Genomic DNA, 60,909 nt, shown 5'->3' on the forward strand with positions numbered 1-60,909 from the left:
CCTCCGCGAGCTCCGGCTCTGCCCCGGCTCCAGGGCACCTTTTCTCCTGCGAGGCGCGTCGGTGCTGGGCGGGTGGCCTTAGCCGCGTCTGGGAGGTGACCCTTCGGATTCAAGATCATCAACCAAAAAAAAAACTTTTCCCAAAAGAATTCGACTAAGCGAAACAGACTTCGAAATTATGGCAAGAGATGGGTTAATTTCAAAATGGAAGCAATGGAAAGCTTACGGCGAGCTCTGGAGGCCAGTGCGCTGCTCTTAACGCTGGAAAGGAAACCACAGCCACCGCGCAGAGAGCCCCACGGTTGCTGACTCCCCACCGTGACCATCATTTCCCCACTTAGCCTCCACACCTCCTCTCCAAACCTCCTTCAATGCCATTCCCTCCTAGTTCTAAAACCTCCTAGTTCAGATTAGGGCCTCCTGTGATTCAAAAAAGAGGTCTATTTTGTTCCTTTGTAACTCCTACCAGATTTAATTTTGTGTTCGTATTTGTGGTCATCGGCATATATATTATTTTTGGCCGTATTATGATCTCAATGAGGGAAGGAATTGTGTCCTCTTTCTTTTTTTCTTTTTTAAGGTTTCTATACCTATAAGCTAGCATAATGCCTGGCCCATGGAATCTGATTAATCAATCATTCTCAAGTGAGTGGATGAATTAAAGAGGGAATGAACACACACTGTGTACCAGGCACGGTGCCCGTGCGGAGATGTTACTCAGGGGTGGTAAACCTGTTTAGGAATTGTCATTTGCCAGTGGGCATTTACCTTGGGGCACAGACAGTTACAAAGTGAATATAAGAGAATATTTGTATATGTGGATTAGGTAGCGTTGAGAACTTTTGCTTGTGAGGCCAGAGGAAGGGGCTCCACGGAGGGAATATGAAAGTAAAAGGAGCAGATGAAGAACCGGGTTGATTTCCCCACAGGTAAAAAAGGTGTGTGAATCAGGCTGTTTGCTGTGATTACAGGATTCACTTCACAGTTTCCCCAGAGCCTTCCCGACAGTGTGGCCTCCCTCCTAGAGTTTTCTCCTTAGGTCTATCAGAACCCAACTGCAACTCCTAGGTTGTAGAATAAGCAGCCTGTTGGTAGGGCTCATGAAGAGGGCAAGGGGTAGATTCTCTTCAGTCCTACATGAGCCTCCTGTGAAGCCCTGGCCAAGGTGACCCTTGTGCACTGGCCACGTATCTCAGGCTGTCCACTGCTCAGTCCACAATGTCTGCAAGATTGTGAGAATGACTTGCTCTCGAAACAAACAAAACAACAAAATAAAATAACTGACCAATCTTTATTAAATAACAAGCAAGTAGTCTACACAGATACAGTCATTTGTCTGTCACACATGAGTGAACAATCACTCCGTGTAACCAGGTGTGAGCCAGGCGGCAGCCCATTTGAATGCCCTTAGTGACGCGAAGATGACTGGCAGGACGCACCGTGCACACTTGTGTTCTCTGTCACAGCATGTGCAGGAGAAAACAAACCCTTTTCATGCACAAAGACTTAGGTGAACAGTTATTAGCTTCACTTCAAATGCTCATAGTGTGTGTTCTACACACCTCTCCTAACAATTAAACCAGCTGTTACTCTTCAAAATATGTGTCACTTTCTTTGCATTTGGGTCAAACTCCAACTGTGTAGATCCACTGAAGAAATAGAAAAACCCTGAAAATACAGACAAGGGAAATAGTAAGAGTTTTCCAAATAAAGTCATTTGGCAACACTTAAAGCTCAAAATCATACAGAACTAAAAAGAGGAAGTGTTTATGGGGTTTTACTTTGTGCTGGGGCCTGTGAAGCATTTCGCATGCTTTATTTTCATTTATCTCCGCAATGGCCCTATCTAACTCCATTTTATAGATAAGCAAGTTGAAGTTTAGACAGATTTACAGCTTTGCCCAACGTTACTCACCAAGGTAGGATGGAGACGGCCCTTCACAGGAGCTCTGTCTGACAGCAGAGCTGTGTTTTGGGTTTTGAGGTTATTCTGCTTCCAATCAGATAAAATTCCCTGCTTGTCTGGAAACTATGATCACTTATTTCTTTCTTTCCAACACTCCTCTTCCCCTGTCCCCACATTGCAACCTGAGAAGCTCTGCAAATATGCCCCATTACCTTTTAGTAAAGCTCCCAAGCCTCCACTCGCCTATCCTTGAGTAGCAGAAAACATAAACCCTTTTTTTTTAAATTTTCAGTACACAACAAAGTAAGTTTTTGCAACTGACCACCAATACGGGCAATGACTGACTACTCCGGAAAGATGAGAAAATCTCCCTGGGAATTCATAGTAGCAATAAGAGGGCATGGAAGGAAAGACCAGTCAGCCAGTCTTACACCTGGCCAGGCCACTTGATGGGATTTTTATGCTAATAGTGTCATCTGTAAGGTAACAGCTCAAGAAGTGAGGAAGTGACACTTGGGCAATTTGGTTTTATGTGCACATATAAAATAAAGCGGAAAGATTTGTGTTAATTATCTTTATGATTCAAAATAACTTACTGTGTGAAGTAGTTACATGATCAATTCAAAAAAGTGGGTGAATCAAAATTTGGGGGAAGGAAATGGTTTGAAAAATTTAAAAAAAATCCCTGTTATTAAAACTCATTTTAATTCTCCTTTCCCCTCGGATGCCATGTTTCACAGCCAACAAAATAAGTATCCTCTTACCAAATTCTTCAAAAACAGCATCAACCTGTGAGTCGACCCCTGGGAAGTCTTCAGCTATTTGCTTGGGAAAACCTGACTCCATAGACTGTCTCTTCTCATCATATCTGTTCAAGTAAAAGAAACACAGCTCAGTAATACACAGGGGCCATGTAACCAGATTCATAATCACTCTGGGCTTAAGGTGGAATTCTGCAAATAAGTGTCAAGCACATTTAGGAGTACAGAAATGTGTGACTTTAATGGTTTTGCAAGCTTAGCCCACACCTCCATCAGGAACAGGGCCACATCCTGCCACAGGAGGAGCTTAAGAAACGCTTGTTACAAACCCCTGCTATGGCATGAGGTGCTTGTCAGCGTATTTCTTAAGCCTGGACAAAAAGAACCTTAATCATCTTTCTGTCACTGAGACGTATATAAATGTATATGTGTGGTTGTATATGTGTGTATGTGTGTGTATGTGTGTATGTATGTGCATATGTGTGTATATGCGTGTATATTTGTGTGTGTGTATGTATAAAGTAAATAAGTGAATTGAATTATTCAAATGAAATATGAATACAATTTCAAGTTCTCTACCACATTTGGCCCATGTATACCTTCTCTCCCTGCCCTGCTCAACTAAGTCTTCTCTGGCACCTCCTAGGAAAAGGATGAGAAGCAAAGCACAGTACATGTGTTTTGGATCCGTTGGCTGGAGGTCAGACAGTCAGGCTGGAGGTCTCCACGTTTGGGCAGCTGGCCCAGGAGTCAGCCTGTCTGTGAGTCCTGGGTTGGTTCCCTGAACTGTACTGCTGTGGCTATCGTCTCTCACCCGGACAGAAGCAGATAGAAGTGGTGAACAGGAGAGGTTAGAGGAAGCCCCTGAAGATCATGTGGTAATGTTAGGAAGACAAGGCAAACACGTGAGACCGGGAGCAGGGCTGTAAGGCAGCTGGGTTGTGGCTGGATTCTCAGGGCATCATCCTAGCTGGGTTTAGAGTCCAGGAGGGAAGGTTGCACGGAGGCCCCAGCCCAGAGCCAGGACTTGAGAAACGGGCAGGATTTGAGTAGATGGAGAAGGAAGGATGGGGCTCCAGGAAGGTGGGGAGACAGCAAGAGGGAAGCACCAGCCTGCAGGCGGGACTTGAAGTAGGAGAGTGTAAGAAACGCTTGTTACACACCCTGCTATGTTACAAACCCCTGCTGTGTATGGTCCAGAAGTTGTCCAAAAACGTTCTTCTTATTGTGAGGCCTAAGGAGGGGTGGTGGTGGTGGTGGATTTTTTTAGAAAAAGAAAATAATTTTCCTAGTTAGGCTCCTACAAAGTCTCTCCTATTGCATCTCACCTCCAGTATTTGTCCTCTACAAAGAAGTATGTTTTCTTCTTTTCCTTATCAGACATGGCTGCATCGATTTTCTTTACAGTTGGAGGAAAGCCCAGGGTATGGATGCCTCTTGGGTAGCCTGCTTGTACCTCATTTCCTCGGATGGCCCAGATCTGATTTCCTGTTAAAATCATATTGAATAACAGTTAAGCCTTTTAGCTTTAAAAATACATTTTGGCACCTTTGATTTTCATGGTGAAACAGCAGCCTGAATTTTAGATTTAGTCACCAGCTCATAGTCAACTTTTAGCAAAAAATTTACAGATTGAATAAATGAGCAAATTATCAAATGAGAGAATTTACAGCTCTGGGCAATTTGCCTTCCTGTCTTTATTTTTATCATCTGTAAAATATGAATTAAATAATGCCAGCTCTGGTTATTTCTTCATTACCTTTGGCTGTTTTAGCAGCCACATTTTGACATAGTAGAGAAAATTAAAATCCTGTTCACTTTTCTTGCCAAAGGGTTTATCTCAGCGAGTTAAAGAAATGATTATGTAATAGCTACCTTTAAAAAGGAAAACAGTATCCTTGCTGGTAACTTCATACGCAGCATCCAGGCCTGAAGGTAGAGACGGCCAGAATGAAGAGATCAAGTGAAATTCTGGCTTTAGTGTTCTGAAGGATTTGCGCCAAAAATGCCTAAAATATATGTAATTAGAGGATAAGAATCAACTCATTCTTAGTCTTCAAAAATGAACCTAACGATTTTAGGAAATGTAGAAAGGGCAGCCCCAGATGTGATAAGTAAGCTTAGAGGAAACGCTTTTTGTTTGAAATGTTGAAACATCTCTATCAAGTTTCCATGTGTTTCCTTTGTGTGAATTGTAAAGCAAAATGGTACATAGTAGGAAAATGAATTTTCAGTTCTGACCTGTCTTTAAAGAACAAGACTTCTCCCCTCAGGGTACTGACTGCGTCGAAGGACAAAGCGGGATCACACATGGCTGGTGTCTCAGGTTGCGGAGGGACAGATTCCGTGGGCACCGGGGTGTCATCAGAGGAGGCAGGGGGAGGTCCTAAAGGAAACAGATTCGGGGATGCAAACGTCAGGGAGGTGGGCTGTGTCCGGGAACGTATATGCTTTCCGATCGCTCTCAAGGTCCTTTGTGCTAAATTACAAATGTTCCACGTAGCACCTTAAGGCTTTCCTGCCGACCAGCCTTGCAAAGGCTACAATGCCGAATTTTTCCAGCGTTGCTCACCATAGAGGGACTGAATGCCGTCCACATCGTCTTGAGAAAGGCGGAACCGGGCCAGGTCTGTGAGTGAGTTGTAGACTGGGTACATCAGCGCTTCAGTGTTGGCCGAGTGGAAGAGACCCAGGGAGTGGCCAAGTTCATGAGCAGCAACCAGGAATAAATTGGTTCCTATTTACGAAATCATAAATCATAGAGGCTTATTTCTAAAATGCATGTGCATTACACAGGTCAGCTGCACATTCTGTTTACTTCTTGGAACCACATAGGGCTTTTTTTGCCTTGTTTGGTGGTTTAATTGAGCAATTGACTGATTAATTCTACATTTACTGGAAAGCTAAGTGTATTTCAATACATACTTGAAATCAGTCTTTGAGATAAAGTACTGAGTCACATCCACCTGCCCCTCTACCCCGGCCTCCGGGGCCTCTTAACCCTAACCCTTTTCCTGTCCTCAGAAATGGAAGAACCTGCTTGTTTAGCATATCAATGAAAAATTATCTTCATTTATCAATACAAAACTAAATGCTGTTTCAATATATTAACATTTGTCATCTGCAGTCTCAGTAGAATGAAGCCCTGCTCATCCTCATTCTGAAATCTTTAAACAACCACAGTCCCATTATTTTTTATTGGAATGTTGCCTTCATAATTGTTCAGCTTCAAGTATTTTGTGTCTTAAAAGATAAATTATTATTCATAGGATTTTAAAACATAACATGCCAAATCATGTCTAGCATTTGTCACAGGAGATTTTAGGCACACAAACACTAGCTATTTTAGACGTTTTTCTCTTCATATATTATTTTTTATAAAACCTGTAAGCTAAAAGGGGAAGCCAGTGGGTAATTACCAGCAACTTAACAAGTAAATCTACTTTACTTTTGCAAATATCACTTGTATAACTTGTGATTCTAGGAAGGTGCCTTTGTAAAAAGAGGTTATTAATTCAACCAAATTGAGAATTTTATCTAGCACTAAACTTACATTTGTACTTTCTACAGACACTTACATTTTTGTTATAAATCCCAGCTAAATCTCAGAAGTAGTATTATTTGTTTCAGCTATTTTTTTGAAAACTCTGGAAGTCATTCCCCAAAATACAAGGCTATGAACACAGAAATATTCTTCTTCCTAAGCAATTTGGACATTGTATTTTGGGGTCAATCCTTTCCTTTAAAACAAGTCCATAAAAATTCCTTTTAGCCTAGAGGTAGTAAAATACTCCATCAGAGAAAAACCAAAGACTTCAGTTTTTAAAATTTTCTGATTCCGATTTCTGTTTTGAAGAGTTTGGAAGTCAATGGAGAAAATTACGTAAGCAATATCCAGGATGCTTTTTAGTGTAGATTCAATGCAACACACTATTCTTTGGATATCTGCATTTTGTATAATGTGAAATTGTTCTTAGTAATGGTGGTCCTTAGATCACAGCAAAATCCACAGTCATTAAAGACATACTTAATGATATTTTTTATATTGTACTTACCAAGACGGGAAATAAAATTTTTATGCATCTGAAAATGTCTTCAATAATGATTGAAACAAAAATACATCCTGCTTACCCCTGATCCACTGGAAATTCTGAGCAATTTTGGTTATTGAGAGTTTTCTACATATAAAAGAAGTTAATCCCAGAACCATTCTGAGAGATGTCACCAACCTCGTGTGTCCTTGGTCCACTGTTCATCATCATCAAAGTGAGCATCTCCGTAAATCCCTGGCCCAGGCGGATAGGCGTGAGCCAAAGCTTTTCCAGGTCCATCAAAAGGGGAAAAGTCTCCATGTTCTAATAGAAAAAAAATATTTTTTATTGGAAAGATAGGCAATTAGGATTTCTCCTTGCTTTTTCCAATAAAACAATACCAGATAAGTGGATGCATTCCACGCTCATTATTTTTACCTCCAACTGCGAAAGAAATCATTATGTCCGCCTCTCCTTCATATACCCTGGAGAATGTGAGAGGAGTCACCTCCTCCCAGACTTTCAGAGCTCTTTCAATGGCAGAATCAACAGCGTCTCTTGGCAAATCTGGTGTATAATTCACAATCCTTGTGAGAGAAATTAAAGAAGATAGTATTTCCTCCAATGACACAGCTTACACAATCTCAGTCTCGGGTGGAAACTCTCTGGACTCCTTACCTGTAAGTCAGGTGGGTTTTCCTCCACTTCGGCATGCCGGGAAAGGTGCGGAAGTGCCCGACATCGGGGACCCCACACCTGGGCTTGTGCATCACCTCCAGGGTGCTGGAGTCCAGCTTCCCCGTCACCTCCAACCCAAGGAACTTCTGCATTTCTTGGATTTTTTTAACAACAGGGCCACTATCCCTCCTTCTGACAAACTGCTTCACATCTTTTGGGAGGTTGTAGTAGTTTTCTAGGTATTTCTAATAGAATAAGGATAGTTTTTAAGTCAATCTTACGATTTTTAGCCCTAACTACTTAAGTAAACTTGTGCAATTGTTCTCTTTTCTTAATCTATGGGAAGCATTTCTCTAGCTTCCTGAAATAGTAAATGTCCAGTTTCATTTAATTCTTTTAGGACAGCCTTCCTCTCACCACTGCTGTAACTTTGTAACCATCCCTGCAGCTTAGTGGGTACCAAAGCAGCAAAAGGCAAATGAAAATTTCAGGGACATATCCAGTGCTGTCCTTAAAGGAGAAAAACAAAATGAGCAAATAAGCCTCTCTGGGCATATTTCCAGTAAACTTATTCAATTTCATTAATTTTTACTTTATATTTCTCATGAGGGCCCAGCTTAAGAAAAAAATTGGACAAATTCCTTTGTCTAAATATGTCGCTAGCAATATAAATACTTAGGTAAAACTACATTGGATAAAATACCTAAGAAATGCTAACGTGTGACATGGTTCCTGCACTTTCCACTTGATATTCCTGTGCCTCGAGCCCCAGAGCTGCTGCCTGCTATGTGGTGTGTAGTCTTCAGAAAACACCTCATATTTCTGGCCTTTGTTTCTTCCTCCATAAAAAGGAAGGGCTCAAATGGTGTGAGGCTGAGACCCTTCCATGTCCATCACTACATCCCTGAACCGTTCCTGAAGAGGAAGCTCAGATCATTTCCATGTGGGTTTTGAGACACAGGAAGGGGTTGAGTTTACTGTGGAAGGCAGAGCTGGTCTCTCCACGGGGCCCTGTCACTGAATGGGAAGGCTGTGGCCATTCATTACCTGAACATGGTCCATGCTGGCGTCCTCGCCTCGGGCAGCTCCATCTAGTGGGTAGGCTGAGCACACAGCTACACACAGAGACAGCAGGACTGGAAGATGCTCCATCTCTGTGGCTTTGCAGAACTCTGTCTCTGTGCCTTGGCTGTTGCCTACCGCCTTGCAGGAACACCCTCTGGAGCCCAACTTTTATAGGGTGATAATGTTTATTTAGATCACTCGCAGCTTGACTCATCTCTGCCTTCATCCAAATGGCAGCAGGACCACTTCCAAAAATTCCGAATTCGAAGTAGGATTATACAACCTGCTTTACTAACTTCACTGAACCTTCCCAATTTTGCAAGGCTAAATGGGTGAGTAATCTCCAGGAAATGCTTCCTGTCTTGGTAGAAGAAAAAACTGGGGCATGTTCTTTTCACTCTGGAAAAGTTGACCAAAAGTCACTAGACAATTTACGTTTGTGTGTGTGAGAGAAGTGGGCTGACTTGGTAAAAATCAGAAGTGTGCAGAACTTTTCAAAGAGGTTTTATTTTAATAAAAACATATTTTTAAAATCAAATATAATAAGAATTATGTAAATGAAATGCATACATATATAGGTATAATCTATACTATGATGCACAGAAAACATATCTAAAAGAAAATTGGGTGGAAGAATTTTGAGTCTATGATTTAAAATACCTGCTATTGATTTCTGGCTGGATTTGCTGGTCCTTGAGAAGAGCTCATGGGCAGATTAGAACACAGTGGGCCTGTGAAAAAGAGGAAAGTGTATCCTCTTTGTGTTGGTTTTAATTCTTTGTCCAATTAATAATTAGTGATGTTCTGTAAATACTTATAGAATTGAAACGAATTACATGGCTATTGAACTGAAATTCTGTCTTTCTCTTCTATACTTTTCTTATTCTCTTTCAATCGCATTTCAAATTAGTTAAGTGCTTTGTAGTTGAAAAAAGAAAGCCAGCCTAAATGCTCTCCTCCTTGTGTTCCCGTCTGTCCTCTCTCTTTCCTTTTCTTTTCTTTGTCAGATAGAGAGTTGCTCACATCATTAATGTACAATAAATGCTTCTAAGGAAGACCTTAAACATTTTCAGAAGAAGAAATTCAGTAAATATTTGTCAAATCCTCTCATCACCTGCCACTGCCCATCTTGCGACACCCTTCCCTAACCACCACATTTTGTTTGTTCTTTTTTTTCTTTGATGGTTTACTTGATTATTTGTTTGCTAAAGGGCAGACGCTGGGGATGAGAACTAGGGGCAATGTCGAATAAAAGTGCTGTCTACTTAGTAGACCTTTAATAAGTGTGTGTTTTCTGTCTCCCATTTACATTCTGTTTGCATTTTCTTCTTTGTTCTGTGTGCGTGGGAGATTTTACCCAATGTGTATGCAGGATCTACTAGGATGCCTCTGGGGAGTAGGGTCCCTATTACCGGGATGCCCCTATAGATATCAAATGTAAGCTTCTATTTTTAGACTAAACTACATGTTAAAACTAGTGTCCTATGATTCTCCATTTCTTTGAGGAGAAAAGAAAAATTTGTGTCTTATCCTGATTGAAATAAGGGGAAAATACGGAGTGAGGATAAAGAGGCTGGAGGTCAGAGTGGCGACAGGGTTATGGATTCTGGGAAGGAGCAGAGGAGCCTGGCAGGTGAAACGTGAGACATTAAGAGCAGAAGAGCGGTGGCAGCCACAGTCACCATTTCCTTCTAGATTAAGATTCTCCTTTGTAAGTTTTCTTGAGAATTATAACTTACAAAAGGTATTTAAAGTTTAGAGAGAAGCCTGCTAGAGACCATGTTTCTTTTCCCAACTGTTGAGATGGAACTGGCGGAAATTTCAGCTATGTTATTCCCGAAATAAATACAGAATTCTGTTTGTGTAGAACTTTGTCATCTTTTGTAACAGCGTCAGTGACTTTCCTGAGAGGCTTCCCTGAGTTCCAGGGAGAGTCATTCCTTGTTCCTCAGTGGTGCCTCACACCTGTCCTGGTTCCCACATTTCTAGACTGACCCGTAGTGGAGTGTGTGTTTCCGTCCCCAAGGTCTGCTGGGCTTGTTCGGGGCACATGTCATGGCTCACTGAGGTCTGCATTCCTAGGATGTAGCGGGGTACTTGGCGTATATTAAGTACCCCCAAAATTGCTTAGGGAGATAACTAAGATGTCAATAAAGAGTATAAAGCTTCCAGAAAAAATCAAACAGGTGAATGAAAAGTCAAAAAATTCACCAATCATGTGGATGCGTCTAAGTTTCCAGATACTACATATAATGTTTACTAAATTCTCTAACCACTGAATTTTTAATGGTTTTTTCCATGAAGAAAGGTCTATTACCTTATGTCTCTCTAAAAAAGCCTTAGAATACTCAAACTGAAATTGTAGAGCCAGGAGGTTTCTGACTGTACATTCGTTTAATTGCACTTTGCAGATTACATTTTAAAAAGCAGCGCATTAATGAGAAGAAACAGAGAAACTGAAAGCAACTGAGTGAAAGATGAAGGGAGGGGAAGAGGAAAATAGGAAGGAGAGGAAGAAAGAGAATAAATACATCACAGGTAAAGAGGGGCTCCGAACAACAGAAAAAACAAGCATTTTCAGTACAGAAATGGAAACGTCTGATCCATAGAACAATAATTTGTTACCTGATCAAATATATATATAAGGGCCAGATAATAGCTGGTTTTATATTCTAACCTCCCAGGGATCAGAAGCCAGGAATTAAATTTATATTCCATCTAATTAATTTCATATTCAAAAGCTGGCAGTCATTCCGCATAACATTCGATTTGATCATTTTTACATTTGTCTTCTTTTTATCCTGCTTCTCCATGACTAAGCAGAGACAATAACATAAGACCCTTGCTACCTCCAGCTGATATCATCATTCTTTGAGCTATACATTCCTTTATTAAGTGTCTAAGCTGTAAGTACTTTAAGAAACCAAAATAAAAGTGTAGATTTGGGGATAAAATTTAAAAGATAAATTCAGAAAAACAAGGTCACCAAATTAGCTATGTAAAAACAAGAAAGAAGGAAGGAGGGAGCGAAGGAACAAAGGAAGGTGACAGTCTGGTAGAAGGGATGATCCCTCTATAATTAATTCTCTAAGAAATACAGTACAAAGCTGTACCGGAGCTAAGCAGAGGGCCTTCCTTCAGGTGTTCACTGTAGGAAAGACCCACAGATAAATCACCAGCTAATGTGAGCCTGCAACTATTTGGACATGGAGGGAAATTTATGAACAGAATAAACAACTAAGCAGAGGGTAGAAAGTTAGGGTCTGTGTGGAAGATGTCAAAGAGTTCATTTTTACTGAAGTAAAAGGTGTATGAAAGGATATAATAACAAAATGAAAAATAACATTGTGGATAGATAGGTGGGAGCCTAATCCTAGAGGCCGTCAGTCTGCAGCTAATGTGATTAGAGTTTATTCCATTGTTGGTGGGAAGCCATACCCCCACTAGATAAAGCTCCATGTATTTAAATAAAGCCTTACCTGTTTATTATAGAATATTTAAAATAGAAAAAATAGAAAAAAATAAATTATTTATAGGCTTGTCACAGTACAAAAACAGTATTAATGCTATTAACTATACACTTCCCTCTACTATTTTAAATCCTGTGTTTTTTTTATGTTATGCTGATCATGGGAATTTATAAAATTTCATATATTTTTTTCCCACAATTTTGAATCTCACCAGCCAGACAGAAATGCTAAGAGGCGACGTGTTCTGTTTAAATTACAAGATAAAACTTTCTGCTTATAGGCTTTTTCATGTCTTTTTTCCATAACTAAAATCAGACCATATATTCTGATTTTTATGCCTATTTGCCCAATAAAATTTCAAACATTATAGTTAGAAGGGGAACTAGAGTAGCAAAGAGGATTAGGGACAGGTAATTTCTGCACGTGGATGGCTCACTCTTTCCTCGTTTATAAAGCATAATGACTTAGATCACTCAACGTGAGTAGTAGAAATGTCGAAATTCATCATTCAAATTCCTTGGCAATGACAGTGGCTTTCATGTGTTTCCAGGAAACTGATTTTATGGAGGGAATAAGCATTTTGTAATAGTCTTGGTATAAATATTCCAACTGTGCAAAACATAATTAACATGAATTAACATTTTCAGTGGGACTCTAACAGGCAAGAGTACTGATTGTCAAGTTAAAAAGTGTTGTTTGAGAAATACTTTTTTGCATGTGAGGATTAGGATGGAAGCAGGAGGACAGGTTTGAGAAACACCCTGGACTAAGTTTAACTCCAGGCTACAAAATCCACCTGACAAGTCATCTTTCAAGCAGAAAATTGACTTTGTCAAACACATTGAGTAAAAGCAGCTCGATTAAAGCTTTTATAACCTTCCCTATGCATTCCAGAGTGGTTCATTTTAGTCATCTGGTAGTTGCATGCCCTTTTATTCCCCAAGGGTGATTCAGGAGTGAAATGTATTAATTCCAGCAAGTCTGCATATATCTTTTATTAACATCCCCTATGGGAGTATCTGATCTGGATACGAAAGTCTCAGGTCACTGTTTTGTTTTGTTTTTTCCTCTCTTTAAAATCAACACCTAGGCCAGACACAGTGGCTCATACTTGTAATCCCAACACTTTGAAGGCTGAGGCAGAAGGATTACTTAAGTCCAGGAGTTGGAGACCCGCTTGAGCAGTATAGCAAGACTCTGCCTCAGAAAAGAGAAGTTAGTTGGGTGTAGTGGCACATGCCTATAGTCCCTACTTGGGAGCCTGAGGCAAGAAGATTGCTGGAGCCCCAAATTCTGAGGTTGCAGTGAGCTATGATGATGCCACTGCACTCCAGTCCACACAGCACAGCAAGACCTTGTCTCAAAAAACACAAAAAACAAAATCAACACCTGTCCAGTAGAGATACAGAGTCAATGTTTTCTAGTTGATAGAAAAATGCTATCTATATTAGCCTCTGTGGGGAGCAAAATACCTTTCTAATTCTTTCAGATGACAATAGGTGCCTGAGATTTCATAAGGCAAACATAGACAGGCCTCTGCTTGTTTTTTTCCCCCATACAATTTCATTGTCCTTATAAAGAGTGAGAAAAAAATCATTGTAAAGCAAGCTTTCCTTTTCATTTTCTGTGATCTAGTGGAAGTTTGGGTGAGGCTGCCTCAGTGGCTATGAGGCAATTATCTTTTTACACTGAAAAATTTCCCATTTAGTTCTCTTGACCAGATAAGCGACGTCAGAACTGCGCTTCTGTGGAATTGATCTGGTAGCAGTGACTGGGAGGGGGATTTTGAATGTGAAGAAAGTGCAGCTGACTTAGGTCAGTGGCTATTGGAATCATTCAGGTACGGTACAAAGACAGCCTAAAATATCGCAGATATAAAGTAAATGCATTGAGAAAGGAGAGCGACGAGACAGACAGAAATAACCACAGATAAGCAGGTGTGGCAGGCTGGAGGCTGCCAGTCGGGAAGTCGGCAGCTCAGGCTGGCTCCTTCTCTGTGCCTGGGCGGGTCGGTGCCTGATACGGAAGGAAACAAAGATCAACCAAATGAGAAAAAGCAAAGGCTGTTTGTTCAGAGCTTGCTGTAGCAAGGGAGTCAGCCACTGTCCCTTGTGTTTTCTCAGAGACTCAGATGCAGGCGGAGCTTTACAGTGGGTTGAAAAGGGGAAACAAAGCGAGGTTGCTGGCGCAGGCGAACTGCCGGCGAGCTGACTAGCGTGACATCCTCCCTGAGTGGCTGGGGCTGCGCATCCTTCTCTGATTGGTCCTAAGCTGGAACTAGGGGGAAAACTGGAGGTGATATCAGTTATTAATAACTCTCGGCCATCTGGGGCCACTTGGGATAGGAGTTATTTTTTAGCTTCCTGGCTCATCACTACCGATTGTTACCTGGCACTAGCGGATTCTGACTTACAACACACTGGCCTTTTAAGCTATTTATTGTAGATAAGAGGATTGGCGTCCTGGGCAGATTATCTCAGTTTATGGGTCAAAGTTCTATTTACATATACGATTGTCCATGTGTATACTCAGCCTCTCGCTGGAAAAAGGGGGCTCTTAACTCCACGGCTTCCGCACCTCTGTAATGGACAGAAAGTCCTGGGTATTTCCTTGGATGAATGAACGACCTCTTCTTTTGCTACCCACATAGTCTCTGCTTACACTCTAGAATTCATAAATGCTTAATCCTGAAGGTTACATTTCTTCACACACTTGTAACTAGTAACGCTCCTTGCCCTGACAAATACGTGGTAATGGTCCACGGCACTCCTTTGCCACAGCTCTGAGACACCTCCTCTTCTTCTGAGTCACGACCTCATTAATGGACCCGATCCAAAGGATGTGCCACATTATGTAAGAATGACAGCATGAAAGTTGGCGTTGTGGTAACAGCTAACATTAGGTGGGATGTGTACACAGCCCCTCGGAGCTGGTGGTGTGCCGGCTTACTCCTCACTAAACCCGTGCTGGGGATGAAGGAAATCAGAATTCGGAACTGTCATTATTTGATTTAGTTTTAGGTAATTAATGATTTTGCCTCTTCTCAGAGTGTATAATGTGGTGAAACAGCAATATATACACAACTGTGCTGGCGACTGTCAGATAAAACCACCAACGAGGGTCTCACAGGTTACATAGATTATGTCTAATCTGTACACCCACGTTGCCACTAAGGTATAGATTAGTGTCTCCATTTCACAAATAAAGAAATTGAAGCTCCAGAAAAGTTAAAATATCTGTTCAAATCCTCATGGACACTGTCTGTTTTCACTCTGGGGGGCTCCTCTCCTGACTTCTCTCCCCCCTTGTCAAGCCGGGTCTTTCCTGCTCGTCATCTGCCACTCCTCTTGCCCAGATGTGACGCAATTAGGACACACATCTCTGAGCAGTCACCATGTGTCACTCAGATTCAAAAATACAGGAGGCCTCATCGCTCACTCAGCTTGGTGAATGTTCCAAATCTTGGGAAAAGGAAAAAAACCCTGCTGGCTGTGAATTCCTAAGCGCTTGTCAATAAAATCCAGCTCTAAGCTTCTGAGCACACACACACCATCCAGTACCTTTTTGTGATTTGAGACAAATTTCACAATCCTTATTTTTCCTTTGAAAGTCATATTTTATTTAATTACTAGATGGGAACATGCTGTTCAAAGTCATGAATTTAGAGCTTAAGTGGAAAAACTTCTCTTCAGACCTCACTTACGGATACAGCTTCCTTAAGATATTTGTATGGCAACTTGACTACTCCAAAAAGTATAGAAGAGGAGCGGGATTTTTGATGTTGATAATTTATTAACCATATTATCTTGTCCCTAGTAACTGGGCCAAATAACAAATACTACTCCTTGTCAGTTAAAAAAATTATCAGCCGAAAGAATCAAAGGGTTATAATTGAAAGTATGAATTTTGATGATAAACAGTCTCCAGTTAGAATCCTAGTTTCTGTACCTACTACCTCTGTGACACTAAACAAATTCCTTGTCTTCTCTATACTCCTTTTTTTTCAGACTAAAAAATGGTAATAACCATGTCTTACATATAAAGTGCTGGAAATATAACAAACATGATTTTTTTTTTTTGAGACAGAGTCTCACTATGTTGCCCTTGGTAGAGTGCTGTGGCATCACAGCTCACAGCAACCTCAAACTCTTGGGCTTAAGTGATTCCCTTGCCTCAGTCTCACAAGTAGCTGGGACTACAGGTGCCCACAACAATGCCCGGTTATTTTTTGTTGCAGTTGTCATATTGTTAACTGTCTCAGGCTGGGTTCCAACCCGCCAGTCTCAGTGTATGTGGCTGGCGTGGTAACCACTGTGCTACTGGTGCTAAGCCTATAACACACATTATTATTCATAACACTTAGACATCTAGAAGGATAGCAAAAAATTAGGTGACAGAATTTCTAATTTTGGATAGTCTTTAATGTCTGGGAATGAAGGAACTGAGAGGATGGTGACTACATGGGTTCTCTACCTTCTCTGCAATTCAGAATGGTTATTAGGCTAGGAATTGACCGAGCAGGAAGACAGCAGTGAAACTGGGAATTCTGGGTCCAGGGGAAGCTGAGGTGAGAAGCAGCAGCGTCAGAGACTTCACCGATGTTAACTCCCAGAACACCCTAAGAGGCAGGTGTTATTTTCCCTGAAATTCAAAAAGGTCAACTACCTTGCTTGAGATCACAGAGTGGGTTTTAGATAAGATTCTCTAACTTGTTGGTCTCATAGACTTTGTAGGACCACCCACGGCCCAGAACTCTGCCTGTCAAGGTATCTGGAGCAGGTGAAGAGACAAGCCACCCCTTCACTTCCTGCAGCGTCAAAGTGACATGCTCTGAAGGAACCTTTCAACATGAAACAACCTCAGTCTTAATAAAACCTACTTTTCAATGCATTGCTGGGTTTGTAGGAGTTAATGGAAACCTCTGGGGGCTCCCCTAGTTCCCCTACACTTGCATACACACACACACAGAGAGAGAGAGAGAGAGAGAGAGAGAGAGAGAGAATAAAGGGAAACCAGATTAAAAATGAGAAAGCAGCCAGCCAAGAACAAATATCCCCCAAGGGCAGACTCTTTTATCAGAAAGACCTTGGCAATGCTCCTTCTTGAGCAATCAGCTAAACAGGGGTATTACATCTAAGCCTCCTGCTGAAAACCCTAGAAAGAGACAAAAGTAGTCCCACTGCACTCCATTTCCCAGAGGAAAAATAATGTTCCCGAGACTGACACCACCACAGAGCTCTTTTTTTTTTTTTTTTTTTTTAACATCAGATTAGTATGAGTGTACAGACCATTAGGTTCCGGTGTTTGCGTTTATTAGGTAATGTCCCTATTGTAGTTGTGCCCCTCACCCAGAAGGTGTGTCATTAGGTGAGAACACACCATCCCCCACCCCAGCTTTTCCCTCCTAACTTGAATTAAATTGAGTTTTTCTCTTGCACACACAGAACTCCTAAGATATTTTAAAGATTTTATTTGAAAAGTCAAGTAAAATGCAAAGCCTTATAGAATGGAATGTCAGCCATTTTGACTTTAGTGGATTTTTTTCTACTTTATAGATCTGAAATGCAGAATTTTGTGATAGTTGATAACATAGATTCTAGGTTCAGACTGCCTGCCTTTGAACCACAGCTCCAAGGCAAGATGACCTTGATCAAGTCAAACTCTTGATGGTTCAGTTTCTTCACCTAAAAAGTGAGAATGAGAATATGACCTCATGTTTATCATGAGGATCAAGTGAGCGGTTTTTATTTTAGTCTTTGTGTGTATGTAGCACTTAGAACAGTGCCTGGCACATACTCAACATTTAGGGACTTGTTTAACAAAATTAAAACACATAACACACATGGAGCTAACGGGAGGAAACGTTCATATGTTAAGTCTTGAGAGTTCATGATAGTGACGGGTGCACTCAGGTATTTATTCCTATTCTGTCACCATGTAGGTGAAACTAGTTTCTTCCGAATTACCTAAAGCCAAAGACAATTCAACTTAGCTACCATTCAGTGTTCCTGGGTTGCTGATCCTATAGGAAAGTTTCTTCTTTTGAAGGAAATGTAGCGTCTGGTTATCTGTAGAGAGTAACATTTGCCCTAGTGGCAACTGGATCGTACTGTTAGTGAAGTCAGCTTTAGGATTATTACATGAAGGAGCACGTTTTTCAGCTGAGAATCAATCTAAGGTGTGAAAAACAAAGAATTCCATCCCCGTCTACTGTCTCAGCCTCACATTTCCCCTGATCTCAGCTCATTGCACTGGTCAAGAATGACCATTTGGCCAAAAATGGACTTAACCATTTCTTAGATCGATTAGCAGTGTCTGCCAATCAGTGGAAAACTAGAAGTCTTCCGCAGACCCATCAGCTGTTCCTGAGAACTTTGCAGGGTGTGTGACCCAGAGGCTGGAGGACTATATGTCAGGGAAGTGGAAAAAATTCACAGCATGTTCACCATCCTTTGTGCTGCTTTTCACAGTAAACATATGAGGCGGGGGCCACTGACAGTTCCTCCGAAATTTTAGGAAGCTCAAATTTAATCACTTGTCAACATGGAGCAGCAATTTCATGGGCCACATCTTGAGACTTGGCTGTGAATTTTACATAATGAAGAGTTCCTACTTCATCCTGTCTCCTCTCTAGTCTTGTGCTCCTGCACTGTATGTACTCCCTGGGTCACATGCAGCCTAGGGGATGCTTTTTTGTCTTGAGACCAAGGATACACATGCAGCCTTATGTCAGTGACCAAAAGAAACCTATGCTTTTTTTCCCCCACCTGCCCTGCTTCTATTCAACCCTGGGTACACACAGACAGATGTGTTTTATTTAAGAGTAGATCCAGAGTTATTTTCAAAGCACGTATTCTGTTTTTCAAGAAAAAAATAGAAACCAAATACTTTCTTTCAAAGTTTTTATTTGAGAAAAAAATTAATTTATTATATTAAATATATAAAGCTAGGGAAATAATTAATTTAATATATTTAATGTATTAAGCTTAATTTAATTGAATATTTTAAGCTAGAGAAATAATTATGATCTCTCCATCCAAGGATGTTAGGAACCAATTTGTAAAGCATTCTCCACAAAGTATTCTCTTGGTGGCCTTTAAAGGTGTCTGTTTTCAAACTTAATAGTAGAGTCAAGCAAAATTGACAATGAGGACTTTCAAAATAAAAAAAAAAATTTACCTAAGCATTTACTATGGCCTGTAGACTCAACCTTGTTTTATGACCCACGATCACTATGTAATGGTACACAGAACACACAGCGAGTGTGCAATAAATACTCAGTTGCTGAAGGGAACTGGCAAACACCATCAGTGATTCTGGTCCTGACAACCAAACCAACTATTGCTTTTCATGATCTTGGTGACACGATGGTATAGGGAATCATATTCAAACTGGGTAGGTCCTTGGAAGAAATAGTAGTATCCTGAAAATGAAAACAAATTAAATCATGTAATTCTCCTCTGAGAATTAAACATAAACACAGAAACAGATATGTTTTTATAAATTATCTGGATTAGGTAAGATGTGACTTGAGAATACAAATGTTGCGACCCTGTAGCTGTGTATCTTGTCCCCATATATCTCCCCACAGCAAGTCACAGTCCAAGTGAAGAACTCAAAGAAGAGAATATTGGGTTCAGATTAGGGCACATAGGGGCCTTTATTTAAAAAAATATACACCAGGGGAAAAATAAAAACAAAAAAACCTGGGCCCAGTGACCGACTGCTTAGGCTAGCTTTGCTTGAAGGCACACACACAAATTCAAGCCTTTGTCACCCCACTTTCAGCCCCACTGCATCAGAGCCTGTGAGGGCAGAAGGGGCTGGAAAAAAGGTCAATGACATGAGGTCCACGAAAGAGTGGGCATCTGGGCTTGCCTGAGTCTGGCCTGCCGTGTGTGCACATACACACATAGTGCCCCCAATGTGCCAGAGGAAATTTCAGAGACTCAGGAACATGGGAAATAACACCAATCCCATCCCGCACTGCAGACCACTCTGAGAATGCCCCATCCACACCCAGCCCTGCTCAGTCCAGCCAGCATGTGTGGAGCCAAGTACAGAGTGAGTTTCCCCTCTGTGGTCCCATGGAGAAGAGTCCAGTCCCTTTCTGAAGTGGAGACCCATTCTCTGATCTTGTTTAAAAATGGGATTCCTAGCCAGGAAAGGTGGCTCACACCTGTAATTCTACCATTCTGGGAGCCTGAGGCAAGTGGATTGTTTGAGTATAGGAGTTCCAGACCAGTGAGACCCCCATCTCTACTAAAGATAGAAAAACTAGCCAGGTGTCGTGATGGGTACCTATAGTCCCAGCCACTCGGGAGGCTGAGACAGGTTGCTGTGAGCTATGATGACGCCACAACACTCTACCCAGAATGACAGAGTGAGACTCTGTCTCACAAATTAAAAATATAAATATAAATATAAATATAAATGATTTCTAGTATCTTCATGGTTCCCTAATCTACTTACTGTTTTCAGAATAGAAGACTGCATCAACTTTAGGCCCAATTCCTGGGAAGTACTTGGTAATTAATCTGGGATAACCAGGATCCATGAACTGTCTCCTCTCATCATACCTGAGCAAAAAAAAAAAAAAAAAGCCCAGCAGGAATCCATCAGAAAACAAATTCCATGGCATGAACCGCAAACCCACCTTCTTCTCTCCTAAAGGACGATGAAGAAAACCGAGGCCCTGAACAGTTCACTGACTTCTGACACCCATGCTCCCGACTCTGCTGAGTCTTTTTCTCTAGGAGCCAACAATGTCTCCACCAGTGTTCAGTCCTCCTTCCCAGAGGCTGGCATGGAAAGTGACTTGGTACATGCCCCACTGACCAGTCACTTAGCTTCCTGTTATCACCTTATTTTGGAAGCTTTCCATGGAGGCAAAAGTCACTATTTCCCCCAGGAGATAATAGATGGGCTAAGGATTTTAAGAGCCAGGAAGCCAAAAGGTTCTAAACACACACATCAGGGACAAATTGAAAAGAAACTCTTTTATTTCTAGGCCATATAGTCAAGTCCCAGTTTCTCTCCTAAATTCTCTTTCACTAGTGAATAAAAAGAGCAGCTGTGTTTCTCTCTAGACTCCTAATGGCGATGAAATCTACGTATCCTTCTCATTTCATTCACTTCTCCAGATTTTAATACTCACTCAGCACTGTCCCATGGGCCTTTAAGGGAAAGAAAAATCTTGGGCCATGTGGAAGCAGAAAACAAAATAGAGCCACTGGTCAGAGTTGAAATATTAATGTTAATAATGACAAGCTGCAATCAACTGTGTTCCTTTGCCAGCTCTTCAGAAAGTCTTATTTGCTGACACCAAAAACTTTGTTTTTCAAACAGGGCTAAGGGTTGACGAACAAATTCAAGGCCTGAGTATGTGGTATGCAATTGGAAATAGATGTTGAATTTTAAAGGTTTAAGGAGAAACATAATAATATAACTTTCCTAACATGTTCTGTTTTGCCCCATGCCAGCCATACAAGCAATCTGGGATTTGACTGGTTTACTCAGAAGAGGGGATAGGACCCTGTCCACTTTCAGCATTTAGACAGTTGAGACAAAAGGAGTCAGACACTCAAATGAGCTCTGGTCCTCACTGGGTTATCTGCTTTCCTATAAGAGAAGACTTTGCAGGATCTCCTGTCCCCCAGAAGGTGGTTTCCTCATTTTGTCTTTTGGTGCAGTGATTATGATCATGGAAAGGAGTCTGGCTATCCATACACTCTCCAAACTTGTCTTTGGACTAAATACCAGGTCTCATACATCCGCAACACTATTTTTCAGTGTTCTTCCACTATGATTATTAATAACATGACATTTTATTTAAAGAGTTCATATATATGTACATATATATAGAAAATGTACTATGTCATGTTTCGGGAACCAACAGTACAGAGAAAAAAACTAGGTTGACAATAATTATTTCACTCCTATGTTCTCTTGATCCCTCTCCCAGGCAGGTCAAAGATCTTTGGGAACTAGCCTGGAAGGGCTACCTTCTGGAGAACCCCATCCCGTGCCTGTTTCACAAACCATTGAAGCTCACCTCCAATATTGGTCATCAACAAAGAAGTAGGTCTTATGATGAAGTGGGTTAAAAACAGCTGCATCAATTTTTTTCACAGAGTCAGGGAAACCCAAAGAATGTATGCTCTTGGGATAATTTGGTTGTGGTCTTAAATAGCTGATTAGCCAGTACTTGTCATCTGTGAAGACAAAGAAAAAAGGGTACATTGGAATTGTATAGAAAAAATAATAAACATACTGACTTAATACAAATAATACCATTCCCTTCCCACAGTTCGAAAGGTACTCTGTGTCATTCTTACACATTGTCCATCTCCTATGGCTCCATGTTTTCTCACCATCTTATAGTTTACAATTTTTTTCCAAAAGTAACATGCATTCCAATGTATTTACACTATTTTATCTTACAGGTCAGAGCCATTAATAGAATTCAGAGAATTTTTTTGTGGAGGTTTATAAAAAATAGTAATATTTATCAGCAGTAGACTCAATGGCAAAATTGAGAATTGTAATTACCTTTAAAAAGAAAAACTTGATTTCTGGCTGCAATTTCATAAGCAGCTTGAATGCCAGATGGCAAGGTTGGCCATAAGGAAGAAAGCAAACTAGTACTTGTCTCTGGTCTCTCAGGAACCTTCCACCAGAAGAACCTGCCACGAAAGACATTTTCCACGCTAAATATCATAGTAGACTACAGAATCCTGGAACATGATGGGAAGGAAGGGTGAAAAGACTCAGCATTTCTTTCCATTATCTTCACATTCTGTTCCAATGATGTCTGTGTTGGAGCCCACAAGGAAAAGATGTTAATCAATTTTTTATCATTAACAAAGACTTTTGAGCTAGGCATGGTGGCTCACACCTGTAATCCTAGCACTCTGGGAAGCCAAGGCAGGTGGATTGCCTGAGTTCAGCCTGAACAAGAGAGAGACCCCATCTCTAAAAATAGCTTAATGTTGTGGTGGGCACCTGTAATCCGAGCTACTTGGGAGGCTGAGGCCAGAGGATCACTTGAGCCCAAGAGTTTGAGTTTGCTGTGAGCTGTGATGCCATGGACTCTACCAAGGGTAACAAAGTGAGACTGTCTCAAAAAATCCAAAACAACTTTTAATAGGCCACCTGGAAATACGCTAGAGTTTGGGACTGAGGGATCTAAATTCCTAATCTGGCCCTACAATCCATTCACCCGTTGTATAAACTAAACGAGGTCACCTAATCTCCAGTGTCTCAGTTTCATAATCTCAAAAGTGGAGAATATGTATCCTATTTAGGAAATATTTTTCTTCCCACTACCTCTCCCCTTTGTCATTATCTGTTTCAATCTGTGTTCCACAACAGAAATCACAAGTCATCCTGGAATTCTCTGTAACCAAGAAATCAAGTCTTCTATATAAGTACTTCCTTGCAGCCTTAGTTTAAGACTTCATCGTTTTTATCTTTGATTAAAATAAACTGGCTTCTCTGCTTTCTGTTCTCTAATTCTCCAATCCACTGCAAATCCATCTTGACACACTAGTTTCTAGTAAAAACACAAATCTAATCATACCATTCACCTGTTTCAAAAGCTCTAGGATCTCTCCCTTGCCTACAGAATTAAGTCCAAGTCCTTGCTCACAAGTTTTACCTACTTCATTTTCCATCCTTGGAAATCTATTCTCTGACCAAAACATCTAACAATGGATTCTTTAATATTTATTAGATTTGAAAATGATCTCACTTGTCTTTAAAGAAAAAGATTTTGTCTCCCACTGTAGTGACAGCATCAAAACTCAAATCGGGATCACACATATCTGATTTTGGACGGTCGGGATTTGGCATGGGTTGGCGTTCTGGGCCTCCTGAAAATACATTTAAAGAAGCATTAGGAAAAGAAATCTTCATTTTAGTTCCTAAGAGGAAGAGCTATTATTTTTAAAACATCCAACGTTCTTAACGAAAATTCCATAAAAATCAATTTAAGTTTTCTGTAACATTCATAGGAAGCAGAGTCTTTTTTCATATGGGTGCAATATCATGGAGGAAAAAAACTGATCACTTTTCCTTTTCTTTTCCAGCTAGATTGTTTTTTCTGTGGGCCTTATTCAACAATAGTGTTTGAGGGGAGCAAGAACACCGGAATTGAGGCCTCAGGTTCTGCCTCTGGTTCTTGCCCTCATCCGTAAGATGAAGATGTTAGCTGTGCTACCTACCTCACAGGGATCCTATGACGCTCTGAAGGAAAAACATATATTACAGTGTTAACCAAATGTAAATATTATCAGACTATTCATAAGAGTATATTATTATGCAAAATGACAAAGCAATTCAACTCACCATAGAGGGACTGAATGCCCCGTATGTCATCATCAGAGAGACGAAATCTGTTAGGGTCAACATAACTATAGGTGGGGAACATTATGGCATTTTTGTCATTGGAATGGCCGAGACCCAAGGAATGGCCAAACTCGTGAACAGCAACAAGGAACAAGTTTGTGCCTAAGAGGAAACAAACCAAAAGGGGTAAAGCAGTGAACCAATCATCATCTTGTGACAATAACACAACATCTGACACAGTGAAAAAGAAGATGTTAGCTGTGCTACCTACCTCACGGGACACCGTTTACTTATTCCCCACCTTCTTGAACAGGGTTCCTCACACTCAGCACTACTGACAATACAGGCCAGATGATTGCTGCTAAGGCTGTCCTGTGCATTATGTGAGTTATCCTAGAAAAAGTGCTACCCTCCTCATTATTGGATATCACTACAGTCACCAGGTGACAAACAGGAGTACTTCAAAGGAGTACTCAAATAGAGCTACTCAGCAATGAGAGATGTAACACTTTTTCCAGGAGGAGTTTGCAAACTTTATTGACCTTGCAGATGTTTGGAAATCTCCAGTTTTACCACTAAATGCAAGTAGCAAATCCCCCTTTAGTTTTGACAACCAAAATATATCTCCAGCCTTGTCTAATGTCCCCTTGGGGGCAGAATCGCCTCCAGTTGAGGATCATTATGCTCATGGTCAAATGAATTTAGTTCTGTTGTGAAAATTCCTAGAACAATTCACAGCTGCGTGCTACAGTTTTCATTGCTTTTAAACCATTCTCAACTCCCTTGACTCCATTCTGTTTTTAGTCTTGATCAGGCTAGAGTCGATACAGAAAAGTCTTTAGTAACCATCCTTTTCTAAACCCAAATACAAGGCCATCATTAAATTTCACGTTGGGTGAGTCACTGAGAAATGTATCACATTATGCCTAATCCTCCCACAACTGAAAGGATGCCACCACGCTCTTCACTTACAGATGAGGAAATTGTATTCAGTAAGATTAATTGACCAAACGGAGTTTGAGCCAAGATTCAAATCCAAATTTCTTGTCTCTAAAGCTTATGCTTCTACTACACATGATTCTAAATAACATTAGCATCAACATCTATAATTTAGACATATTTAAACTCACAACTTATAGTCATGCCTGTTCATTTTTTCTGTATGTCTAGAGAATTCCCTTTTGTAAGTAAGAGATGGGAGGGGAGTATATCTCTTTTCCCAAATTTCTCAATTTGCAGATTTACAAACTCCTGACTTTTTTTGTGTGTTCTAATTCAATGCCTTCATTTTTTCCCCTTTCTTTTTCTAAGACAAACTTCAGCTCAGAAGAACTGACTTGCCCGTCATCATACACCACTTTGCTGCAGAGCTTGGCCTTAAAATACTCTCCCGAACCCCAGTGCAGTCCCGCAACTAACTCAGAGCTACTTTCATTTCTTCTCTTACCAGAAAGAAGAAGCAAAGGCTCAGTCTTTACTGGGAAGAGTAAACAAAGCTGTTATAATTTCACCTTAACCTAAATTTATCTTAGTCTGAATTCCCTTAACACTCCTACAAACTGCCGCCATTGGTCTTCTTCTCAGAATAATGGATTTCTATATATCGTGTCCTTTTCACGTTGCATTCAAACACCCCATCACCCGACATCATAACAGAAACTCAGCAAACATTGACCTCATTGTTCGTTTAATTTACTCAGTCAAAAAAATCAGACTGAAAATGAACATTTTAAGCTAGAATTTAATAAATTTTTGAAACCATCGAATCAAGTCAATTAAAAAATAAGGCAGCAAAGGATGGAGACTTTACATCCTTCATGTTCACATGGATGGAGCTGGAGAATGTTCTCCTGAGCAAAGTATCACAAGAATGGAGGAAAAAGTATCCAATGTACACACCCCTATTATGAAACTAATTTATACCTTTTATATGAAAGCTATAACCAAATAGCCTAAGAATATGGGGAGGGGGAGGGAGAAGGGAGGGGGGAATGGGTGGAGGGAGGAGGTTTGGAGGGATCACTTCTGAGGTTTATCTTATAGGGGTACAGGTGAATCTTTCTAAGAGTAGAAGGTGAACGTTTTAAAGCAATAACTGAGAAAATGACATGAAGGCTGTGTTGAGCAGTTTGATGGAAGTATTTCAGATTGCATGTGAAAACCCCACACTGTACCCCAGAAGTGCATTAATGTACATAGTTACCATTCAATAAAAAAAAAGAAAGAAAGAAAGAAAGAAAAATAAGGCAGCACAGACAGTTGGCAAGCATGTGTTGGGTTGGAAATACATGTTCTTGGCCAGCTTTTCTACAAACTAGGTACCAACATGTTGGTCTTAATTACTTTTTAAAGGTCGTCATAATTCCAAAAACATTCTTTGAGGCCAACCAGCACAAGTCTCTCATTTCAGGTGAAGAGAATACAATCTCCAAATAACCTTAGATCAAATTTAGACACATTTCACATGTTTGGCTAGTACCCAATCCTACATCATCTGTCTTCTGACAATACAAAAGTCCTCTTCTCATCAAAAATTGGGTAAGCCTTAGGCTGTGTTAGACTGAAACCAATAACTGTTCTGGTGAACACAGTGTCTATAAAAGTATTGCCAGCCAGTGCATGGATGACAGCCGGAGAGAGGGGGTGCTGAGGAGAGCATATCCTTGGTGCCTTTCTTCCCACTTACTTTCCACGTGAGGGAGTCACGTGATACAGAATTTCCAATAGCAAGTTTAGGAAAGCTCTGACATGATGGTTTGAATTTCCTTCATGCTATTCCCCCAAATAACCGGAGAGCTTAGTTAACCTCGTCCCAACTGTCTGAGGGAGATGCTGAGTTACAGCCTCTTTGCAAATGCCCCCAAGATAATAGATGATTGGTTGTTCAGTCTAAAAGACTGCATGACCATATGTATAATCTTTTTTTTACATTTTATGATTTATTTATTTATTTGTCTGTTTGTTGGGCATTCACTGAGGGTACAGAGAACCAGATTATACTGATTGCATTTGTTAGGTGAAGTCCACCTTATTACATCCTGCCTCCGAGAGGTGTGTCACACACTGTGACCCCCATATATAAAATCTTATGTTTCTCCATTCTGACCTCTAGATTCTCTATAATCTTACCATTCAATAAGTAAGCAAGGAGACAGTTATGTTAATCAGTTAGATGTAAGCATTCCACATTGTATATCAAGTCAGCACATAAATACCCCATAAATGCATTAATGTACACAGTTATGATTTAATAAAGAATTAAAAAATAATCTAAGAAATTGTCAGCATGTTGCAATCTTATCTTACAACTTTTGGCACATATAGAGTTAGTAACTGTGATTACTTTTGAGTTAATGGATTTAACTGTCAAAAAAATTATCACCTAAATAACAGCTTATACCTTTCCATACTATAGTTTTTAAGGTTCTTTTAAATTTATGCCCTTGAACTACTTCATAGCTCATAGGATCCTCAGACATCCTTAGAGTTGATCTTTAAGATAAACTAGTCTAATACCCTCAATTTATAGCAAGTGAAATTGAGACCTATACAAAGTATTAAATTTGACTGACAGGCAAAATGATGGTCAGACAAGTTTTTTCATCATATAATCACTTGTCAAAATGTATTCTGTCAAAATCAGGATATAATTTAGAATTTGTTATGGCTTTTGTTGTTTTTGTTTTTTTGTTCGCTTGGTGTTTTTGCCTACCTCTGTAATTTTTAGTCCAAAATTCATCTTCATCAAAATGTGCATCTCCTCCAAGACCAGGTGCAGGTCCAAAAGCGTGGGCTATGACTCCACCACTGCCATCAAAAGCATCGTAGTCTCCATGAGCTTTTAAAAAAGGAAAGATAATTAGTTCTTCTATATGTCCTATAGAGCTTGCCTAATAAAACAGATGAAGTCCGAGTTTCCTACCTCTGCGTGCAAAACGTATCATGATGTCAGCCTCGCCCATGTTAATCTTTCTGAATTTCAGGGGAGTCACGTTACTCCATGCTTGGAAAGCTTTCTCAATGGCATAGTCAACATCCTCATGCCTCATGTCAGGAGTGTAATTATTGATTCTTTATGAGCAAAGAGAGAAAAACATGGAAGCCATAGGTTCATTTTGTCTTTTCCCAGTATGCATTTTTGTTAGCATTGAAAGATGAACCATTTATACATCAAGTTCAGATAAGAAAAACTTGCTTCATTAAATATGAAAACAATTTTCCTCAAATAGCTTCCTCCTTAACCCAAATCTAACTTAATTTCCTCTTATTTATGACTGACAAGTCATCACTACAAGGGATTGACTCTCTTAGAGGATTACGCCTTGGCTTCTGCTCCCAGACTTGTGCATGTGTCTCCCATGGCTGCTCTGTAAACATTTCCTTGTTCTTATTTGTAGTAGATTCAGACTCCTTCTCCTTTTATTCACATCTTTTCTCCTCTGCTCTGGACTGGCAAGCCACACATCTCTTCCCGGAGTGAACAATCCTCCATTCCAGAGATAACGAATTTTAACATGGGGATATTGCTAACAATTGAGGGAGGCTACTTAACCTATTTCCAGATTTAGGGCTGTATCTAAATGGTTTCAGTTAGAAGTCAGGCCTATGGGAAAGTGGAAAAACCCATGGTGCCATAGGCCTACATTACCTGTAGGTGATGGAACGTTTATTCCACGCTCGCCTCCCCGGCATCGTGCTGAAATGATGAGCGTCGGGCACTCCACACCGAGGCAGGTGCATCGTCTCCAGAGTAGATGTGTCCAGTTGCCCTGTCACTTGTAGCCCAAAGAACTGCTGCATTTCCCGGATTTTTTCCTCCATAAAGTGTGTATCCACTTTCATTTTTGTCATTTTCTCTGTCTTAAGGTCATAAAAGTTTTCTAAGTACCTCTGGAAAAAAAAATACATTCAGTAATGCATATGCATACATGGACAAGTTTCTGCCAGGAGCTCCCCTGTGTGACTCAATGGCACACTGATACTTTGGACCCAGTAATTTGGGATATCTTACTCACAGGTTACATTATTGTTATTTGGACAGTTAATTATAATGAGGGGAAAAAAATCCTAATTTGCACTATTAAACATATGTCATAAATTATTAGCAAAAATTTTCCTGGAAGCTCAGTGTAAATACCTTTATGTTTCTGCTACAAACACATTTCTACTCTCTAAATGCTATTTTAGGCCTGACATGGTGGCTCACACCTGTGATTCCAGGACTAGGAAGACTGAGGTGGGAGGATCACCTTCGCCCAAGTATTTGAGGCTGTACTGAGCTATGATCACACCAATGCACTCCAGCCTGGGAAATAGAGCAAGACGCTGTCTATAAAAATAAATTAAATAAATAAATAAATAAATACAACTTTTGTAAAACATTGGGATAAAAGTTTCTTGCTTAAAAACTCACAACTAAACACAGTGGGTAACTATGATAAATTCAATGTTAAAATGATCTTAGAAAAGAAAGAGATCAAACTCAAACTCTTTGTATTAGCTAAAAGAAATCCTGGGTTGAAAAAACTCTGTCTTTTACAAAATTGATACAGAAATATGTGGGATGAGTGAGGGTAAAGGGAATAGGCTTAAATTACCCTGGCAGGCTAAAGTGCTTAAATTTATCAGGCCACTGTTCGAATCTCAGATTACTAATGGAAATTAAGTTTTAATGTAAAATACCACACCGGCAGTGAACTCCAATTATACTGAACTGAAATTCCTTGGCCAAAGCTTAGTAGAAGACACAAATTCACTTGCCATTTTATAACACTCTTTCAAAACCAATACCTTGTTTTTATATTCCTCTTTGGCAAAGAAAAACTTACAGCTGAAAGCAAACAGCCTCCTAAGCTTCTTGCTATTTTTCAAAAGAAAAACCAAACCGGTCAATGCAATGAACCTAAAAGACAAAAATCAGGCTGAATTAATACTAAGGTGTCATATACTTACTTGGGAAAATAGCACATCGGTTTCTGCTGGGCCTGTGCTGTTATTCAGGGGAAGAGCTCCAGAAGCAGAGACCTGCAAGACCAGTATCAATAGCAGGCACTTCATCATAGACTTCTGAATGGGTTAACTCAATCTCCTCTGTTCCTTTTCCATGCAAGTTCCTTAAATGTCCCTCTTTATATAGCTTTTAGGCCAGGCTCTATGAATGTGAAATCCTATGAGTGACTCACAGTTGGTATCATCCTTTATTTATCTCGAAACCACACAAACAAAAGCAAGAGCTTATTCAAACCAAGAATGGGTCAATTAGCATCTAACCCATCGTTCATTAAGGCAATTCCCGGGGTATTTCTTCAAAATGATAAATAAGGCCCAACGTCCACTCACCCCACAAAATAAGCCCTTGTAAAAGAAATACCACCCACCTAATATAGAAAGAGATCTTTAACTATATTTTTAGAAAGTTTAGCATTCTCAGATTTCATTACAATACTTTCCTTGTATTATAGATGAAATCAGATTTTTTAAGTAAATAAAAAAGATTAGATAAATAAAATTCTTTTCCTAAAATTGATGAATGGTCACTAATCTGAATCTAATTCCCCAGAGAACTGTGATGTAGAGATTTAATATTTAGCAAGGCAACGTTCATGACATTACCATGCTTCTGTTTGTTTTACGTGTTGTACAGGCTTGCAGCCTGATTCCACAACGTGATGTCTACGCACCCGGATAGAGAGATTTCAGAAGCAGACTTTCCCTACCTCCCAAATTGTCTAGAGTCGGCAGTGGGAGGATTAACACTTTTCAACTTAGAGGGATAAGAAAAGTTTCCTTCTGGAATCTCCTCCCTCTCAACTCAGCTGCCTTCCCCCTTGATCTAATTGTCCTATTTCCATAGAATCTGCCTCTCAGTCAATGGAAAATGTTTAAGACTGAAAACATTTAAGAGTCAAGGGATATAATTCCAGAGGCAGAATTATCAGCAATGGTGCTGTGTTGTGAGGACAGGTTCTCGTCCACACCCCCAATCCCACCACGAGTTAGTTCATAGAAATATGAGCAGGCAAGATGATGGGCCGGGGGGCATACAGCTGCCTGTTTTTTCTGTGTCTCTCTAGTCTACAAATACAGTTGGTCATTCTTTTGTGAGAATGTCACTTTTTAAAGACACAAAATTCAACAGACTTGCCTTCCATGATCTAAATAGTCTGTCTGGAATCCAGATCTCTTGGCTTTATGGATGTCCCCTTGGCTTTATGGATGTCCTCCAGAAACCTTTTCTCAGTCCCCTGGTGAGATGCCACGTGGGATGGGGTGGAACTCGTATCACAGATCACCCACTGACGACCATGTAGGACATGGACACAGGCTGCTCCCCCACATGCTTTCTCAGTGGGGGGTCACATTAGCCCCAAGGAGATGAAAATTGGTCAGGGGGCAAAAATCCTAATTTATTTATTTATTTATGACAGAGTCTCACTATGTCACTCTCAGTAGAGTGCTGTGGCATCATAGCTCACAACAACTTCAAACTCTTAGGCTAAAGTGATTCTCTTGGCTCAGTCTCCCAAGTAGCTGGGACTATAGGCACCTGCCAAAATCCCTGGCTATTTTGTGTTGCTGTTGTTGTTGTAGTTGTCAGTGTTGTTTTCAGCAGGCTGGGGCCAGGTTCAACCTTCCCAGCACTGATGTATGTGGCTGATGAGCTAACCATTCAGCTACGGGCACTAAGCCCAAAAACCCTTTTTTGAACATAAAGGACAAATAGTCATACACCACATAACAGAGTATGATATGTCTCTGGTATTTTATGGGGAAACATCTAAAAATGCCTCCTCATGAAGGCGGCATAAGGGGAATATTGAGAGCTCCTGTGCCAAGTACCACCAAGGAGACAGAGGCAGCGTTATAGACGGGCCTGGGCAGCCACCAGCAGTTTCAGGCATCGTCTTATTTAATCCTCACTGTAGTCATTTCTGGAGGACGAAACTGAACTTAAATCCTTTGTCCAAAGCCACACAGATAGCAGGGAGGACAGCTGAGGTGTGAGGCCCAGTCTTTATCTAAAGCTTTCTTCTTTCCACCAAGCCAGCTTGTAAAGCCCCGGTGTGTTCAGAGACACCTGAGTCATCATCTCAACCCTCAGGTATTTACCGTGTTGTGGGAGAGCAGGAACAGGAGAATAGACTCTCCACTACAGCACACGTGTGTAAACCACAGCGGGGGGCCTCCACTGCTGCCTGCCAATATTTTATGTCTTAGTCATTCGAAAGGAAACTATTTGCTAGGGAAGAAAATAAACCAGAAAAGAAACCATGGTATTTTTCCTTCCCTCTTTCTCTGGGCGGCAGCGGTGTGATGGTCCTCACTCACCACCCTGACACATTCCTGGTTTTCCACCAGCCTCCTCCCGCCACTTCCTCCTTGGGAAGAATGTCTTGGATTAAGGAGCTCTCTGGTACAATTTTGGGCTAAGCACTAGTTTGAAAGGCAATGGATTTCTAACCAGTTACTCTGACTTTCTCTGCCTTAGAAAGGTGAGCTATCATGTCCACGCAGGGTCAAGTGCCAGCTTGTTCCAGAAGAAGAGAGAGGTCGGACTCCGTGAGCCATCCTGCCATCAGCATCCGCTGGTTCCAGGCTGTCTGTGTTTCCTTGTTGAGTATAGATGCACTTGTTGAAAACACTGTAAGAACACAAAGGAACCATGTGCACTACACATCCCCCAAATCCATTTTCTTTAGAAGGTTTTAAGCAATTATATTTCTTTTTTTTTTTTTTTTGAGACAGAGCCTAAAGCTATCCCCCAGGTAGAGTGTCATGGCATCACAGCTCACAGCAACCTTCAACTCCTAGGCTCAAGTGAGTCTCCTGCCTCAGCCTCCTAAGTAGCTGGGACCACAGGCGCCCGCCACAACGCCCAGTTATTTTTCGGTTGCAGCCGCCATTGTTGTTTGGCGGGCCCAGGCTGGATTCGAACCCACCACCTAGGGTGTATGTGGGGCTCCTTAGCCACTTGAGCCACAGGCACTGAGCCAGCAATTATATTTCACTTGTTATTTAGGTTAACCTTTTTCTGTGTGGAAAAAGTTAGCTGGTCTAACCCAACTAGGGCAGGACCAGCATCTGTGTATATAAGGTAAAGGGAGAAGGGAAGAAATGAGACATTTACTGGGGACCTACCCCGTGAAGGCACACGGCTAGGTGCTTTTAAAGGAGTCTCTCATCTATTCTCTACAGACTCTTGATATTGTTACCATTTTGCATATGAAGAAAATGAAGCATGAACAAGTTCACTTGTCTAAGTCCACACAACCGGCTGAGATGGCTCCAAACATGATGCTCCCCAGTGGTGCTCCAGGCCACTTCCTTGCGAGTCATAGTACAAAGCAGAAGGGATCTTGGCAGCCAGGGCCCTGCCCCAGACCAGGGCAGGAGAAGAGGTGAACAGAAGTTAATCCTGAAGACAGGACACCAGTGCTGTGTTCTCCTGGGGAATCCAGACCCTCCCCGACAATATTCCCAGGAAAGTCTGGTTACTCCTGGCACCCACAAGAGCAGACGGGATAGCATGACTTTAACTAAAAACCTTGAGGGCATCATGGTATCATTTTTGTGGAGTATTTACAGTAATAAGATATTCATAGGGCCAGGCACAGTGGCACATGCCAATAGTCCCAGTGACTTGGGAGACTGAAGCAGCAGGAGCACTTGAGCCCAGCAGAGCAAGTCCAGCCTGGACAACATAGTGAGACCCCCAAAACACTCATAGGGAGACAGAAATTTGAAGAAAAATCAAAATGAATTGTATTGTAGCAACAAGTCAGGATAGAGTCAGGACCCCTCCAGATGACTCCTTGAGCAATTCACTTCCCTTTTCCAGACTTGCATCTCCTCACCCATAAAAGGAGAATGTTGACTGGCTGGAGTTTTCTTCCTCCGTGAAGTGGTAGGTGAGAGGGATTCTTTGTATGTCTTGGGATCATTCCTTCCTCTTAGTTCTTGCTGATAAACATGCTTTGCCTCTGGAGATGACACCACAAATGAATGCAGATTATTATATCAAAAATATTCCCTGGAATGTCCTGGTGTCTGGAAAAAATACAATAGAGCCTTAGATGTTTTTGGAAGCTTGGTGCCAGCAAATCTATCTTCTTATTAAGGAAATTCTTATGTGTATGGACACAAGTCTTCCCTCTCACAAGGTACCTGGTGTCAGCTACTTTCTGCACTTTCATAAATGTGCTCTTCCTCACATTAGCTTTGCAGAGTCTGAGTCTTGCTTTCCTCAGTGTGTGCTGGAAGCCATGTCTCTCCTTGGGCCCTTGGCTTCCAGTCTGGGTCTGAGTCAGAATCTTATTGTAGCTCCTTCCACCACAGGAGAGAGGTCTGGGCAGGTAGTAGGAGGCCCATCTCCACCCCTTCTCTGAGCTCTTTCAGAGGAAGGGCTTGCCTTTCTTCCTTCCTTGCAGAAAGGAAGACAGAAATCATTGGACCCTTAAGGTGTGTCAGGTAGAAGACTAAATACTTTTCCTTATTATTTAATGTGCTTCTTATAACAACTCATCTGAAGTGGCTACCAGTATTATTCCAATTTTACACATGAAGAGATTAAGTCTTAACGAAATTAAAGTGATTGCCACAGTCACAAAATGATAGAGCTGAGATTCTAAAGCAAGTCAACTGGACCCCAGGACCTCCACTTACAACCACCACAATGTCCCATCTGGCAAAGTGGCCTCCATCACATTATACTTGATCCCCCTGGAGCATTTGATGAATCAAAACTCAGAATTAAAATGTACGTGTAGTGTTCTATTTTTATTCCTAGTGAAGACATTCTTTCACTTCTTTTTATCTTTGGCATCTTCTCTCTTATATCCTATGCTCTCAGGATACTTCCTGCCAATCTTCCAGGAACCAGATTCCTTCCTGCTGTGGATGAGACCAGTTCCCATTTTCAGTGAGGCTCAGGGACACACCCTCCAAGGGATCATTGTTCCCCCAAGGGAGGTTCATTCCTGATGCACTTTAGGCCCCATCGCCCAATTACAGTCATTTGCAGGTGTTTACTGAGCACCTGCTGACTTAAAAGTAGTTTTAGGCACCAGGAATACAGGGGTCAAGAGCCAGAACCACATGTGGCTGCAGATTGAAACATGTGATGTTCTCCTTTTAGGCTGCGAGGGAGGTAACGGCTATTAGGAAGCAGTTGTGGTGTGTATTGGTATTTATAATACATTGTCTCATTTAATCATCACAAAAGCATTAGGAGGCAAAGATCACAGATTTTTTTTTATTTTTTAAAGATGGGCTGTTGCTGTGTTGCCCAAGCTGGCTTACAACTCATCTGCTCAGTTTCCCGAGTAGCTGTGGTCACAGATGGGCACTACCACAGGCAAAGGTTATTATCCTCATTCTCAAAGGAAGCACCAGAGAGTTCTAGAGGTCAGATCAGAGAAGTTGAAAAAGAAAGAGTTTGGAGGTGAATGCCAGAAACAAGGCAGACGGCCTCTTTTTCTTCCTTTTGAGAGGAGAATCATTCTCCTGGAGAACCAGCTTCAGAGAGTTGCTTGGGATCAGTTGTTTCTTGTCTCAGCATCTGTGGCCCTGAGCACGTTATTTACTTAGGAACCCAAATCCAGCCTTTCAGCCGGAGATACCATCTTCCAGTAATTCACCAAAATTACAAACACAAAGGAAAAGAGGACAGGCACCCGATACATGTTCTCTAGGCCTTTAGAAAACACGGAGTTGTTCCTTTGACCACATCTATGCGAATCTACAAGAAAGGTGATATTGTAGACATCAAGGGAATGGGTACTGTTCAAAAAGTCAGGCCACACAAATGTTACCACGGCAAAACTGGAAGAGTCTACAATGTCACCCAGCATGCTGTGGCATTGTTGTAAACAAACAAGTTAAGGGCAAGAGTCTTGCCAAGAGGATTAATGTTCGTATTGAGCATATTAAGCCCTCTAAGAGCCGAGATAGCTTCCTGAAATATGTGAAGGAAAATGATCAGAAAAAGAAAGAAGCCAAAGAGAAAGAGATCTGGGCTTCACTGAAATGCCAGCCTGCTCTACCCAGAGAAGCCCACTTTGTGAGACCAACGGAGAGGAGCCTGAGCTCCTGGAACCCACTCCCTGTGAATTCATGGCATAATAAGCATATAACACAGCACACAGGAGAACCAATGGAACTGTGATTTTAGGTGCTGGAACCTATTTATTCCCCATGAACAGTGATATAAGGTGCTGGAACTTTTCCCCCATGAATTCAAGTCATGCAATGCTTTGTCACATTCAATGGCAAGGTGCCTCCCTGAGCTACTGGAACCTTTTCCCTATGAATTCATGGCATAATAGATATTAAAAATAATAGCCTACTACTACTAAAAATGTTTCCCTTTATTCACTAAAAGTGTGATTTGTTTTTCCCCTAAGAAGTATTAAAGCAAATTTTAATAGTGGAACCCAAATCCACTGAGGTGGGTAGAATTTAAGAAGAGAATGATCCTCCCAAGCAGAGCCAATGCTGGCAGTGGTGGGAAAGTCCATGTGTTCTAGGTGCCTTGAAGAACTGGGCCCCTGACCGCAGTAGCACTGCAAGGATGTGGTAGGAACCACAGAAGGAATAATCACAGGCGGCAGCAGAGAAGTGAGACACAGGGTTGGCGCTTCTCACTTCCCTAAAGCAAGCATGCCACAGAAGCAGCAGCCAGCAGAAGTGAGAGGGCATCAGGCCTGGTGGATGGATGAGGAGGACATGGAACTCCAGGTGATCGAGGTTGCAGTTCCTACCAGTCCAAAGGAGTGGCGGCTCAGCAGTGAAGTTAAATTTTAGGGAAGAAATTGACACAGCTGGGCTGAGATTCATACATTCTACACATAGGAGAGATACATAACGTGGTATTCTCTACATAAGAGATATGCTGTGTGATCATTAATATCATTATTATGGGGAGGAACAAGGTATTCTAAGTATAGTTTTCTAAATATTTTATCTCATTTTTTAAAAGAAAGCATGTAAGCTTACTAAATCATGGATCCTTTTATAGCCTTCAAAGACTACAGAGGAATAGTATTACCAGACAGTCAATAAATTGGTGCTTGACTTTGAGTGAATTGAAATAAAGTCCTGGAGGTGACATCACTAGACCTAGCACAGGTGTGTGCTCACATCTCTGTGGCGTGTAGTCCCCTCCCCATGCACACACCCAACTAGAGGTGACCTAAGGCAAAATTATGAGACATTTAAGTATTCCCCACCCCAATTCCTGAGCCATTCCCCATCAAATAAATCAAGACTCTCAGAAGCCTCTCTTGCACTCAGCTGCCTTTCAACAAATCCTCCTGTTCGAGAGCTTCTTGAAGAGCTACTTACATCATGGGCATTTTCATTGCCTTGGAGAACTCTGAAAGATATAAAGAATTTCAAAATATTGAAATAAGACCCTCTGCTAAAAAGAGTGTAGACAGCCATGGACGCTGGAGTGGAAGTTCAAGGACATCACACTAGTTTGTAGCAGAGATAGGTGTGGCGTGAAGGCCCCTGCCCTGGAAGGCCTCCTGTTATCCAGGTGGCCTGCCTTTGCAAGTGTATTGACCAAAATAAACCATGCCCATTTGGCTGTAGAATCGCAGAGGCTCCTATAGAGGAAGAGAAGGGGAGGGATGGAGAAACAAAAAGGAAATACACCCAGATACACGCAGTCACAGAAGGCAGCCGCTTAGCATTGTTTCACCTAGTCAAAGTGGAATTCCCTCTACCCAGATTGATTATCTAACTTATCTTGGACAAATACGGGTAAAAGAGTGGCCCTCTCTTTGTATCAAGGCATTGCATGAGCTCAAGTTCCACATCTTAGTTTCATTATGAACAACAAATCTTCTGGGATTTCCCAACCCAACTCAACTCTGAGAAGATCCACTCTGAGGAGAGGGCAAGAAAACTTCCTCCTTTCTAAGACCGTGTTCACCAGATGATTAATAAACCCTGCAAAGGAGAGTGAATCATGCTTAGAATTCATTTTACAGATGCAAAATATCTCACAGTGAGTAGCAAATATGTCTAAAGAACTATGTTTGGGGCATAATTCAAGGAAGCTCAGGGAAGTCTTTGTGTCTTTAGTCACATTCTTGTCTGCTTCTGGAAAGACCCTGATCCTGTTTTCTGTTAATCCAAGTGCAGCCTGCCCCCAGGGCCCAGTTCTGGGAAGGTAACTCCCATGACGCATTACCTCATGGTGACCCTTTCAAGTCAAGCCTGTTTAAGCAACTGGCAGGATCTGTCTCTCGTGCCTCAATGTTTGTAAACCTGCACAGAATATCCGCATTCCGACTTCTTCCCCGGAAGGTAAACGCACTGAGCTGGATTCAGTGGGTCTCTTTCCTCTCAACTTCTAGGCTGTTCCACTGGTGCCACTCATAGGGGCACCTGCTCACATGCCACATCCTTGCTGAATCTGCCCGGCCATGGTGCATAATGCAGAAACAACAATTTCCATGTTTCCTATGTCTCATTTGTGAGGATAATTAATTTAGTAGCCACTAACATTATGCACAGAGAATAAGAAATGCCAACCGAAATAAAAATAATATATTTCTTTCTTTTTAGAACCATGAAATTTTAAACATTTTTCTCTGCTTACTTAAAAATAATACATGCCAACCATAAAATATTCCAACTACACAGGGAAAAAAAGAAACAATAACGAATCAACTTTAGAAAATACGAGAAATAGGCTGGATGTGGTGGTTCACTCTGTAAACCCAGCACTCTGGGAGGCTGAGGGAGGTGGATTGCCTAAGCTCAAGAGTTTGAGAACAGCCTGAGCAAGGGCAAGACCCGATCTCTAAAAATAGCTCGGTGTTGTGGTGGGTGCCTGTAGTCCCAGCTACTTGGGAGGTGAGGCAAGAAGATCACTTCATCCCAGGAGTTTGATGTTGCTGTGAGCTATGAGACCATAGCACTCTATCAGGGGTGACAAAATAAGACTTTGTCTCAAAATAAAATATGAGAAATAGAATAAAATACCTTGATCAAAAAAAAATATCAATTGATCTTTCAGTTCTGAGATAGCCACCATTCTAGTTACCATTCTTCCATGCCTCTTTTTAAGTATATTTGCAAAGTCATATCTTTGCTCATTTGTTTTGCACATATTCAATCCCTTCCCTTTCTCTCCTTTCACTGAGTAACTCCCTCCTTCCTGCTCTCTTCATTAACAGTCTTATATCTAGTCTTCTAGTTTTTTCCTGGTGGCTCACATTGTATGAACACTCAGACACACGTGTTTACAATGTGTAAGGGGGAAGGAGGTTTGGCATGATCTGTTCCATGACATTGCACACATTTTCCTGATTCTCACTTTTCTCACTTCACGATCACAACGTGAAGAACCCTTCAAATCAACGGGCACAGACCTACTTTGGTCATCCTGGTAAACTATCTTTATTATATTTCCTAGTTTGAATGTGTGTGGTTCTGCAGGCTTTCTTGGTGGATGGCCACGCACGCTGTGTCCAGTTTTGGGTTTTGTTTTATTTCAGGCTCCTTTATTCCATGAATATTTACAGAACATCAACTATAGGCAAAACATTGACATAATCATTGAAGATAACATTGGGACAAATATATCAATTTTATGAGGAAACAAAAGCATTATCTACAAATCAATTATGAGATAAGTGTGCTCATTGCCACCACTCCTAGTAAGGTTGAAGATCCTAGCTAGTACAATTATGATAACTTAAAAATCCCAATGGTTTGTAAAAAAAAGAATTTTTCATTACTTCCGAGTTACCAAGTTACTTGCAAGTTACCAAAAACAATAGAAAAATTCAGCCATGTAGCTAACTTCAAAATAACTATACAAAATCAATTATATTCTTATATAAAAAAGAATTATAAAATAATATTAGAAAAAGAAAGGTAGCATTGTATCAGCAACCAAAATAGAAAGTACCTTGTCTCCAGTTTTTACTCCCCCACAGTGGAAGGGGAATCCTGCGTCGACACCACTGTGGCATTTCGTCCTTCGCCTCTGCAGATTTGTTGAAGTAATTTTTGTTTCTTCCTCGTACAACTGTCGAGTGACTTGAGTGGAGTCATGGTTTAGAATCTTTTGGAGGTTATGAGTCCCTTTGAAAATTTCATAAAAGTGATTAAAAAATCTCCCCCCTAAATCATGCACTGACATTTTAAAGAATTGCATATAATTTTAGCAGCCTTGAACCTAGATGACAAATTCCTGAATTTGAGGAAAATTTTTCATGGGAAAGAAGATTCTGGCATGGCTGCAATCATCCCCCAAATCTCCATATCTCTCACCCCTGAAGATGACCTGTAACAGACTGTGGACCCATAGCATGATAAAGGCAGGCCACTGGGAAGGTCCACCCAGACCATAACGCGTTGTCACAGTCTTCTCTGTAGGAGTACAAAGCACTTCGCACACTGCTGGGCATAGAGCGTCTTTAATTCCTGATTTGTGTGAGTTTGGGGACTACTGTGGAGATGTTTTCTGTCCTCCATGTGATGTAATTATGGAGTGCTTGTCAGTTACATATCACTCGATTCTCAGAGGCTTGCCATTTGCCATTGTTAATGACATCTTGGTTCTCATTCTTATAAAGATAATGGAGTAATGATTCCTAGATGAGGTATCTGAAATCTGAATTCCCTATGCCTCTTTTTTTGTTACACTGAAGTATTATTATTATTATTTTTATTGTTGGGTATTCATTGAGGATACAAAGAACTAGTTTACACTGATTGTATTTCTTAGGTAAAGTCCCTCTTATAATTGTGTCCTGCCCCCTAAAGGTGTGCCACACTGTGACCCCCCACCCCCTCTCTCCTTCCCTCTCTCTGCTCTCCCCCTGCCCCACTGTGTACTAGGTCATTAATTGTTGTCATATCAGAATTGAGTACATTGAATTCTTGCTTCTCCATTCTTGTGATGCTTTACTAAGAATAATGTGTTCCACTGCCATCCAGGTTAATACAAAAAATTTAAAGTCTCCATCTTTTTTAATGGCTGAATAGTATTCCATGGTATACATATACTTGTTATTTTTTTAAAAAATTCATTTTTGGTTTTTTTGAGACAAGGTCTCACTGTATTTCCTGGGCTGGAGTGCAGTGACATCACCATAGCTCACTGCAGCCTCAAACGCCTGGGCTCAAGCTGTCCTCCTGCCTTAGCCTCTGAGTAGCTGGGATTATAGGGTTATGCCACCCTGCCCAGATATTTTTTTTTTAAATTTCAGGGTGTTACAGGCTACATACATTTTGATTAAATACTTTGCATTTGTACATTTTTAGTCAAAGTTATAAATGTGCCTTTCACCCAGAATACGTGCATTGCACCACTTAGATGTGAATTTACCCTACCCCTCCTCTCCACTCCCACCTACTTGATTTCTGTTGAGTTTTATGTCCATATGTGCACAGAAGTATTGATCAACTAGTTCCAATTTTATGTGAATTGCTGATATCAAATGTCCCAAAGCAACAGATGCTGGCATGGATGTGAAAAGAAGTGAATACTCATTCACTATTGGTGAGACTGCAAACTAGTGCAACCTCTGTGGAAGATAGTATGGAGAGCCCTTGAAGAACTAAAAGTAGCCTTATCTTTTGATCCAGCAATCCTACTACTAGGCATTTACCCAAAGGAAAAAAAGGTGTTATGTCAAAAAAACACTTGCCCTCAAATTCCTATAGCAGCACAACTCCCCACTGCAAAGATGTGGAATCAACCCAAGTGCCTGACCATCAGTCCATGAATGGATTAATAAGATGTGGTATATGTATACTATGGAATACTATTCAGCCATAAAAAATGGTGCTCTAGTAACTCCTATAACAACCTGGATGGAATTAGAGACCATTCTTCTAAGTCAGTGGTTCTCAACCTTCCTAATGCTGCAGCCATTTAATACAGTTCCTGTGGGTCACAAACCATAGGTTGAGAACCACTGTGAAGTATCCCAGCTAATTTTTTTGTAGAAAAGGAGTCTCTCTATGTTGCCCAGGTTGGTCTTGAATTCCTGGGTTCAAGTGATCCTCCTGCTTCAGCCTCCCAAAGGGCTGAGATGACAAGCCACCAGGCCCCCTATGCTTGTTTTTGGCCACTGTTTCAATGGTAGAAGTCAGTCCCAAGCTCTCTTCAAGAGCATCCTTTGCTGTCTTAGCCCCAACTCTGTAGCGTAGGAAGAGTATCCGGCACATGCTCAGACTGACAGGCAGGAGACCAGAAGCCCTTTTAAGTACCAGCCCCCTTTCTGCAGTTGCTTTAAAGAAATGGGCTGAGATACTGATGTTAGGGAATCAGACTCCATCGGCCACTTCCTTGGCATCTGTTCCCCTTTTTTGCTGTCCCCTAAAGGTCAGAGGCCAGTCCAAATCTATCAGGCAGCAGGGACAGGCAAGGTCAGATGTTTTAGTGAACCAAGGCTGGAACCCTACCCTAACCATACATAAGGTACCACTTTTGGAGCAAGTAGCTTTGGAGTTTAAACGATACATACTTTTAAATAGTAAATACCCTTTCATTTAAGTGACAGAGGATGAGATTGTTCCTTTGTGTTTAAGAAATCTGTAAGGATGAAAATGCAACCCCTGTGGGTCTGAAATGGCACAGTGTTAGTGGGAACCATGACCTTCCCACCACACAGAGATGAGGTATTGGGGGGGGGCACACTGAGCCAGTGATGTGTGATGAGGAGGGTCTCCCAAACCAAGTGGGCACCACACAGCACAGCCTCAGGCCAGGGCTGTGTGTGAGTGAGGAAGGCAGCTGAGAGCAGCAATGGCCAAGGACAAGGTCATTTCCTGAGACAGGAAGACACAGAGGCAGTAACTGAAGGAGAAGCTGTAGAGCTGTTGACCAAGCAGATTCTCCCCCAGGGGTGCACTGACCAGGTTGCCTTAGGCCCCAAACTGTGGGAATGGAAAACCCAAGGAGAACCATTTTAAGAAAAGCAAGTTAAAGCCACCACATGCTGCTGACAACAGGCCATGCAATTCCCAAAACCCTGTGTCAAGACACCATACATGAAAACAGGGACTGATTGGATTTTAATGAGTCAACCAAATATTCCTGTAAAACTGGTACCAAAAAGAAAACCCAAATCCCTTGCTGTGATCATCCATGGGAAAAAACCCTGTTTTGATATTTCATATTGCTGTTTGACTTGCTGCTCTATTTCTGTGCGGGGAAAATCTGCACAGTGAGCACACACTGTAATTTCAGCTGCAAAGTCTGCTATTATGGTTGGCACCTGGCAGCACTGTTTGGCTGCATTTCAATTATGACAGGGATCCCTTCACAGTTTCCCTCTTACCCAAGAGTCCCAAGGGCCTGCATGGCTCTGGCTCCTTCTGGAAGCACAGATAACCTCGGTCTCATCTGCCCTTTGACCTTTGGCAGCATTGGGAACTCAGACCTAGAAAAGTTCATAAAAGTATAAACAGGGAAGTTGGAGAAGATGAGCTTCTTATATGAATGAGGGCATTCTGTATGGCAAACACAAGGCCGGCCCGTGCACACACATCATCGTATTTCTTTAAGGTCAGCACAGCCCTGCGGTGTTGGTATTAGGGAACATGAAGCTCAGAAAGTCTTAGTGACTTGCTGTGGTCAACCAGCTAGTTAAGGAATCAGAAAATTTTTAGGTAAAATTTTTATTGGTATTTCATATACATACAGAGCAGTGTAAAAACCATAAGTGTGGATTGCAGTGAATTTTTCACAAAGTGAAAAATAGTATCTTTTAAGTAATATGCATTGGATATTATTGCATGTAACCATAATCAGGTCACTTTATTTCTTCAATGTCTTTCTTCAGTAGTTTTCTTAAATTTTCTGTGGTTTTTCTAATTATTAATGGAATTTTTCTATTAGGACATGTCTCATCAGAAAAACACAAATTCCCAGTTTTCGTCAAGAAGGAATTCTGCCCATGTCCACATCTGGCACCAACCTAACAGCAGCCGTTGCATAACCAGGGGTTTTTACACCTCTCTCTGGGACGCCCGTCTTCCTTCCTCCCTGGACAAAAAGCCCCCGGCTCCCCACCCTGTGACGGGCGGAATAAGCTTTACCTCCTCAGGTAGCACACAGTGTCCAGGGAGTTAAGGGCAGACACGTGTCTTTAACAATTCTTCAGACTACTTTCTGACTCTCCTCTCCTGATCTCTGTGTCTGAATCTGCCCGTTTCTCTCCGTGTACCCCAAGTCCCACCACCAGACCCCAAGCCCCCAGAGGGACAGGGATTTTGCTATTTTCTTCACTAACACACTTCAGTTCCTAGACCAGCATCTGGCACAAGAGCCGGTGCCTAATAAATACTTGAAATGAGCAATGAATGAGTAAAGAACACTTCCCTCATCCCATCTCAAAATCCCCACGCCCCTGAGAAACATTTTAACTTTCACAGTCCCCTGACCCTCCACTCCCCTTCCCTGCCTCCTGTACTCAACTTCCCAGCTCCGTCATTTCAGGCGCTCCTTGTCCTGTTCATCTGAGTTCTTTTTCTCGGCCCAGCCTAGGCCAGAAGTTTAAGGTCTCGTTCTTAGTCTCCGACTTCCTAATTCAGTCTCTAATTCCCTTTCCTCTGCAAGGCACCTGGTGTCAGAGATTTCGTGCCTACGTTCCACTTCTTACATACTATTCCCTCTCTCAAAAATTTATTCGTAAACAGGAAGGGTTACCTCAGAAGAGAACCATTACAAGTGATTTTTTATTTCTTTCTTGGTATATTTCTGTATTTTACAGATTTTTTACCTTTTTAAATTCAGAATTCCAGTGCGTATTTTTTAAAAGATACTATAGGCTGTCAATCTCCCTTTCTTTCTTTGGGATGCCACGTCATCCTGTCACTCCTTTCCCTCCCCTTACTCCCTGCTCTCTGCTCCCTCTCTCTCTGTCCCGTCCCACCACTCTTCAGATGGTGGGATTGGATGAGGGAAGAATTCTTTACTCATTTATTTCTCATTTCAAGTATTTATGAGGCACCACTCTTGTGCCACAATATAAAATAAACTTATATTTTTATATTCTAAAAGTAAAAGATACTAGCACTGCCTCAAACATTAATACCACAAACACTTACCAACCTTGTGCTAAGCATATTTTTGGTTCTGGGAACAGAGTCCTTGTTCTCGGGGAACTCCCAGTGTAATGGGAGGCAGAGAGGTAAACTTGATTACCATAACCGATAAAGATGTGTCCCAGGGGCTTTCCCAGAATCAAGCAATGACAACAGACAGCCTTGAACCCTAGAAGGCACACAGTTGGGGCACATACCTGCCTCTGGATCAGGAAAGGCTGCCCAGGCTAAGTGTAAGAGGAATCTCAAAGTAGATGACAGTATGGGGGGGCGGGGGCGCAGGGCAGAGGCTGAGGAAGGTGGAGCCAGCAGAGGTAAGAGAACACACAAAGCTCCAGAGAAGCATAGCATATTCTGAGGGCCAGTCAGGGTGGCTGACACAGAGGGGCGTGTGTGAGCCTGTGTGCCTGGGTGTGTGTGCACAGGTGTGAGGTGACGGAGAGCAGGGACTGCAGAGCAGTGCGGGAGCCAGGTCATGCTCCAGAGCTCCAATCCGGGCCAGACGACACTGGGAGCCACTGAAGAATTTAAGACAGAGCAAGTTGTGGTCAAATTGCATTCAGAAATGTCATCCTGGTCGGCATGTGAAGACTATAGGAGAGAAAGACATGGTCACACCCCAGTTTATCAAGGCCAAACTTCTCTTCTCAAAGCGCCTGCACCCTGGCACCTCCCTCCTTTCCCGGCCTCTTCTCCAGCAGATGCCTCCAGTCGGCACTGCCTCCTCCTTTCCTGTTCCTCTGACTCTGCTGCTGCGGTTCTTCCCCAAAAGAACTTCCTCTTCCTCATCCCTCCTCGATCTCTCCAAATCTTTTTTCTTAAATGTTTAAATTAGAGAGGAGGGCTTGCTGTGCTGCCCAGGCTGGAGTGCAGGGGCTATTCACATGCGTGATCACAGCTCACTGCAAACTTGAACTCCAGCACCATCCTCCTACCTCAGCCTCCTGTGCAGCTGGGACTGGAGGCGCGTGCCACATGCCCAGTTAACCTCTCCAAATCTTCACCTTCCTCCACCTGCTGGCTCCTCCAGCACGCTGTCCCATCTCCCAGCCTCTCTGTGTGGACACCAGGCTGGAGGAAGCACAGCTTTGCTTTCTACCTTTTTGCGGCCACCACAAAGCCACACAGCGCAGAACGTGAAATGAGTTTGCTCCAACTGATGGTGATTTAAATTATGACCCAGGCAGGACTTTAATACCTTAATACCTGCCGTGAGATGGATGCACCACAAGTAAAGGGTGTAGCCAGGATTGCGTAATTTCCTGTGCGGAAAGCTTCTTCTTTGCTGAGGTGAACTCTGAAATTCTTCCTGGAGCTTCATTCTATTAGCTTACACAATCCTCATTTCTTAATGTGAAACAAAGCGTTTGCCACTTATTTTAGCTTCAGTATAAAGCCATCTCAGCTCCTTTCTTGGTGGTCTGACAGCCAGAGGATGTGAGGCTGGAAGGAGAAGTCTGAGATCTGGTGTTGGAGAGGGAAGGTTGCTGGTAGGAATGGACCCACAAGTCACAGGCGAGCTTCCCAAACGTCTTAGTGCAGCAGGGGAATCGGAGAGCCAAGCTCCCGGATTGTTTCCCAAACTGTCAGCCCCGACCAGCAGCATCAGCTTCCCCGGAATCTACTAGAAACGCAGAATGTTGGCTTCCTTTGCAGACCTCCCGAATCAGAAACTCTGGGGTTGGGCATCCAACAAGGGCGGTCGGGGACCACTGCTCTCGAGGTTAGAGGGGAGACCTACAAGGAGTCTGCACTAAAATCTGGCTTCGGTTTCTTCTCCTTCTCCCCTCCTTCCCTGTTCCCAGGCAACAGAGATCAAAAATAGATAAAAAGTAGGCATTTCTGAGGCCCGTGAGTGGCTGAGTTTGAGGAGGTTCTATTTAAAAGCCCCATCAAAAAAAACAAAAAAGCTCAGTGAATACATACAAGGTACCAGCCAGTGTCTGAGGCACAGTGAACGCAAAGATGAGTGACTATCCCCGCCGCAGAGGAGCCCTGCTGAAGCAGGTGCGTGTGCGTGTGCGTGTGTGTGTGTGTGTGTGCACACGTGTGTCAGTGCTGCAAACTGGCTGGTGTGGAATGTGAAGACGGCTCTTTGGAAACGCTGAGTCCTAAGTTGAGGTTTGAGGGGTCAGCTGGAACACTAGGTCAAAAACTGGGAAGGGGTTCTCTAGGTAAAGGACCGGCCTGCAGAAGGTCACGGCAATTCCCTTCTCAACCTGCGAACGCCCAGCAGGGTAGCAGAGCTGTGCGGGAACCTACTGGGTAGGAGTTTGCTTTTCACTGCCTGGCTTCACTTTGATTTCACAGCTTGGACGAAAAAGGAACATCTACTTCCTAGTTTCTCTCCATCTTAAAGTCATCACTGCATGCAACTGCCTTACAGGATCTCTCTGAGGCTGCTGTTCCTGCTGGCTCTTCCCGGATCTCCCACTGACTTCAGGGACTCACCTTTCACCACCCACAGCCTTCTCAGCCAAGGTAATCATGGACAAAACTGAGCAATCATCCTAGTGGCTCGCTTCCCGCCAAACAATGAACTGGGTCTTTGGAGGGTTTCATGAGATGCCTTCCCTCAGAAAACTGAAGGACACAAGACCTTGACATAGAAAATAACAATATAGATAGCAAATGGTTGGATCAAAGAATTATATAAACCTTAAACACTGTGGGAGGACCAGCTAGAAGCCACAGGTCAAATCCAGCTGCCACATGTGTTTGCAGAGCCTGCAAGCTAAGGACAGTTTTCTCATTTTTGAATGGCTGAAAAATTGAAAAAAAAAAAAAATACATCAAGACATATGTAAACTCTATCACTCAAATATCAGTGTCCATAAATAACGTTTTATTGGGACATGCCATGTTCATTCTACTACACTGTTTGCTGTCAGTGGCTGTTTCCTTTCTACAATGACATTAGAGCCCAGTACTGGCAACAAAGCTCGCAAAGTCTAAGATGCTTATTACCTAACCCTTTATAGCTAAAGTTTCCTACCCGTGATGTAGAGCAGGAGCTGCAGAGATAGAGATTCCACTTACTCAGCCAGCACCACCTCTTTCATATCACTTTTTGTTTTTCTTCCTTCCCCAGCTTCCTGGGCCCCTTCAGGAAATCTGATGCCCGCTGGAAAAACATGACTACAGGGGACCAGGCAGGCCCAGTGCGGTCGGTCCCAGCTACTTAGGAGGCTGAAGTGGGAGGGTCACTTAATCCTGAGGGTTCAAGACCTGTCTGGATAACATCATAAGACCTGTCTCTAAAAAAGAAAAGAAAAAAGGAAAGAAAACTACTATAGGAGCTCAGAGGAGGAAGAGATCTTCTGGAACAGGCAAACAAGTTTTCTTCAGAAAAATGAGAATTGTGTTGGGCTTTTCAGACTGGGCAAAATTAAGAAAAGAGAGCATCAAAGTAGAGTTTTCAAAAAGTTAAAAACATGACCTACATGTGGATTTAATCGATGCATTAATAAGAGCATTAACGTGATAGTAAAACTGACCCAAAGAATATCTGAAAAACTGGGTATTACAGGGAATTGAAAAAGAAGATGTTAGAACAAGTTTCAGTTAGACACGAAACTACTTAGAATTGCCATGTAGGACAAGGCGATAAACTACAGCCACTAGAATTGTCCTTTTTACTGGAGAGAAATCACTCATATTGCTGTTAGGCAAACATTTATAAATTAACAGGTGCCTTCACAAAGTTTAGACCTTTAAATTATAGTGAATAATGGCTACCAGTTGTGGCTCACATCTGTAATCTTAGCACCGTGGGAGGCTGAGGTGGGAGAGTCACTTGAAGCCAGGAATTTGAGACCAGCCTGAGCAAGAGTGAGAGCCCATCACTACCAAAAATAGAAACAATTCTGGGCATGGTGGCCATGCCTATAGTCCCAGCTACTTGGGAGGCTGAGCAAGAAGGATTGCTTGGGCCCAGGAGGTGGAGGTTGCAGTGACCCTTGACGACACCACTGCACTCCACTATTGCCTATGACACCAGGCAATAGAATGAGAACCTGTCTCAAAAAAGAAAAAAATAGTGAATAGCAATTACTTATTTAAAAATAATAATATATGATTATGTAAGAAAACAAGTTACATAATGCTCTGGCAGGACCCCGAAGGATATACTGTCCTCTCTTTGCTTTACTACAAGTTTTAAGTACTTTTTCTTTCTCCCTCCTTCCTTCCTTCTTTCCTTCCCCCTTTTTTCTTTTCCTTTCCTTTCTTCTTTATTTTTTTTCTCTCCTCTTCCTGCCTTTCTTTCTTTCTGAGACGTGCTAGGGTTCAGTGGCCTCATCATAGTTTTCGCAGCTTCAAGCTCCCGGGCTCAGTTGATTTTTTGCCTCAGCCTCCCAAGCAGGTAGGACTGTGAACGCACATCAGCATGCCCAGCTTTTTAAAATTTTTTAAAGAGAGACTCACTTTGTTGCCCAGGCTGGTCTTAAACTTCAGGGAAAGGGAAGAAAAGAACAAAGAAGAGAGAAGAGAGAAAGAAAAAAGGGGAGAGGAGGAGGGAGAAGAAAAGAAAGAGAAAAGGAAGGGAGACCCTGCCGGCTCAGCCTCCCGGAGTACTGGGGTTACAGGCATGAGCCACCACACCCAGGCTAACACTTTTAATATTTTCTTCCTTATATTTGGATATTTAACCCATCCCAAATTTAATTTTATAGAAGGTATAAATAAGGAATTAGTTTTTTTTCCACATAGCCAATTATCTCAGTACTATTTTTCAAATTAATCCTCAAGGCCCCCACAGAATTCAAATGCCACCGTTGTCTTATTCAAGTTCTCATATATATTTTGTTCTTCCTCTGTAGTCTCATTCTATTTATGGATTAATTTCTAAACTCTTTTTGCATATAGGCCTGATGTTCCTCAGGTTCCTGTAACTGCGGGGTGATTCAGCTCCTTGGGGCCGTCCAGACACGCTCACTGGAGTGCAGTGCGGTGTCCCCTGACCCTGGGCCCACACGCAGCTGCTTCTCAGAATCATGCCTGTGTGGTTCTCCCTCCCGTAAACTTTCAAGTGAGCTCTACCTACAGGCGAATCCTTTGTAAACATGCATTAATCAGCCACTAAATGTTTGAAGGAAAGTAGGTAAAACATCAAAGTCTGGTTTGTGCCCGACAGAGTGCTATTTCCATATGGGGATTAAGCAGGAATACCTTCATTAACAAGGCACTGCTCTCTGAGAGCTACTAGACATTGGCCACATAATAGTAAATCAGACAAAAATCCTTGCCCTCATGAGACAAGGGGAGGAGATGGGTGATAAGTGGTTGTTTGAAAAATGTCCCCCAAACCTTTCTTTCTTTCTTTCCTTTTTTTTTTTTAAATATGGAATGCTTCACGAATTTGTGTGTCATCCTTGTGCAGGGGGCCATGCTAACCTTCTCCATATCGTTCCAATTTTAGTATATGTGCTGTCGAAGCAAGAACCAAAACCTTTCTTTTTAGTTGAGCTATACCATGGATAGTAAAATGTATAAAACTCAAGCACACAGCTCAATTAACTTTTACAAATTTATATACTTGTGCAACCACCACCCATACATATCAAGATGGAAATGGAATATTTTCAGCCTCTCAGAAGGCTTCTGTGCTTCTCTTCCAAAAGTAGTGACCCTCCAAGGGTAGATGTTATTCTGATTTCTACCTATAGTCTTTGTCATAGATATGTATGTATGAATTATTTGTCATTATATATTTATAGTTGTCTATTTGATTATTATAAAATAGTTGTCTATTTTAAAATATGCACGAACTTTATGGCCATCATGTATATATTCTTTATTATTATTATTATTTGAGACAGAGTCTCACTATGTCACTCTTGGTAGAGTGCCACAGTGTCACAGCTCACAGCAACCTCAAACTCTTGGGCTTAAGTGATTCTCTTGCCTCAGCCTCCCATATACATTCTTTACATTGTACAGTATTCCATATTATGAATATACCACAATTCTTTAATCCATTGTCCTGGACATTGTATTGTTTCCACTTTGAGGATATTCGGAATAAAGTTGCTGTGAACATTCACATACATATGAATGAAGGATCACATTACTAATGTGTCTGACCTCAGGAGTGGATGTTCTGGGTCAATTTTATTTACACACGCACACATACACACATGCACATATATATAATGACAAAAATCATCACTCACAAATATAAATGGCAAAGAACTCACAGTCATATGTAAAGAGCTCTTATAGATCAATAAGAAAATGGAAGACAACTCAATTTTTTAAAAATAAGCAAAAGACTTGAACCGACACTTTCTAATAATAGAGGTTATTCGAATGACTACTTAACACATGAAAAAGTGCTGATTCAGAAGTGCACATTTAAACCATGGTGAAACACCACTACCACAGGCCACCAGAATGGCTAAAATTAAAATAACTTGTCAGTGGCAAGGGTTGGCAGTGATTTGGAGCACACTGTAATCTCAGACATTGCTGGTAGGAATATAAATTGGTACACTCATTTTGGAAAATTATTTCTGTCTATTAATACTAAGCTTATCTTACAGACAAACAGTGAGGAAAACTTTTAAAATTTAAAACATATACTGCATTAGTAACCTAAGTACTATAACAAAAAAACAAAGCAGTTGCCAGGCACGGTGGCTCACACCTATAATTCCCACCCTGGGAGGCTGAGACGGGTGATTGCTTGAGCTCATGCTCAAGACGTGTCTCTAGAAATAGCTGAGCACTGTGGCCTTTGCCTATAGTCCCAGCTACTGGGATGGCTGAGGCAAGAGGATCACTTGAGCCCAAGAGTTTGAGGTTGCTGTAAGCTGTGACCCCACCACACTCTACCGAGGGCAACAAAATGATATTCTGTCTCAAAAAAAAAAAAACCCTACTAATAACTAATAATAATAAATAAAGCAGTGAAGAGAGTATGGGGAGAAGTCTGTGGTATATTTTCAGTTAATTGGCATTTACTACAGGCCAGGTTTAAGTGAGTGAGTGGGGATATAAAAGAGGATAAGATGAGGCTTCTCCCTAGAGGAAGATGGCCAGGGAATCCTGGTATCAGAACAGGAGTGGCCCTCTCCGCTAAGATGTGCCGTGAAAAGGCTCGTTAGGAAGGACAGGAGGATCCGGACTGGGTCCGTCCATCCCAGCTGTGAAACCGGGTGGGGGAGCCCCAGAGGAAGAGAGCAGAGACCTGGAAGGGAAGCCGGAGCAAAGGTGGCGGAGCCCGTGCACCCCGCAGGGTAGAACGCAGCAGTGATGGAGAGCTCGAACTGAATCCCGACCTCGCGGGCTCCGATCCTTCAGGACAGCCTCAGCCTCTCTGTGCCCAACGCCTTTTCTGTGAAACGCCGTGTCCTCTGCCCTGCGTGGTTGTGAGCAATGCCGAGTGAACACCTGTGAAGCACCTGCGATCTGGCCACAGGGAAGGTATTTTCACTACCATGAGGATGAGTGCTATGCTCAGTTACACGCTCCTTATAAATTCAACTTGATAAAAATAGGTCCATAGTCACATGACATAGTTTTTAATGGTGACAAAAATTTTGTATTAACAATGAGGACAGAAAAGCAGTGAGTATGCAGGGAGGCCAGGAGGCTGTCCCTGGGCCTCTTCGTGTCCCTCGTCAGTTGTCTCTGTTGCAGCCTGAAGCTGGGTCAGCTTGAGGGAGTCCAGGTTTACTGTGCTTTCTCCCCCTTCATTACTATCTGTGAATATCAGAACGTGACCCGAGCACAGGTCAGTGATTAAGGAGAGCTGAGGCTCAGACGGCTTAAACTGGCGGCTAAGAGTTTGGGTTTTGAACGTGGGTTTGTGTAAATCTTTATGACAGTAATATGTGGGAGCTTACAGGGGTTCAGTTCATTACCCAGGAGAATTACTGTAGACCTGGAGGATGGAGATGGATGTAAAACGGTGTTCTCCTGGTGTGGTCCCCAGACCAGCAGCACCAGATGCACCACGTCTGCAGTGGACCGAATGCTTTCGGAACTCTGGGGATGGAACCCAGTAATCTGTGTTTTCTGATGCTGAAGTTGGAGAACTACTGGTTTAAAAGTCCTTTTTCCCATCCAGTCACTTTCCTGTCTGGATGGAATCTGCTTTGCGAGGGAAGGTGTCAGGCCTCCTCCCGCCCCCAGGGACTCTTTCCTTCTCATCCTCCTCCGGTGCCACCTGCTCCTGCTCAGACCCGTCTCTACTGGAAATGAAGTGTCAGGTCTGTGTCGTCTCAGGTCCCTCTTAGATGGAGAATCTAGAAGATAAAGAAAACTTCCTCTTAAGGTCATACTTTTGACCTTATGTCAAGGAAACACTAATACAAAAATTAGGCTATAAAACAAACAAATAAAAACGTGCCTTCCCAAAAGGGAGAAGAATGTACAAGAAAAAAATAAGTCCTGTCAACGATTAAGGTTCAGTAAACCTCGATCATCTGCCAGCTTTTATAACATAATAGTGAGTGCCAGACTCCAGGTCTTGTTGGGGAGCAGCAGAGATGCATTCTGACGTTTTGTTGATTCATGCAAAATTTGGGTTGCAAAAGGCTTTCTAGAATCCAGTGACTAAGGAGGAATGGAGTGAGCATAGGTCTGTGAGTGGCTCTCACAGTGCAGTCCCCACCCACGTCACACTGCCGCCAGGCAGGCTGCAAAGGAAAGAGAGGAGAAGACTCCTAGGCTGATCTCAAAACCATACTCTTGAGGTGCTACTTAAATTTTACCAAGTGATTTGCAGTCACATATGCATTGCCCTACAACAATGAGCTCTCAGTTCTGAAAGAAAAAAATTCAAGTTTATGGGGCGACAAATCAAAATAAAAACTACATCAACAATATCTGTAATATTTTCTTTCCATAATAAACACATTAAATATTTATCATAAACATCCAATGATATTTTAATAAAATTTTAAATAAAATTATATTATTATTGAAAAATTCATTGTAAATATTTACTTAACATATTTATACATTATCATATACACATCCATGTATAATTAATACACACATGTATAGTAAATATACATACAACAAATTATTGGTAATAAAAATAAAATGACAGGCTCAGCACCTGTGGCTCAAGTGGCTAAGGCGCCAGCCACATACACCTAAGGTGGCAGGTTCGAATCCAGCCCGGACCCACCAAACAACAATGACAGCTGCAACCAAAAACTAGCCAGGCATTGTGGCAGGTGCCTGAGTCCCAGCTGCTTGGGAGGCAGAGGCAGGAGACTCGCTTGAGCCCAGGAGTTGGAGGTTGCTGTGAGCTGTGATGCCACAGCACTCTACTCAGGGTGACAGCTTGAGGCTCTGTCTCAAAATAAATAAATAGATAAAAATAAAACAGCAGCTTGAAGCAAATATGACAGACACACTCAATGTCTGGGCCTGCAGGACATCAGCTGGTGCCTGCCTTTTGTGACAGTAGATGGGGGGAGGGATCAGGGAGACAGAGGTCCTATGACTCCTACGTGATGGTGGCTGCACTGAGAGAGCTAAGACGAGGAAGTCAAGAGAACAGAGCCAGAGGCGGGAGCTGGAATCTACATCCCAGAATCCAGAACTGGAGGAGTTGAAAGGAAACTGGCCCACGAGCTGGCGAGGGTCAGGCTTGCAGACAGGGAAACCTTGGAGTAGATATGAATAGATGAGATGGGGTGGTTCCACCAAGGCCCCTGTCTACTGTGGTTCTTCTGCACCCAGCTGGCCAAGTATAGAGCCTTAAGAAAACAAAAAAACAGTAGTTATAAATTAAAGAACGCAACATTTATTGAAGGCCTTGTTTACATTAGGCAGCACTGCTAGGCTCTATCAAGCATTAAAAATGGAAATGAGTAGTGTAATTAGAATTGTAAAAAAAAGCATAAAGTTTTAAAGCAGTGTTTTTCAAACATTTTTATCTCACAGCATCCTTGAACCTATAGTAGAACTTTCATGGCACACTTAAATCATGTTGATCAAAAGAAAAGATTAAAAATAAAGAATATACTTACTGTGTTTTGAACTTCTTTTGCAAATAATTTAATTAATGATCTTCAAAACTTTTTGTGGTACACCTAAGATCTTCTCACAGTACACGGGTTGAAAATCACTATTTTAATGAAAACACCTAAGATCTTCTCACAGTTGGCCCTTCAAGTCTCTTGGAAGCTAATCACAAACTTAATACAAATTGTTAGTAATCACCAATTAAGATAATTGAGTAGGAACAAATTGGTGAAAAATTATTATTGAATACTATACTTAAAGGATGGAAAGCTGCCATTTGTTATAATAAACTCTCCTCGTGCCAAACATTTTACACGGGCTGTAAGCATTATTATCATCTCTTTTTGGGAATGGAAGTAATTCACACACCTTGTAAATGGCAAAGTCAAGATTCAAAATCAGGAAATCAGGAGCTAACTCTGAAGACTAATTTTCTTAGCCACTTTGGAAGAGAGTTGTCAATGAACATTCTATTCATTTAAAAAAATTATTGGCTCTCTATTATGTACCAGGCATTTTTTTAGGCATCGAGAATGCAGTGATGAATGTAGAAGAAAATTTACTTTATATTGAGAAATAGTGAGTCCTACATGATGCCTTTAGCCCTGTATCCCTGTATTGACAATTATAAAGTTTGCTTAGAAACATCTGTGAAAATAGACAAAGAAAAAAAAGTTCTTTGGAGACAGAGTCTCACTCTGATAGCCCCGGGTAGAGTGCTATGGAATCATAGCTCACAGCAACCTCAAACTCTTGGGCTCAAGTTCTCTTACCTCAGACTCCCAAGTAGTTGAGACTACAGGCACCTGCCACAGCGTCCAACTAGTTTTTCTATTTTTTATTAGAGACAGGGTGTTGCTCTTGCTCAGGCTGGTCTCAAGTTCTTGAGTTCAAGCAGTCCACCTACTTAGTCTCCAAAAGTGCTAGGATTATAGGTGTGAGCCATCATGCCCAGCTGAAAAAAAAGATTTTAAAGCAGAAGTAAGCACAGACCATATATTGGAAAATTTTACCCATACAAAACCATATTATAAATGTAATTTAATGTTATATAGATTGTAGATGTCCATATGTTTATCTCAGCTCAATTCATAATTGCAAAGATATGGAAACATTCTAAGTGCCCGTCATACATTATGGACTACTACTCCGCTATGAAAAAGAAGGAAATAATGTCTGTTTGCAGCAATGTGGATGGAACTGGAAGCTGCTATTGTAAGTAAAGTAACCAGGGACAAAACTCCAAATACTATACGTTCTCGCTTATAAGTGGGGGCTAAGCAAAGGGTATACACGGTCATACAGAGAGTCCTAAGGGACACTGGAGACTCAGGAGGGGGAGGGCAGTGCAGAACGAAAAATTACCTGTTGGGTACAATGTATACTACTCAGGTGACGGGAAAATTAAGTCTGGACTTCTCCACAATACAATTCATCCACACAGCAATAATCAACTTGAAACAATTTAAAAAATAAAAATTGAAGTGGATATGTTAAAACAAAAAATGGCAGCATATCAAAGGAAAATATCCAGGAGTAAGGTAGCTCAAATAATTGGGTTTTTTGAACTTGTTTTTTACATTACTTTTTTTAAATTAATTTATTTTTAAGCCAGATTTATTGAGGTATAATTTATATACATAAATTGTATTGAGAAATCATTTTCATACAGTCAAATTTATATTTTGATGCATTTTTGCAAATGAAAACAAAAACCATTTGAGGAGTGGCGTCAGCAAAACAGTGGAGTAGGAAGACCCAGACTCTCCTATCCCACATGGAGACATGGACTCAGTAAGGATCAATTCCCTTCATGAGAAATCAGAAACCAGTTTAGAGACTTCTGCACCCCAAGTAAAGGGAAAACCAGGCCCACCAAAGCCAGTAGAAAAGTTTATGGCACCCACTGTCCACAGGTCCTACTCTCACTTCAGCGTGGAGTGATCAGAAGAAACTTCCAGCTCCCGGCTTCTCCTCAGGGAAGAAGAGAGAAGATTTTCAGGGGTTGCTCAAGGGACTGGTTTGTGTCTGGCCTCAATGTAAGTGCTGCCAGGAAAGGGCATATGTTGAGTGTTGAGGGCCACTGAGAACCAGGGTGGTGGTTTGGAGCACTCACCTGCCACACTCCCTTCTCCAGGCTCAGTGCAGAGTAAGTAGGAGAAAGCCCCCAACTCCCAGGGTTTCCCTGCAGAGGAAAAGGGCTGGGGCATGTGCTCAATGTTCTGGTTTTAGAGGGAACTTCCCAAGGGTCTGGTATCTGTCTCACCTGCCCCAGAGCACTGACAGGACCCAGCGACAGGGTCTACTGAAAACCTAAGAGAGCCGGGCAGCTGGCCACTGCTTTGGAACTTCGGTACAGCAGACAGAGGCTGATAGAGTCCAGTGGCCTCTCCATGAGATAGAAAGAAAAGAATGGCACGTATGTCTCATGTTTCAACTTCACTGGGGGCTGCACAAGGGACTGATTTCTGTATCACTCAACTCAGAAGGCCGATGGGACTTGGCATATGCTGGATGCTTGGAGGTTGCTAAAAGCAAAAAGGAGTTGGGAAGGTTGAGGCGTCTCCAGGAAACTTTCAGTATTGCAGACAGACACCAGGAAGAGCAAGGGATTATGAGCCCCTGAGAAAACAAACCGACAAATCCTCCCCAATTCAGAACTTATATGCTCCAATACAGAGATTAAAGCATCCACAAAGAAGATTCGAGAGGCTCCCAGACACAATAGACTTCAAGTCAAAATTATCACAGAAGACAAATGAGGACACAAGTGGTAAAAGGGTCAATTCACCAGTGAGATATAGTAGTTACAAATGGACACATTCAATGTCTGGATGTATGTGAAACGAGCATGGACAGAACTGAAGAAGACAACAGACAGCAACACATCAATAATGGGAGACTTCACGGCTCTTACAAATGGGAAAACTGAATTTCTACACACAAAAGAAAAAGATCGGGCCCCGTCTTATACCATCCTCAAAACTCAATTCAAAACGGATGAAAGACTTAACTGTATGGCCTGAAACTATAAAACTCCTGGAAGAAAACATAGGAGGAAACCTTCACAACATTGGTCTCAATGATTATTTCTTGGATATGACCCCAAAACCACAGGCAAAAAAATCAAAAAGCTGCAAGTGGTACAACGTTAAACTAAAAACTTCTATGTGGCAAAGAAGACAATTGGAATGGGAGAAATTGCAAATTTATATTTGATAAGGCATTAATATTCTGTCTGTCATAAACTCTAATATGAATGAACCTGGAGGAAATTATGGTAAATAAAATAAATCAATTATAGAAGGATAAATGCCTATATGAGATATTTAAAATAGTTAAACTCGGCCTGGCACAGTGGCTCAGCCTGTAATCCCAGCACTCAGGGAGGACAAAGCAGATAGATCACTTGAGCTCAGGAGTTTGAAACCAACCTGAGCCAAGACCAGGACCCTGTTTCCACTAAAAATAGAAAAACTAGCCAGGCATAGTGGCACACACCTGTAGTCCTAGCTATTTGGGAGGCTGAGGCAAGAAGATTGCTCAAGCCCAAGAGAGTTTGAGGTTGCTATGAACTATGATGCCATGGCACTCTACCCAGGGTGACAGAGTGAGTTTCTGCTTCCAAAATAAATAAATAAATAAATATAAACTCATAGAAGAGGTTTGGGAAGAAAGGGAAAATGCAAAGTTGCAATTGAATTTGCTATGGCTTGACTGTGCCTCTCCCAAATTCATATGATGAAAACCTAATCTGTAAGATGACATTTTAAGAGATCTGGCCTTTGGGAGGTGATTACATCATGAGGCTCCGCCCTTACAGGAGAGACCTCAGAGTGCTAACTTACCCCTTCCACCGTGTCAGGACACAGTGAGAGAGTGCCATCTCTGAACCAGAGACTGGGCTCTGATCAGACGCCAAGTCTGCCAGCACCTTGATCTTAAACTTCCCAGCCTCCAGAAGTGTAAGAAATAAATTTATGCTGTTTATAAGCTAGCCAGTCTAAGATATTTTGTTATAGCAGCCTGAACGGGCTAAGACAAATGGGGTTAGAATTTGTCACACAGAATGAGAAGGTTCTTAAAGTCTGCTGTACAATGATGTGTATACAGTTAACAATACTGTTCTGTATACTTGAAAATTTGTTGAGAGTAGAGCTCACATATTTTTTGTCTTCAGAAATATTAATTTCCACAACAATACTTTTTATTTCTTCCTATGGCACAGAATCTATTCTATACAAAATATTTCAACCTCTCAGTCCTGGTGTAAAATATGAATCCCAGGATTGAAATTTCACATGACATCCAAGTTTTGCCTCAACAGTCTGGGCCATTGTCCTCCTGTGAACAAATGTAATGTACTAAATTAAAGAAAGACATAAACAATTTCCATTACCTCAAAAAATGTCCTCCCCTTTTTGTATTAGTCTCTTTCTCTCTCTCACTCTCTGTCCCTGGAAACCATTGACCTGATTTCTGTCTCTGTTATTTGTACTTTCTAGAATGTCGTGTAAATTAATTATATAGCGTGTGACATTTTATACAACTTCGTATGTTTTTAGGATTCTTTCCTATTGCTGCATGTACCCACGCTTTGTTTCTTTTTATTGCTGAGTAGTATTCAGATTTGTTTTGATTTTTTCAAAAGTTTGGTTATAATCCCACTTATAGTTGATGTTCCCAAAAAACAAACTCAATACCTGAGAAGCAGAAGCTGCATTGAAATACAAGAAGGTTCAGAGGCAAGTAAATAACCAGGCAGGCAGACTGCTGTGCCGAATGACTGTGCTTTGATGATTCTGCACACTCTTCTTTCACGGGCTGTAGTAGATGCAGGAATTTATTCTTGGAAGCCAACTTTTCTCTCAAAGCAGGGATAGCACTCATGTATGCAGTCTATCATTTAGTGAAATAAAGCTCTTGTTCACTGGCAAAGGAAGAAACAGAAGCAAATCGTAATCCTCTCATCCAAGTCGCTGGCTCTTAATCCTGCCTGAGTATTAAAATTACCATTAGAAACTTCAAATATATATTCATGCTAAACCCACCCTGATGAGTCTTCAGGTTCTTACTAAATAAGAGTCAGGCTTTCTTTCTCTTCCTTCTTTCCTTCCTTCCCTCCTTCCCTCCCTTCCTTCCTCCCTCCCTCTCTCTTTCTTTCTTTTTCTTTCTCTTTTCCCTCTTTTTCTCTCTTCCTTCCCTTCCCTTCCCCTCCCCTCCCCTCCCCTCCCCTCCCCTCTCCTCTCCTCTCTCTTCTCTCCTCTCCTCTTCTCTTCTTCATTAACAGAGTCCTACTTTGTTGTCTAGGCTGGCCTTAAATTCCTCGGCTCAAGTGATCCTCCTACCTGAGCTTCCCAAGCAGCTGGAACTGTGATTGTATGTCACCATGCCCAGATAAATATGAACGTTTTAAACATGGTCCTCTGGTGAATGGTTACAAAGAATAATCAGAGGAGAGAAATCCAACATTTGAAGCTTTCCTTGATTCTCTACTATGTTTCCCTGAAAATAAGACACTGTCTTATATTTATTTTTTCTCAAGAAGACACACTAGGGCTTATTTTCAGGGGATGTCTTATTTTTAT

General features: G+C 41.7%; 2 protein-coding genes and 1 non-coding gene across 3 annotated transcripts; all 3 read right to left on the minus strand.

Annotated features, from left to right (window-relative positions):
* Positions 1-1,331: 1,331 nt before the first annotated feature.
* LOC100952217 (stromelysin-1) lies at positions 1,332-8,577 on the minus strand. Its single transcript, XM_003780803.2, has 10 exons — positions 8,424-8,577; positions 7,377-7,621; positions 7,137-7,285; positions 6,897-7,022; positions 5,240-5,404; positions 4,909-5,053; positions 4,543-4,676; positions 3,996-4,155; positions 2,671-2,774; positions 1,332-1,668 (listed from the first exon to the last, which is right to left on the minus strand). Exons 1-10 carry the CDS (start codon positions 8,526-8,528, stop codon positions 1,568-1,570), a joined length of 1,434 nt encoding a protein of 477 aa, XP_003780851.1. The 5' UTR covers positions 8,529-8,577; the 3' UTR covers positions 1,332-1,567.
* Positions 8,578-19,218: 10,641 nt separating this feature from the next.
* Positions 19,219-30,316, minus strand: MMP12 (matrix metallopeptidase 12). The gene is made up of 10 exons (XM_003781329.1): positions 30,212-30,316; positions 28,908-29,149; positions 28,182-28,330; positions 27,972-28,097; positions 24,260-24,421; positions 23,664-23,784; positions 22,463-22,596; positions 21,966-22,125; positions 20,384-20,490; positions 19,219-19,334 (listed from the first exon to the last, which is right to left on the minus strand). The coding sequence occupies exons 1-10, from the start codon at positions 30,314-30,316 to the stop codon at positions 19,219-19,221; spliced, it is 1,422 nt and encodes a 473-aa protein (XP_003781377.1).
* A 20,356-nt stretch (positions 30,317-50,672) lies between these two features.
* On the minus strand, positions 50,673-50,780 carry LOC111724499. Its single transcript, XR_002772799.1, has one exon. It is a non-coding gene; the product is annotated as a U6 spliceosomal RNA (small nuclear RNA).
* Between the last annotated feature and the right edge of the window lie 10,129 nt (positions 50,781-60,909).

This window comes from Otolemur garnettii, unplaced genomic scaffold, assembly GCF_000181295.1.
Source record: "Otolemur garnettii isolate 467f Iridium unplaced genomic scaffold, OtoGar3 scaffold00001, whole genome shotgun sequence".
NCBI classification, from domain to species: Eukaryota; Metazoa; Chordata; class Mammalia; order Primates; family Galagidae; genus Otolemur; species Otolemur garnettii.

Coding starts and splice junctions, on each gene's coding strand:
- MMP12 (XM_003781329.1), bottom strand. CDS start 30,316: ATGAAGTGCCTGCTATTGATACTGGTCTTGCAGGTCTCTGCTTCTGGA. Junction 29,150..30,211: donor CCGATGTGCTATTTTCCCAA/GTAAGTATATGA, acceptor TTTTTTTTCCAG/AGGTACTTAGAAAACTTTTA. Junction 20,491..21,965: donor GTTGATGACCAATATTGGAG/GTGAGCTTCAAT, acceptor TTTTTTGCTCAG/GTATGATGAGAGGAGACAGT.
- LOC100952217 (XM_003780803.2), bottom strand. CDS start 8,528: ATGGAGCATCTTCCAGTCCTGCTGTCTCTGTGTGTAGCTGTGTGCTCA. Junction 7,286..7,376: donor AAAACCCACCTGACTTACAG/GTAAGGAGTCCA, acceptor TTCTCTCACAAG/GATTGTGAATTATACACCAG. Junction 4,677..4,908: donor GTCTTGTTCTTTAAAGACAG/GTCAGAACTGAA, acceptor CATATATTTTAG/GCATTTTTGGCGCAAATCCT.